The sequence below is a fragment of the Pomacea canaliculata genome, linkage group LG2 (genome assembly GCF_003073045.1).
Source record: "Pomacea canaliculata isolate SZHN2017 linkage group LG2, ASM307304v1, whole genome shotgun sequence".
In the NCBI taxonomy this organism is placed as follows: domain Eukaryota; kingdom Metazoa; phylum Mollusca; class Gastropoda; order Architaenioglossa; family Ampullariidae; genus Pomacea; species Pomacea canaliculata.
The window spans coordinates 31916035-31972797 of NC_037591.1; the positions used below are offsets into that span (position 1 = coordinate 31916035).

Genomic DNA, 56763 nt, shown 5'->3' on the forward strand with positions numbered 1-56763 from the left:
GTTTATCCTTTCATTGTTTATATGTTGTCCATGTCTCGTTCTTGTCTCAAGCGCTAAGAGCATACGAGTCTGTTGTTGTTATTATATGTATTGAGGTAAGTTAGTAGATAAACGCAGCAGGCTCTGTATGTAAGTAAGAGTACAAGTTTCCCAAGGAAAACCTTGAGACTGGTAGGCCGAGAGCTGACTGGCATGTGGTGGTGAAGAACTCGGTCATTAGAGTTGATGAGCGCACTAATCATAAAAAACACGATTTGTTTGCGCTAGCGTATCACGACTGAACATTACTAACAGCTGAATGTTGCCTAACTGTTCGTTACATTATAAGTATTGAGTAATAACGGGGGAAACTGGTTGGAAACGCGATCACATGTCGTTTATCTGGCAGAGTTGTTTATAGTTGATGGCTGCGGATTTGGTGTAGTTGTGTCAACTTATACGGACGTTCCTAGAGGGTAGAAAGAAATGACAGGTAACTTGTATTACTTCACCTTATCCTAATAAGGTGTTAACATTAGTTTTCTTGATTATCGACACTGTACGTTTGAGCCAGACTGTATCTGAAAGTCACACATCTTCTGGCGTCTTGAGCAGCTGTGGTAGCGTCTGCACCAGGACCACGTGGACCACGTGATATAGATTTCATAGATACTTCAATACAGGTGGAGTTTCTCTCTTCAGGGTACAGTTGCAACGGGAATCCAGAACAAGGTCAGTCTGTGTGAACTGAATTAATCATCAGACATTTTGAGACGAATGGCTGTCCCAGTTACCTGCATGCAAGACTTTAATGATAGGCTGATAGAACGCCCCTAAAGACTTTTAAAGGTTATATGATGTCAGAATTTGTGGTAATTAACTCATTTCATAATAGTAAGCGTGTGTCACAAGCTTGCCAAAAATCAATAAACTATAATAATAATAATGAACCTTATAAGTTTGGTCTTTTGAATGTTTATTAATTCTGTTTGTTTCTTTAGCCACCACTTGTCAAAGCATGTATGACAGCTATAGTGACAAAATCTTGACAAAATAATTTTTTTCCTTTATTTCGCAATGTTTAGTAGTGTTTTGCGATGTTTAGTTGTTTTCAATTGCTTCCTCAAAATCTGTATAACCCTTAACAATTAACTCGTATTCTACAACCTGTTTAACAATGATTCTAAGGAAGTCGAGTCAGTGAGCAAGAGAAAACTATTTATCCAAATAAACTTGATTGTTTAATTATTATTTAAACACAGCTAAGGAACGGCGATTTGAACGACGAAAAAAACGTGTTTTCAATAAATCTATAACTTTCAATTTAATGAGAAATAAAAGCAATTTAAGAAGAAACTCAGGACAACGGAGAAAATACAACAGAGGGTGAATATTAGAGAGGACCTCAGAGGATTAAAACACACGAAGTGTGAAAGAAGACAGCAGAAAAAGAAGGGTGGTTCATACGTTACCTTGATTATGGTTCGGTCCGATTGCATCTCATCCACGCTCACTTTCATGGAGATGAAGGAGTTAAAGCCAAGGTCACCCATAGTAGTCAGGTACTCAACGATGTCAGAAAAGTTCATACCCGAGTCTGTCCAGTTTGGTTGAAGTGTCGGGTAGATGCCGCTACCAGTTAGATTGAGGAAGTCAAGTAACGGTTGTTTGCCTCGGTTCTTTATGGTATCTATCATTATAATCATCAATAATCATCAATCAATCATCAATCATCAATCAATCATCATAATCATCATCATCATCCATCAATCATCCATAATCCAGCAATAATTGATCATCGATCATCCATCATCATCATCCATCAATCATTTATCAATCATCGATAATCCATCAATAATCTATCATCCATCCATCATCCATTAATAATCATCATCATCATGAAGAAGTCTCACGTCAAACTTTTAATATAAAGTCAGTTCCGCTAAGGCGGAGATTTAGGAAATGCCGAGAAATAACAGAAGATTGTATGTACAGACATGCCAATGGAGACATCAGGTTCGTACCAATATCTTCGCAAGAACGGAAGAATGCTCGCGCCTGCTTGACTGCTTCGGGTGCTGCGCTGTCGTTGACTCTAAGTTGGTCTGCAGACACATTTCAGTCTACATATTAGGCTGTCAACAATAGCTTCACTGCAGCTAAATCAAACCGTCTTAAAATTTATCATAATTAATAAATGCTGCACGGTGTAAATGTGCTTGTAGAAAAACATGGCATGGTTTAATAGAACACAAAAATTAAGTACTTCTATAGAACAAAAAGTGTTTGCTCTAATCCTGAAGTCAATACCTTATGTCACTCTTCCATATTGATACCAAGCTGACTGAAAAAAGTGATAATAAGCTGGTAGCTTATTAAACAGCTACGTTTAGCACATCGAAGACATCGGAAAAGTTTACGATAACCTTCTTAGGGATACAAACTCAAGTGGAAGTCAGGATCGTGATAAGTTAGAGCTTGAGCCGAGACTTGGCGACTATGATCAGTTTGATGCTCATTGACAGCATTAAAGAAAGAAATACTAAAGGAAACCATTTTATACATTAAAAACCACACAGTGTGCTCCAACTATAAAGTTTTTTTTCCGACTAGAACCATATTAATCATCGAAATTCTAATCACTACCATATATTGTTGCATAATATTTTCTTATTATCTCTATTTCAGACCTTTCAAGAACTCGTTGATCTCGTCATTTAATATGTTAAAAGTGTGGATGGAACTTCGGAAGCTGGTATTGGATGCTCCTCCACCCAGCGTCCGCATGCAAACTGGTAAAAGTCTTCGCAAGGATCCACATTGGAGTCGATGCTTTTGGCGATGTAAGCAGCTGTTGAAATGTGATAAAGACAACGAAAGTGTAAAAAGTAATGACCAGAGTGTTACTTGTCTTTATTTCAGTAACATCAGAAGATGATAGTGTAACTTGTGATGTATGTGTGTGTTTGAGAGATAGAGATTTGTATTTGTCGAATAAGTGATGGTCATCATCAAAACATTTTCCTCGTGAGATGTTGCTTGGCAAATAAAGAAATGTTTTTGATAGTGCTTTCAAATACAGATGTTTATGACTTTGAAAACTACAGTATTTCACAGATAACTGATGAAGTATTGAAAAGGATAAAAGAGAGAGTGTATGTGTGTGTGTGCTTTCGTGCGTGCGTGTGGGCAACGTGTTGTGAGTCGATTTATTACTAGATCACACGACAAGAATAAGCCTACAGTAAATAAAAGCTTGTGATAATGTGGCATAGAATGATTCATATAGAAGGAGAATCATAGTGTATGAGAAAGCACACTATTTTGCAAGCGCAGATCGCATCACCAGATTCATAGAACAATTTTTTTTTTCCTTATGTAAAATTACATCGTGTCTTCGCGCCTTCATCGAGTGTTATTAATCCTCCCAGGTATACTCACCTGACTCCAGACAGTCAAACGTCTGACAAACACCTTCAAGAGCCGCAGCCGCACCTGGAATAGATATCGTCTTGAGGTTGTGTTATTTTGAACAATGAGACACTGAATAAACCTTTTCGTCAAAACACAAAGTGAATTTACTATTTTCACTTCATAGTCGCAGTTAAGTACATGTCTTGAGTTTTTAGTTATGTGTTCTGTGTACTGCTTCTGGATATCTGGCTCGACATGTCAGGAGAACACTCAAGCTCAGTTCTCGATTCATGAAAACTTTGTGACAATCGACATATAGTTACCACACTTGCTGCTGTGTAGCTGATCGCAAGAAGTTGGTAAGTGCAATTTATTTATTAAAGCGTTAAAGATAAATTTGCTTAACTGTATATTCTTGATTTTGTAATTATTTTCAGAGTATTCCACAGCAGCAAACAGTCAAAACATAGTGAACTATTGACAGCCAATTAGCCCTGTTAAAGACTAAATCAGTGAATGATACAGACTCGCAAGCACCGGATTCGTTAAACCGTGTAAATATACTTCAAATTAATTTTTTAGGAGATATATGATGACAGACAGCACATGGATGGTAGCTCCGTAAATATTGCAGAGTTTGCACTTGCCTTTCGCGGCTTCATATCTGGTGTAAAAGGAGACGAAGAGTGCCAGAAAAATCACTGAGGCGACAAAAAGGAGAATGGATAGAAAGGCGAGGAACTTCTCTCTTGGTGTCAGGGCATTTCTCATCGTCAACCTGTCAAGCATCATACGAGTCGCTATGTAACGAAAGTTATAATACAAACTTTTAAAGTTTCCCTTAACTCGTTTTTACAACTGAGTGTTTATTTAAAACAAAAACAAAAAGAGTTCTGAAGATACGCAGATTAAGTAACCTTTATATTACAAATAATATTATTTTTATTGCGTGTGTGTGTGTGTGTGTGAGAGAGAGAGAGAGAGCGAGCGTGGAGCTAAACGCAGAGATACGATTACAAAAAAGAATTTAAAAATGTTTAAATTTGTCTCACCGTAGTTCGTCTGAGTGGAGCGATTCCTTGCTCTGTCCAATACTGAGGTCTTCAGTGTCACTCATGGCGATGAAGTGAATTAGAGGAAGGCCGGGTTCTGATGGCGGGCAAATGGACGAAGCCTGCAGTTACGGTACGAGCTGCACACTATATACAGACAGTCCAGATATTTGAGTGTGTTCAGTTCAGTGATGTTAACATATACTTTGTCATCAAAATATCATTGTATGTGTACATGACAAATGCATGTTAAGTTACAACTCAGCATCTGCTAATACACTCACTCGTAGGGTCACGACTTTCCTATGTACAAAGCTGCGGAAGAGGTGTATCCGTATGTTTAATGACGATTACACACAATTAACTTCCGGTCGACCTGACCCCAGACAAGGGTTACTAGAGAGTGGCACCTTCCTCTGTGCAGCATCTCCTTGTATTTGATATCAAGAAGGGACCAGCAGTCGGAATGGAGTTTGTGGCCTACAGACTATCTATAGTGTGGCTACCCGACGACCCTCACGATGCTCGACAGAGTTGGTACCTGTGTCGATGTCCGGTTTCTCTGAACAATCCGAGTCCAGCAGTTTAGGAAGTAGGTCAGTCCACAGTGAGACTGCTCGTGCGCTGCATCGTCAAAGAGTGAGGTCTTACAGACAGGTGACTCTCATCATGAAGGTCGAAGTCTCTCCAGCCACCTTGTAGATATCAATGGATTCCTTAAATCAAAACAATGCCTGTATTTCTGCATTACGAACCCATATTAATAGAACATAATAAAGCGCTCGATCATAGAATCTTTATAGATACTGTACTCTGTAGTGAAAGAGAAGATGAAGAAAAATGAGAAGATGATTATAGTCATTTCACATGCACGTACATGGCTTACATTCCGTCTCACCCTGTCTCCACAAAGCCCGAGATGATTGCAATAAACTTCTCACGCCTGTGTTCGTCGTCAGGTTCCAGAGAATAGCACGTTTTTCTTGGCTTGTATCTCATGTACTTACTTTTAGTCAGCTATATTGAGTTTCAAATACAAGTAAAAAAAAAAAAGTTATTCTACCATGAATTGTAAACTGTGAAACCATTTTTTAAAAAACCAAAACGAGATCATGTCAGATGCTTACGTTCATCTAAAGAACAATTTTATTCATGTGCTGTGTATACCTTCCAAAGTATGTCGATCATAGTCTGTGTTTATATAAATGTCAATAGTATTGTTGTATTACTCTTCCCTATCATAAGAAACTTTTGGAGGAACCAGCGTAAATGGTTCACCGCCTTTAACAAAAACTAAATGAGAAATGTACTAGTTATTTTAAATAAATGCATTTCAGATGGAAATACTAATTATTTTCAAACCGGCTGTTGTGTGCTTACTATAATAGGCTTTGCATTTGCATTCTCTCGGCATCTCTCTTTCTGCGGATGACACAGACGTGAAAAAAAAAAATTCTACAGAGGTTAACAAAATTACTAACCTTTAATGTTTATGCCACCGATCAGTTCTCTGCAATCATCTTCTAAAATATTTATCACTTTCTCCACTCATCAGTCTGGTGTTTCTGGTGGTCCCCCTGCCCGTTGGTGGATGTTTTTGACGACTGCGAAATGAAATCATGGAAGATCTTAAATTTGTTCATTTCTTTCTTAATTCATCTTTTTCTTTTTCTGGAAAAGCCTCTGCTTCTCCCAGGTAACCTCCTCGATTAAGACTAATATTTCGCTGTTGCTTCAACTGGCACGTCTTCGTTTCAGCTATGGTGTACAAACGAATTTCGCGGTTCGGCACCATCGATGAAGCGCAGTTTTCATTGGTTGAATATAATTATGGTTGGCAAGGAAGCCTTGATGATGATGTCGATTTGTAATGATCAGGTATCCATTCAGAAGAATGCTCATTGCGCACAAAAAAACAAAAGAAGAAAAAATAAAGTGAACAAATATATAAAACACCAGGAAAGTAAAAAATAGAGACAGAAGTGTTTCTTGGACGCTCCCCGAAAAAAATTATTTTATCGCGGAGACTTGACCTATTCCTCAGCTAAGCGAGGGGCTATATGCTCGATCGCTCATTCAGTCCTGATTTTCATGAAGCTTGATTTGAAGCGCCCAGCGAATATCCACGGTCCTATACGCTTCTTGGCAACCATCATCCTCTCAAAGTGAACCATAACCGGAAGGTTGCGAACACGTAACGTGTTATTTGGGCCGTGGCTGACACTCACGTCGTGGAAAGTCTTCGACCTCTAAAATCATGTTAATATAATGATTTTCTATAAGGATTTACTCTCTTAGCCTTTATCTTTATCAAGATTGCCCACAAGGTTGCGTGTGTGTGGCTAGGGTAGTGGTAGAGAGGATATGCATGAAGTAGCTTTCCCCGAGCGAGGGCGACAAAAAAGGGATAGAAATCTTGCAATCTCTGGCCCAGTGATTTTTCAGAGTGAGCTCCCTTGTGAAATTGCCTAAATAGGTCTTGCCGAAGTTAGTAAAACTTTTAAGATTTTTGTGTACTTCATCTAAAGCAACACTGCCATACTGATATTATTAAACAAATAAAGAAAACTCCTACTTTGCATCATTTTTCTAAAACACAACTCCAGAACTGCCTAAATACGGTAACTTATTTTGACAGCTTGTGATTCATCCAATATGGCGACTTCAATACTTTGCAAAGAGAACAGGTAGAGCATCGATCTTTTTCGACTTTAGGGCGTATTAGCGAAGAACTTGGAAGAACTTATGTTCGTATTTCTTTATTTACGTATGAATACTGCTAATGATAGTAGCTTAGAGTCTATTATTTTCTCAGTTTTGCTGTAGCGAGTGAGTTAAAATAATTAAACTCAGTTCCTGTCGGAGCAAGAAATGCTTCTTGTATTCGTTTTTCATTATATCACAAAAGTAATTATTGTATTTCTTGATTTCCTGAGTTACATTTAGCTATATGCATTCCTGCTCATTGAATTTAAGTGCATTGAAATATTATAAGCAACATTTTTACTATTATCGACGCACTAGATAGCAGGCATAGTAATAACAGAGAGTAGAATAATAGGTATCAGTTCTGGATCGAAAGCTTGAACAGTGTATCCATATTAACAATATGGATTCTTGCTTCCAGATTCTTCCTAGATTTTATTAAACTGTGAAAGGAAGAGAAACAACAAATATTTATTTATGTAACTTTAAAGGCTTAGTGTAAATGTTCAAAATTTTTAATAAACATTTTGTCTGTAGTATATAGTCTGCAGCTTAGACTTTGAATTATTTGGTTCTGTGTAATGCAGTAGTGACTGATTCAAATACTGGGTAGAGACTGAGCATTAAAATGCAAAGTGCTTAAAATCTCTGTAATCATAACTTATTTTGATTTCAGGTGAAATGAACAGTTTTATGAAGTCAGCAATCAATGAGATCATCATGAACAGTAAACTATCATATAAATTATAAGATAGAAGTGTGTGGACTCAATTAAAAAAAAAAGTAGCTCCTTATTTATACCCCAGAATGTGGAAAGTAAGCATCGCTGTGTACCAATAGATCATTGATGTTGGAGAAGCAATAAAGTAATGAATGAAGTGATGTCAAGCAAGAAAAATATGCTTCAAAATCTGGATGAATGAACATTTAAAAACCTGCAGTGCAGTTTGATAGCAGCATGTCAGGAGAAATTTTCCATCCCATGGAAAACTCTGATCAAGTGGATTCCAAGACCTGGAACCCACTGCAGTGCCCACTGTGTAATGAGCCCTATGAAAATCCATGCATTCTTCACTGTTTCCATAGCTTCTGTGAACGCTGCCTGCGTGGGAGGGCTCTTGATTCCAAAATGAAATGTCCAGTCTGTGGGTAAGTTAGATGTAACTTTAGTTTTACCTCCACTACCACCAACACCATACCAAATTTCAGCATTTGGCATTGAATTGCATTGTAACCAGCGATTTTACATTCTTTGCATCTAAATTTTTGTTGTGTTAACATTGTGAAGCTTAAGCTGTTGTAATTTTTACACATTTTTATTTTTATGTATATATTATTTTCTGTGTTTTCAAATATAAAAATGATCTGCTTTCCTGTTTCTCTTTAAATTCTTTAAATCTTTAAATATACTTTGAAGAATGAATGTGAATTTTTTTTTAATTTATATTTTTGACTGCACTTTACAACCCAGGGGGCAATTGTATCTAAATTTTCATGTAAGCATCACTGAGGAATCGTAAATCAGTGCTTAAATTCTAATTCTAACCGTGCATGTTTTATCTCCTTGCTAGTACAACGACACATCTAAAAGATGGAGCTGTCCTTCCACCACGAGATCTTCTCTTGAAATTTATGGTGGAATCTTCTACAGATGAGAAAGCTCCATGTGCTAACTGTGATTCTTTTGTGAGTGAATTTACCAACATGATGATGACCTATATTCCTCTGCTTTACTCATTGAATTCTACTGCATTCTTCATCTACTCTTATGCTATACCTTTATAGATTTTAGAGAACAAAGTCATTTTAAGTTTTTTTTTCAATTCATACCAAACTTGACCTAACCCTAGCCTACCTCCCACCTCTCTTGAGCATGTGCTGCTGTGTTCATGCAGGAGAGTAGTGCCATGTTTTTCTGCAACACATGCTGCCAGCCATTGTGTTCTACATGTCGGGAAGAGACCCATCGTGCACGCATGTTTGCCACACATGATCTAGTTTTGATGAACAAGCGCACACGAGATATCCATAAACGATGCTGTGAGTCAAGTTTTTGATGGTTTTGTGAAATAAAAATTGTCGATTATATCTCTTTTTTTTAAAGCTTGTAGGTCATTAATAAAATGCCCTTTATATGTGGATGACACTACCACCATACCTTCCCCTTTCTAGCATATATTCTTTGTATTTTCTTTTGCCTAAAATATATAGTGTATGTGTGTGTATTCGTGTATGTGCTGTGTGTGTGTGCCTTGTGTGAGAGTGGGAACATGGGCCTATGTTGATATTTATGTTTAACCAAAAAGCTTTTTTAACAGTTGCCCAGAAATTCCACTGTATTTCACATTATTTTATGTTTACTTTAAAAAGAACATAGTTGAAATTTGATGTTGCAGCACTACATGGAGAGCCTTATATCATGTTTTCAATGGAGAAGAAAATAATGCTTTGTATAAACTGTTTTCGAGACATGAGGATGTAAGTTTAACCAATCATTACTTTCATGCACATTCTTAGTAGACAAAGCATTATTATTTATACAGATGCTACAAATATTGCACTTTTGTGATTTTCATATATATATGGTGATGATGAACACATACTGATATAATCTTATTTTTTTTATGATGGCAAATAAAACAATTTGCAGTGTGTTTTTCATTTCTTACTTTATTTATATGTATAGACAGCAACATTTCCAGTAACTATCACTAGAAGTTTCCACATGACAAATGAAGACTTAACTTTTTAACCTTTTTTTTTTTTTTTTTTTTGGCAGAGAGAGTCGCACACACTGTGTTGATCTGGAGACTGCATACAATCAAAGCTGTAAGAAGCTTGACCATAGTGTACAGGTAAAAGATGGCTTAATGATGTTGAAACTCTTTTTTTATATATGTATGAAAACCATTTTGTGATATTCATACCAGTAGTAACATCAAAACTAACCAGGATAAACATGGTACTTTTTATTTTTTTTGTCACTGTTTTTTCCTCGTTAGGCCATCCGAGATCTACAGCATTCAGTACGTGATGGCATCCATCTTTTGCGGACCCTCTTAGATGAGATCAAAGAGAATGCAGAGAAGGAGCAGAAGAGTCTGATGGACTTGTACACAGCTGTAGTGGACAAGATGCAGCAGACTAAGGATATGCTGTTGGAAGAGGTTGACAGGTAAGAGCTAGTGGAAGTGAAATTGATGTTAGATGACCTTTCTAATAAGAGGATGAATTGCAATAAACATTTCATCAATCTCCAGCTGACACCTCTACAACAGAAGATTTGAAAGTTCTATCCTCGTCTTGTTATTGAGTAGATCTGTTTCACTGTGGCATAACAGCATCTGTTCCTATGATACAATGAAGGCTATTAGGTTAAGCACAGAAAGTAAAAGCACATTGGTTCATAGTATCAATGAGTGTCATATATCTGAGTAACACAGCTTGTTCTGTGTAGCTTTGTAACTGTTCACATGAATCAAGGTGATAAAACTTTGCTATTTTCTACCATTATAGGAGTTTTTCTCATGTATGAAAATTAGTAAAAGTTCAGTCCAAATCACTTATCAAGAAAAGCATTTCTCCTTTGTCATGTTAACAGAATCTTGTATCTTGTGTCAAGCACTAGTCTTATGTGACAGTCAGTATAGGGAGAAGGAGAAAATGTTCAAGGCACAGCTGATGACACTGTCAACACTCCTTCCCACTCTGCATGTCCACTTGGTCATGTCTGGTGCCTTCTCCAGTGCCACCAACAAATTTGAATTCTTGGATTGGCTTATGTGAGTTACAAAATTTATGTTAGCATGTATGCTTGCAGGTGAATGTTCATTTGTGTGTTTGTGGGCGCAAAAGAGAAAGTGACTACATTCATGTGTTTTGCTGTTTGTCATGGGAATAGTATTTTGGTGTCACCTACATGCAGGTCATGATGGACAGACTGAAGTCCATAGCTCAGCGTCAACATCCACTGCACCCTACACAAAGTGGCCAGATTGATACTGGCCACAGGACACAGTTTGCTAAGTAAATTTTTCCTTGCTGTTGATTATGCTTATATTTAAGAACAGTGGAACCTAATTATTTGGTTTAATGACCTGTGCCCCTCATCCGCATAATCAAAAATCAAAGATCATTGAAAATAATTCTAAAATTCACAAATACTAGAATAGGTGCTGTACAGGGAAATTCTTACCTTTCATGTGTTGTTTATGAAGTTTTCTTGAAAAAAAATCAGACAGGAGACACTGCTGTGTGTTCTTGCAGCGCTTCAATTTTATTAATGTGCGAAGTTTGCATAGCTTTGTCAGTAAAATTTAAATCTGTTTTGTGCTCAAAAAAAAGAAAACTTAAGCTGTGACTCAGGTAGTGTACATTCCTGTAGTAGGAATTCTTGGCAGTGAAATCTTGGCAGTCTTGTGATGTCTAGTAGATTTTCGCATGGTTAATTGAAGTCCAGATAATCAATTCCACTTTATTACAAACCTTATGAAACCATTATTTTAACCCATGATTTCACATTTCTGAATTTTAACATTTATCATGATTTATGAATGGAAATAAAGCTTACGCAAAGTAAAAAAATGTCCTAGTCTGAAAAAGTTTGTCATGATACAGCTGCTGCCTTCTTTTGCATACTTCGATAATCATTGTACTTGTTTTGTATTTTTGTCTCCATGCAGAAGCCTGGAACCACTCCTTTTTCATTCTGCACAGCATCGAATGTCGAGACCTTGTGTGACCTCTTCTGCTAGGTAATTCCAATATTTTGTTCTGTCATTTTCAACTTAGCTATATCTCTTAAAAAGACATAAATTGTATAATGATAATTTCACATATTGTTTTTTTTTGGTTGGAGTTTCCTTTCCCTGACACCAACGGCACCAATGTAGCGACAAAACAAAGCATACATATTAGTTTCTCAAATTAGTGATACACAGTCTTCAACAAAGTCAACCTGTTAAGGCAATAAAGTAACCTCCTTTTATGACAAGATATCTCCATTAATCACCATATTTTGGCTATTTAAAAAAAATTTATATAGTAATAATTGTCACAAAACTATAATTTTGAATTAGCTTTAATATCAAATTTGGCAGAAATGAAGGGGTTTATGTCTAGAAAGTGGTATATTTTGGAGATTTTTTAGAAAATTTGCATTTATCAGCATACCCGAAACTGCTTTTCACGTTTGTATTTCGAAATAGAGCCACAGTGAAAACTTGGTATGTACGTAAAAAGTTCCAGTTATTAATGCACACCAGTAAACTTTTCATAGCTTGAATGCGTATTATCCAAAATCAGGAAAATCACAACCCGCATATTCTGTCACATTTTGCTCACTGCACTACAAAAAACTTAAATCCTTAAAAAAGACCAAATATCCTGCTGTGCAAACCAAGGGAAGTAACTTGTAGAGAAATGATTCAGCTTTAAAATGAGGTATTTTTTGTTTCTGTACCATTAACCATTTGAGAATTAAAAAAATAATAAAAGCACTGTACTCGGGTCTTGTGTGACTTCTTACACAAAGTGAGCCACCCGCTACTGCTTTCCGGTGCAACTGCAATGAGTTAAACTAGGTGGCATTAATGTTACATTACTTATTGTATGAATGAATCTAAGTCAAAGAAATGCTATGAGAAATGCTGCACTGTTATGGATCAGTTTACAATGAGTCCTCAACTTTTGCTAATTATAAATGCTCTTTACTGTTTACTCTGGTGTGAGTCAATCATAGTTATATATCTTCATTTGTCCCACTGAATAAAATGGAAGTTTCTTTATTTCTCAGAATGGACATAACCAACAGCCCACAGATTATGGGCTCCTGCTATTCCTGCTTCGAATGTCTCCCAATCTACACTCGTTCCCAACATGAGTCCTGTAACAGCAAGGCGCTCCAATGGCCTGAATGGTGCAAAGGTCAAATTTATTGATGCCAAAGGGCAGTTTGCAGATCACTGTGTAGAATTTGAGAGTGCTCATAGAGTAAGTGCTTTTTATTAGCCTTTTGCCATCTGTCATCCAAGGCACTGTGTTCTTTCTGTTGGTCAGTCTGTATTTCTTTTTCTATCATTATCACCCTGAACCCTGTGTAATGGACATATTTGTCTGAAGCTATTTTTCTGCAATGGATCTCCTTCCTTCTTTCTCCATCCAAACAAAGCAGCACAAATTAGCAGTGTCTATGTAGGAAAAGAAAGTGTATCATAAAGAGCATGCAAGGAAGAGGGGTAGTGTGTATGTATGTGCATATGTATAGGATAAGCCTGATTGTTCTTTTTGTTCTGTCTCTTCCATCATCAAGTCATATTCCAAGTGCAATGTCACTTGGCCAATAAACAAATTTTTATTAAATAATAATTTCTCAAAATTCATCATATATTGTCTGCAAAATATGGTTTATGCATTCTGCTATCTGTTTACCTTGGTCTTTTCTGTGGGATTCATTGTTGATAAGTCATAGCTATGTCATTTACTAGATTGACTTTTTTTGGATTGTTAACGCTAAGAGCAAACATTTACTTGAATTGGTAGCATTATAAAATGTGTTGTTGTTATTGTTGGGTATCGCAGACAACTGAGAAATAATGTCCCTTTACAGGATCTGATTCAGAAGTTAGAAAAGATGAAAATCACTTGTCAGGAGGTACAGCGAGATGTAACCATGCGACGGTGTTTGGCTCGTAAGGATGAGATTCAAAGATTACAAGATCATATTGAAGGTCTACTGCAACAACTAGAGACACATTTCATCACTCTGGATGGCAAAAAACTGGCTCTTGAAAAGGTGAGTTTGACTTGTTGTATCTTTACTTGGTTTTCTTTATTTTTGAGAGGTGGGTTGCTTAATACATTTGATTTTTTTTGTGGCAGCTTTTAATGCATTGGTTTTCATGTAAGCATTATAATTTTCAGTTGAATATAAAATCGCAAGAAGGTGAAACACAATTTAAGGCTTAAATAATTATACTTGACGCTCTTTTGACATCATAAGCACTATTAGCTCAGACCCTTGGAGCATGTAGACTTTTCTTTTTTTTTCTCACTTCTGAAATTAAGGTACATCTGAATATTTAAATGGATTATTCATTCTTGGTGCTTAAAAGCCATTTCCATAGGTGCATAAGTTTGACAGCTATGCTAATAATGAAAGAACTATGCTTCTAGAATGTGAAGCATTTGAATAGAATGTAATAGTAGAAGACTTGTTTTATCACAAAAGACTCTGTGCTTCTTTACTATGCAGTCAAAATATGAATTGCCTTATCATTGGCTTATTGAATACATTTTTCATTTACCTAAACTGAATGCAAACATTCCATATGAAAAAGAATGCGTGATAACGGTCTTTTAAAAAGATGTTCCATCATCTTTCACACAGTTAAATATCAGAAGTTAGATTTTTCTGCTCTAGAAGAGGAAAAATATGCTCTCTGTAAAATTTTATTCTTTTATTTTTAAGCACTGGGAAGAGAGTTTGCAGCGAATAGCCAATGAACAGGATCTTTACCAAGGTAAGAAGTAGATTACTTTTCTTCTTTTTTCTTTTTACTGACACTTGTTAGGGCATAACTCAGGGTCTCTATAAGGAATGATGCTTGTGTGACTGTTTTTGTGTATGCATATATATTTATACACACGTGTAATGAGTAGCTAGCTAGAACCTGGTGCTGTATTATTGTTAAAATTGTTATTATTGTTAAAGGAAATAAGATTGGTTTAAAAAAGGCAGAACTTTAGGGTGGAATTTTAAAAAAAAAGCATACCAATATTTTTAATAAGTAATTTGCAGGGTTGACATGGGTATGTTTAAGAAATAGTTGCTACTTAGGTTTTCTTTTTTAAAGCTTTTCTTATAATTATGTTGGCTTTTAGAAAGATTTTATATATTTTTGTTTGTTCACTTGTTTAATGTATTTCTACATGCATACATTTTTAGCAAATGATTATTGATGAATCAAGACTGTCAGAAGTCAAATTCATTCTTTTTTCACAGCTCAGCTTAATGACGTGAAGAGACTGAAGGCTGAAAGTGACAGACTTCGGCTGATCACATCTCAGCTGACTTCCTTTGTATCATCCATCACTGCTGTTACAGAAAGATTATCTCCAAAGTGAGTTTACACTCGGTTGTAAATTTCTTTGATTCCAGTATGCTTACTTGCTTTAGTGTTTTGTGCTTGCATGCACAAGTATGCATGTGTGTGTGTATGTCTGTTTAGAAAGAGGTTAGAGATTGTATTTATCTTTTTTAAACCTGCGTGAAGAATTATAGAAGAGTAATGAATAGATCTTTCATAGCGTTTGCAGGTTGTCAGGTGTTAAGAACACTATCTAATGTCAGAATGGTGCTCTGTCATGATATGTTGCCAAAGTCAACGTTTGTCTATAACACCCAATAATTGTGTGCATGTATGTGTCCTTCATCTGATCAGGCTCAGCAACTCTTACCATTCAAGCGAGCAAGACAACCAAATGTCAGCTTTGCTGGAAGAGATCAATGCTGTCCAGCCAGACTCGCAGCAACGGTGATTGTTAAGAGTTAACTTTGAATCTTAAAAACGCCTTTCTTTGATAAGGGCCACACCTGTCACGCAAAAACTGTGATTAACAGTATGGTGAAACTGGTTTTCTCTAACATAAGTCAGTGATGAGCACTTTTAGCTCTCTTTAAAAGAGGGTTATTTCTTTTCACAGCATTATTGCAAATTTCCAGAGTTGTCAGTTTATTTTCAGAATATTCCTAAATTTCTTTAGAATCTTTTTCATTTGTTTTTTTAGTGCACTATTCATAGTTTCCTACTGACTGATGCTGATACATGATTGTTTCCCCTTTTACAGAGTAGAAGCTATACGAGATGCAGAGGAAGAGAGGCAAACAAAATCTGCCAGTCGCACAAATCCACTTGACTGTGAGCTAATCAAAACAAAGGGGATGCTAAAAGCCCCATCTGTCCGGGACAGAAGAGACAGTACTTCCCTCAAGAGAGATAGCTCTGCTTTAGTCATAGAAGACAGTTCTACTTCTGTCATAGCCAATGTGGTTGTGACTGTCTCAACAAACAGTAGCCCAGGCGATGTCATTTCAGAGCCTTAATCAAATTTAAATGTCAATATTATGTTAGAGCATTTTTTAAAGTTTTTATTACATACGATTACTGTGGAGTTTTTTTTATCTTTCTTTTATGGAAGAATTTAGAGTTGTTAAGATGTGTAATCCAGAATATTTCGATATTACACTACATTTGTGTTTGGTTTATTGTGCATGTGATGGGTCTGGCTGAGATTGCATGACATGTCATCTAATTCTTTTGGTGGGAAGGGATTTGAAAAAATAAAACAGGGATCTTAAACATACTCTAATGTCCCTTGATTAGTGAGATCAGGTAAACAGGATTACAGTTGTGAACCTTTGTCATTCTGTCAGATAAGTGAATATGTTGGTGTGGCAGTATTATGCTGCTAGTATTTATTTTATTCCTTTGTATGGGATTAAATTCTGCATTCTAAGTATTGCATGTGCATGTTAATGGATGCATATCATGTGCATAAATATGCATAACCTTTAGAAGTGCCTTTCATGTGAAACCACATTAATAACTGTTTAAATTCTATGGGGATGATATTTACAGATGTTTTGTATTGATACTTGATAATTATTCATAATATTTCTGCTAGTCTTGTACCAACCCATATAGCAATGTCCATTCAAGAGTGACTGGAATTCTTGGTTTGTGTTTAGGACCACTGAGTCTGTAGGCGCCAGTTCATATGTGTTCCGCCTATCAAAATATTTGTCTTTGTGTGAGAGTTTACTGATGTTTTTTAGTCATCATAATGCCTAGAAAACTTTGCCAGCGCTGTCAGTTATATTTTTTGGCATCACCACCACCATTGCTCCGACCTGTAGTTTGGGTATGTTTGTCAACCACATTGCCTCAGCCGATCAATGGCAGAATTTTGTGCTAGTGACTTTAACTTTATTCCCTCCAAAAATAAATTCTGGTCAAGAGCTTTGTAGTTTTTCACTCAGCCAAGTAAGAAACTATACAGAGGTAGAACAAAGATATTGGAGCAGTGTCATTTCTGTGTTTTGTCTAATGTAACAACAGACAAATGTAAGGGCAAAATATAATGCAGCTGTATATGGATATATTATTGTTTAACTGATTGTTGTATGAATAATGTTCACATTATTTTCTGTGTTTAATTAGATGTAACATTTGAAAATCATTACTGATACATATATTTTTTTGATCTTCAGATTTGCACATCTGGAAGTTCCAAGTGTTAAGCTTGGTCCAGCTCAGTCTATGTGAAGTGCAGGTCACAAACCCTTACAGCAATAATGATATTCATGCAACTTTTGCAGTAGTGTTTGCTCACCGCAATTTTTTTAATGTGTGTTTATGCCAGAGTGCCAGCAATGTTCCATCAAAGGCTACACAGATGTTTCTGCCAAATGTTTATTTTAGAAGCACACAAAATTTTCCTGCTATGTGCATGCTGGCATACACATGGCAGTTATATGGGTTTGTTTGATCTTTTTTGTTTTAATTTAGATATTGTTTTTAAGAGAGAATGATTGCACATTTTTTTATAAGTCAGAATTTTCACAAACTCATGGAACTCTATCAAAATGGTGATCTGATTTACTTCAGTCTATGTATATGACAAAAATGGAAATGTTTTTATCCCTCTGAATTTGACTCAGCCAACCCTGTCTCACTATGAGAGAGGAAGAATGTGTTTGTCCTGTAGAGCAACATGTGTCTGTGGCGCCCATGTCGTTACTCAGCTTTTGACCTTAGCCTGCTGCTCATGTCTACTACAGCTAGAGGATAGATCCATAGGTCCCATGACCTTTCACATTCCTTGGTCATCTTCTCTTGACTGTAGCTGTCCTCTGTCCAGAGTTTTCCATCAGGTAGAAACATTGTGTAAATCACATTAAGAGAATTCCTAAACATGTAACAAAAATTTACCAAAGGCCTCTGAAAAAGTACACGATTTGGGGTTGGAGGTCAGGAAATGTAAAATAATTTAGCTTGGAAGTTACATCGTGAAAGACATTGTGTCAAAAGCCAGACATGAAATAAGGTATTACATCATTACTGATTATCACACATCAGTTAGATTATTGTTTATGCCTAAAAATGTGGCATCAGGTTAAGACCATAATAATGTAGATTGTTGTATACTTCTTATTTTGTTACTAATAAGACTAAAATATTTGTTGGGTGGGGGTGGGAGGGTGGTGTTAGAACCCTCAAGAATTTTTACTGATGGTCTGAAAACTCCTAATAATTCCAACTTGCATTTTATGGATGGGAAACCCTGGGTCCACAGTCTGCCATGCATGCAGCAGGTTAGGGTTAAGAGCAGGTGTACCATACGGGCGCAAGTGACACATGTGTTGAGGGCTACAAGTTGTGCTTCACAAACATTTTGACACCTTGTGTTGAGGCTCATAGCTCTACATACAGTGTGACCTCATAATCTAACTCTTCATTTTTCAACCGCTTGTTCCATTTCCTCTTCATGCCTATGCGACCATCTATGTTGTGTATTAGTGCTTCATCTTTTCTTGCTCTCTGTGGGTCAGATGATAGCACCACTGTTTAGCTAAGGCTCTGCACTGATCTCTATCTTCCTGCTGAGCTACAAGGAGATCAACTTTCTGCTGACTCTGAGATCTTCCTGGGTCTTTCCCCTAGTCACAGTTTGTAAGGAGGACTATTTCAGCAAGACCTTTCATAATGAATTGAAACTAAATAGTGATTTTAGACATTTAGAACAACGAATGGGCAGCCAGGGACTAGGCCAGATAGATCGTTGCCAGTCCTGACACAGTATTAGCTGGGAGAGGGAGGAGAACACAGTTTCTGCGATTCTGTCTTGCAACACATAAACTTTAAAAGTTTAGGAAGTCCACTTTCTTTTTATGTGTAAATTTTGTTTAAAATATTTTTTTTCACCAAATTCTCAGATTTGTATTGAAATTGTCATGTTATTTTCCTACCCGTCCATATCCATATTTCTGTATTCATCATAAGACCTGTATTGCTTTGTACAAGCTGCCAGACACATAAACTGTCTTATAGCCATTGACCTGAGTGATAACAATGGTCAGATGCTTATAGGTTTCACTTACACATGGTGCAAAATTGTGAGGGCAGCCAACTCCAGCTTACTAATAGTTTTTGAATTGCATTATGAGTATTTTGGAGTTTAACATCAATGTGTTCACATTTTGTCAGGGAAAATTTTGAACAGATTTCAGCATTGTCGGAAATAATCAACAAAGGCAGTCTTTAGCTGCAGATCCGTGTTCCTAGATATATTTTTAGCACAAAGTCGACAAAGGAGAAGAGGGATGAAGCCTCAGATTTCCTTTTGTGTAAACAATCAAAGCATAAAGATCAGAAAGCCTTTTCGTTTGCATCTCTTCCTGTGGAAATATTTTTGGAAACTGCAGCATCTTGTCAATGTAATATGAAAGGTAGCCACTCTTGTACTTTACCCGAAGTTTTGAGTGACTGCACAAGCCTGTGAGTTGGTTCAGGTGTTAAAAGGAAGAAGAAAATCTGCAGCATTCATCTAACAAACTGTGATGTGTGGACAGGAGAACAAAGATATATATATTTGGACATTGTTTTCAGATTGGTTTAGAGATACTATATCAGTCTTGAAAATCTTTTGTGTTGATGTTTTGTCTTCCTTTTTTGGTTTGTAGATCCATTTTGATTTCTAGTTCTTCTGAGAGCAATTTTTATTAACTTACATTTCTGTTCACTTGGGCGTTATTTGGCTGTTCATTTTAAACAGAAATGGAAAACCTCTAGATTGCGATAGAACTGATAAGCGTCATTGTGTTCCGCTATCAGAGTGCACCCAATGATATTCTATATATTTCATGAGCAACTTCTACCAGTGGAGTGATGATGCCCATTGCAATGTTAGAGCCCGTCTGCCTATTTTGATTGCTGGCTGGTGATCTGCTGAAATAAAGAAGCCAACTGAAGTGTTGTGTTTATTACCCCTTTACCCTGATTTGTTTTCTCACTAAACCTGGTAAACAAGTGAGGGAACAGTTGGAACGTAAGAAACTTTGAACACGTGCTTACTTGCATGGCTTGAGAAGGTAGGGGCGGACAGTCTGGCCTTGCAAACTATTTTTCTGCCATGATATGTCTGTCTACATGGACTCTCTAGGTGAGGATGGGCGGTTGAGGGCAAGGGCCTCGGTTGGCAGAATCGATGCCAAGGTCTTTGATGTTCTTTGTAGCTGCTTGTGTTTGCTCTTTAATTGTGCACTTACCCTGAACATGTCAGCATTGTGACACCTGTTTTGGGTGTCACATGTTGACATGTCCAGCCCATCTAGCTTGCGACCTCACCAAAAGCTGATGGATGCTGGGAATACATGCTAGACCTGTTTCCAGGATCTATTCTGTTAACAGATGTTAAGTACACGGAGGAATCAGTTCACAGGGAACTAGTTGAGCTGCTTGGTGTGCTTAGAGTACATGGCCCAGGTCTCACTGGAGTAGAGAACTACAGCAGTCTAGACTTTTCAGTTTTGTGGTGAGATTGAGACCATTACACTCCGAGATATTTCAGTATAATCTGCAATAGGCAGCATTTGTTGGGTGAGTCTTTTGTTGATTTCTAAATTGATATTTGCCAAGCAAACCAGAGGTCGTATAGTTATGAAGCGAGAGAAAGTCCCTTCCCTAGGGTAATATGGGAAACTCAAAAGAATCATGTTTCCAAAGTTATAAAATGGCGTCCAGACTCTGCGAACATTACTTCATATTTTTATTACCCTATATAACCTTTGCCACATCATTATAACTACGGCGCCACGGGTAAAATAACATCTTCTGGGTATTGAAACAGCTTTATAACTTCGGAAACAAGACGCGTTTCCTTGAGTTCAAGAATGCGTCGTTCCATCAGCTCACTCCTACGACTAGTACTTGCCGCCAAGGGATGACATGAAATGAATACGCAACAGAAGTTTTCTTTATTTAATTAGTACCATCAGCCTAGGCTTGCTACTTCAGATTATATGCAAAAATGACTTTTAAGTGTTATGTAGACAATTCTTGCTCTGGTGCAAGGGAGCTTACTCTATATAAAAAAAGCAAGCCTGAGATTGTAGGAATTCTGTCCCCATTTCTTTTCTCAAGAACTTTATTACTTTGTCGGACGCTTTAACCGCGGGGCACACGAGAAGCCAAAAGCACGAAACTTTTCCGAAGCAATCCTCCTTTTCCTGCTTGCCGTGTGACCAACACTGCAAGCTATCCCCAAAGCGGCTTCGCAAGACTGCTTGGCTTTAGCTTGCGGCCTGCTTCGCGCTTTAGAACCTGTTCTACTTTTCCACGCGCTTCCACATGGCTGTGAAAGCAACAGGGCCTCTGGCGAACCTCAGCGAGGACCAGACCGTTCATTTGATCGAATTAATTAACTTCTTTGTCTCTCCTTTCTTTTCTTTTCCTTTATTTTAATAGCCAGCCATAGCACAATAACATCCAGTGTGTCCGATATTGTAGTGAACAAGGGACGCTACCGAACATTGTAGTGAACAAGGGACGCGACTCTCGCACAGTGCTTCGTTCGTGCTTCGAAACAGCGTTCGTGTGTGTGTGACCAGCAGCCCCCTCCAAGCCGGCTTATCAAGCAGCCCGCTAGCGGGCTCGGAAAAGCGCTGCTTCGAAAGCCAAGCTTGCGAAGCCGCTTTTGGCTTCTCGTGTGTCCGCAGGGGGTTGCCTGGTAGCCTGATTATCATATGCTAATTTTCGTTCGGCACACAAGAGAGGAAGGGAAAGAGAAATATTGAAATAAAAATGGAGAGCTACTGAAAGAAAGAGGGAGAACTCTCAAAGTTATCTCGTCAGGGTGACATATATGTGATTGTTGTTCTTTATGCAGAGAACATCATAATTTTTACCAGAAGTTAGTGAAAGGTACATAGCCGGCACAAAACTGCACAAAAGTACGATTTACAGATTTTTTACTGTTAAATCTTTGCAATGTAAAATATAAGGAAAGCGTTTTTGAACAAAGTATAACACATACGCATTGCAAAAACAGGCTAGGACAGTTTCTTTTTAAAAAAAATTTAAAAAGTTTATTAATTTTATCTTTATTTTTCTTTGTTGTAATCAAAGAGGGAATCATTTTAAGATACTCAAGCACCTGGCACGATCTCACGTGTTCAGCAAAGTATTAAACAGATTTTAAGGTCAAATGCTCCAGTTATTCACTCTATCATAAGACTTTTCGGTGCGGCGTAATAGCAGCAGAAACAAGGGATTGTAGAAAATGTCTCCATTACTTTTGGAGGTTTTGCTACTGATGACTGCCTCAAGTTATGGCGATCGAGACGGTCAAAACACATCACCATCTCCGCCTCCGGTTGTCCAGACTCAGCTGGGAGCAATCAGCGGAAGGATGCTGACTGCCAAGAACGGGAGACAATACGAAGCTTTCCGAGGCATTCCGTACGCCGGGCCACCTGTAGGAGACCTGCGCTTCTCGAAGCCCCAGCCTCATCCTCCTTTTGACCAGGGACGATTTGATGCTGGAGAATATGGAAACTTTTGTTTGCAGGGTGCTTCAGGAATGTTAAAGTACAGTGGGTCGATAATGAGCGAGGACTGTCTCTTTCTCAATGTCTTTAGATCGTCTGGTATTTCACAACGGTAAGACATTCTGAGCTCATAAATTGTTACAATTTTTTCGCCTTCTGTTTGTGGTGTACAAGATACCCAATAGACGTGTTGTATTAGTGTGTTTAACATCTCTCATAGAGCAAAGCAGCACGTGCGCATGGACATCAAAATCTGTCATTCAATCACTCGCTCACTCTATACATCTCACCAAATCCTGACTAAATCAGTTGATGAGCACATGACCAGTTTGAGGTAATGAAGCCTACAGCTACAGAGAACTGTTTATTTCAGGGACCTGCTTCCGGTTTACGTTTTCATTCATGGCGGGGATTCATAATAGGGAGTGGTAACATCTACAACCCTGGAGTTCTTGTAACTAACGGTAGTATCGTCGTCGTAACCTTGAACTACCGCCTTGGTGTCGGCTTCCTCAGCACGGGCGACCCGACACTACCTGGTAACTACGGCCTGTGGGACCAGCACCTGGCCATCCAGTGGGTCAAGGACAACATCCAAGCTTTCAACGGTGACCCTGACAAGATCACCATCGGAGGCGAGTCTGCGGGGTCAGCCAGCGTTGCGTTCCACACCTTAACGCCTTTGTCACGAGGGCTGTTCGCCAGAGCCATCCTGCAGAGCGGCACCGCCACGTCGTCATGGGCGCTACAGAGAAAGCCGCTGGACCAGGCACAAAAGCTGGCACTCAACCTCACCTGTCCGTCTCCACGCTCCTCCACCAACTTTGGTAATGCATCATTCAACGCAGACTTTCTGTCCTGTATGAAGAGGGCGTCCCTGTAGACATTCTCCGAGCATCAATCCAGGACACAACGTTAGCCAAGGCAGCTGTGGACTTCGTGTTTTTACCAACAGTAGATGCGGAATTTGTGACGAAAAATCCTGCAGACACCTTGAATGATAATGAATATCTAGGACAGGTATTTGACTACAACTGTCTGATTTTAATTGTATTTTTACATTACTACTCCATCTTTGATTTGAATAATTTGGACAATGATTTAATAACATTGCAAAGACATAATTCCTTCCCAGCAAACAACCATTTTACCAGTTTAGCATGCATGCGCACACCCACAAGTACCAACACATTCACATACCCTGCAATAAGTATTTCTTAAAGTCATTTGCACGTGAGCTTATGTTATTAAAACCTGTTGCTCACCGTTGTGGCATACTCATGTGCATCTTTTGCAGATCGGGTTCTACGAGAGAGACTACCTCAGTGGCTGTGTCAACAACGAAGGGGCATCCCTCTCCATTCAAATGTTTGAGTTAAAGGTAATGACAGGTCGAGAAGTATCAAGACTTTTCCAAGTGTTAGGATCTCGGATTAAATTTCTCATCCATGCTCGGTCTTGTCTATTCGTATTTGTCTGTGTTGGAAACCGATTGCCATTGCACATAACACAAACAGTTCAAACAATCTTCGGCACAAGATTTTGCGGAAAGATCTTTCGGTCTTAGTTTAAATCGCTGTTGTAGTGTGTTGTGCATCATTGCTAATTAGTACCGCTGGGCACGGGTGCGGTCTGAGATTCACTTTTATCAACAGTAATATGTGCTTTGACTGTAGTATCTTTCAAGACATTTTTACTTTCCAGAGCCGGTCACGTAGTAGAAACATAGTAGAAACATAGTAGAAACACGTGTTTGCTTCAAAAGCTGGTAAATGACATAAATTAAGGATGATAGTTTCCACCTTTTGATGTGTTTGTTAAAAAATAATAATAATGTAAATAGGTCAGTTATCAACGATCGTTTCCTTTGCGTTATAGAAAGACTGTATCATCTTTCCAGAACAGTTGAGAATGGTTGTGTTATGCAGAGATTACTTTTTGGAACCGTGCTGTTATTCATTTCATGGCAGTAGTTTGAAAGTAATGTTTCTTTGTACATGGACGAAAGTATTGTTATTGTTTCTGTGAAACAGAGAAACGAGTCACTGGTTCTGAATCCAGTATTCTATGACCTTGACCTCGTGCCCCTTCTGATAGAACAGAAGTTTGGAAATACCTCAGCAGCTGCCGAAGAAGTCGTCAAGTTTTTCTATACTTCCCCGAGGTATTCAGGTATTAAACAGCAGAGGTGTTGACAGGCACTCCAGTGTGTGTACGTGCGTGCACACACATAGATGCACACAAGCATACACAGCATCACACACACACATATGTATATTTTTTTTTTAATCAGATTACTCTTTTTTTATATACATTTCTAATATGATTTACACCTGTGTTGATAAAACCATTGAAAGTTTATTATAAGGGGTAGCTGTAGGTTTAACGGTGTGTATAATACAAACATGATTGACTAAGCATTTACTTCCTCGACAGTTAGCAATAAAGAGATAAGAACGGGATGATGACCTTAAAATGTGCTGAATGTCTTGATGATTTGTTTTTAATGTTTTAATGTTTTAAACATTAAACTGAACACGTTCGTACAGACTCTGAATCGATACAATAGAAGACTTTTCGCATTATCCGCAGCACAACCAGACTACGTAATGTAATGAATTAATATAACATTGTGGTTAAGATCATTTCAAGCAGACTGGAACTTCAATCTAAGTAAAGCCTGTACACATCTGTGTGGTCACAGAGCTGCTGGACAAGAAACAAGTGCTGGACACTGCAGGAGATGCTGGTTTCTACGTGCCACTCACAGAATTCGCACGCGCTGTGGCCAGGGGTCGAAGTTCAGCGCGAAGAAACCTCGTGTACATTTTCGATCACTATCCCGCGTTTGTGTCAGACGGATACCTGGGTACACCACACGCAGATGATTTGCTGTACGAATTCGACATTGATGGGCTGATCAACGCCAGTCTCTGGACTGCTGATGATGACCGCCTTCGTGAGGTCTTCATGTCGGTGATCCTGGATTTTGTGAAATCAGGGTAAGATGTTACTCTCTGTGTCGAATATTACTGCTTACAAGTCTTTTGTAGATAAGAACATTGTTTGATTAATGTATTTTGTAACAAGTTATTCCCAAATCATGTGCGTCATACAAGAATAAAGTTAGTGTTCAAATATATTCGATTTTATTTAAACTTCAGAAATCCCGACGGCGCACTTCGGTCATCTCTGCAGGATGGCTGGCCGGATTTCGATCTCATCAACGAGAGTTATCTGTCCATTAAAGTCAACTCATCATCAATACAGCATCATATCCGCCCACGCGAGACTTCACTGTGGCTCAACTTACTTCCAACCCTCCTGGACTCAGCGTTTGGTCGGACAAACCACTCATCATCCCACGTGATGACTTTGTCCGAGTTGATAGGCTGACCATATCACCAGAGAAATCTGTAACCATAGAGTACTTAATGCCTTATGTCATGACAAGAACTAAATATTTGTTTTCTGTGGGGCTCAGTAACGGAGGTAGAGTGATTATGCTACCCGCAAAATTCTTATGAAAATGTTGTCGCAGATTAAGCATTGTTTTCCTCATTTCCAAGATTTTTTTAAATACTGGAAAAAAAATTAACAGAAAGTCCTTTTGTCTACCTCGGCTTTAGAAAATACGTGAAAGTGAAATAAAGTTGTTTTTAAATGTGGTTAATTCTTTATTTTGTACTGGTCAAAATGTAGATTCTAGACTTTAATAGTTATCTATCAATGTATAGAAGCTGGGTCATGTTTCTTTTTTTCTGGAAACAGCACAAAACTGGAATTATGAAAAATCGTTGATTAAATAACAAAACGGAGTATTATGAGAGTGAGCTGTGTTCACTTAGAAGCCATGGGCTACACCCGTCTTCCCACCAAGAGTCCGCCATCGTGACTCCTGATGATTCACTGCATCTGGGGCCTTGTAGGCTCGGAGCTTTGTCCGCAAGTCATATATTGGAGTTTTAAAGACTCTTTTCCCAGGCTTGTCAGGCTAATTAATAAAATAAAAACTCCAGGTTTGTTTACATTTTATCTTCAACCTTCCTTTTATTAATAATAATAATTTATCTGAGAGCGCTTTATATAAATAATATACAGACTGAATCCCCAACAACCATGCACCTATATTCACATACAACAGACATACGCTCCACATACACAAAATAAATACAGACACACGCATGCAGGGTCAAGGCAGTGTCACAGTGAAGTAGCTGTGAACAGATGTGACTGTGACTTAAGTTTGGACTTAAAGGTGGTAAGAGAGGCTCAATGATAAAGGCTGATGGGTGATCCGTTCCAAGTTGATGGGGGCTTGTAGGAGAAAAACCTCTGTCCATACGTCTTGGTCAGAGGGACTCTGATGATATTTAGATGGTCTACACATGAGGCAAGCAGCATTATTCTTTATCCTTTGAAGTCTGTCAAAAAAAAAAAACCTTGGGAATTCCATCTAAAATATAATTACAATAGTCGATCTTTGATAGCACAAAGGCACAGTTCAGAGTTTTACTGGTACTGATCCTACGAAGTTCAAGTTAAGCAGCTATGCAGACAGAAAAATATGCCGATGAACAGTCAAACTCTGATCGAAAACAACACCCAAGCTGTGGACAGTGGTGAAGAAAGATATAGTTTAGCTGTTTATATAGAGCAGACCTAGGCAAGGTCTCTGACCGGCCCGCCCGCCAGTTTATATACTATATATACAGTATTGCGTGAAACTGAGTTAACTATATTAGTCCGGCCCCCTAAAACCATTCCAATTTCTCATGCGGCCCCTTGGGAAAATTAATTGCCCACCCTTGATATAGAGAGAGACGTTAGCTGTAACCAAAGACATAGACCTAGAACAATTACAACTTTAGGCAATTCCAGAGCGTGTACGTAAAGTTTTATTTCAAGAACAAAATGATATCTAAGCCGAACCTAGCAATCTTTATTTAAAAAAAAGAAATTTCTTGCGTCAAGGCCGTCAAGCACCTGGCACGATCTCACGTGTTCAACTTCTAGTGTACATGTTATGTCCTCGAATGCGGTTTATACATAGATACTAACTCTATGATATGACTTTTTCAGTGAGCAATAAAAGTAGACGAGACTAAGGATCGCTAAAAATGTCAGCCCTACTTTTCGTGGTTTTGCTGCTGATGACCACCGCATGTAACGGCGAACCAGATGGTCAACAGACATCGCCATCTCCGCCTCCGGTTGTCCAGACTCAGCTGGGAGCAATCAGCGGAAGGATGCTGACTGCCAAGAACGGGAGACAATACGAAGCTTTCCGAGGCATTCCGTACGCCAGGCCACCTGTAGGAGACCTGCGCTTCTCGAAGCCCCAGCCTCATCCTGCTTTTGACCAGGGACACTTTGATGCCAGCGAGTTTGGAAAAATGTGTTGGCAGCAACTCTCTGAACGGGGTGGTGTGAACATGTCCACCATGAGCGAGGATTGTCTTTTCCTTAACGTCTTCAGACCTCATGAGGAAATGCTTCCGGACCAAGCACGAAGGTAAAGATGTGTTCCAAAACTTTCTGTGCTTTACAGCAAACACATCGTTGTTTGCTCCCAAAACCTTTTTTTTTTCATTTGTTTCAGGGATTTGCTACCTGTGTTCGTTTACATACATGGTGGGGCATTTGTAACCGGCAGTTCTTCTAGCTATGACCCCGGTCAACTTGTAGCGGATGGAAATATAATCACAGTCACCATGAACTACCGTCTGGGCGCTATTGGATTCCTCAGCTCGGGTGATTCAAGGCTACCGGGCAACTACGGGCTGTGGGACCAGCATCTGGCCATCAGGTGGGTCAAGGACAACATCCAAGCTTTTGGAGGTGACCCTGAGCAGATAACAGTTGGAGGAGAATCAGCAGGGGCAAGAAGTGTGTCTCTCCACAGCTTGTCGTCTTTTTCTAAAGGACTTTTCAACAGAGCGATCCTGCAGAGTGGAGCGGCCACAGCAGGGACAACCATCCAAAAACATCCTTTGCAGAACTTGCAGAACTTGGCTCGTGATGTCAGGTGTCCACTTCCTGGCTCATCGCTACCCTCAGGGGGTGTTTCATCGGACCAGGACCTGCTGACCTGTTTGAGGAACGTGTCCCCAGCGGAACTGATGACTGTAGGGAATTCAGAGAATACATTAGCGAGATTCGCATTAGAAATTGTTTATGCTCCCAGCGTGGATGAAGAGTTTATTGCAAAAGACCCCGTTAACATGCTCAAAGAAAAGGAATTTCTTACCCAGGTTTGTAATTTAAATCTTCTTACTACTTCCTTCTTCCTTCCTCCCTCTCTCTCTCTCCCCACAGTGACAAGGTAGAAGTACTTTCCCACCAATAATCAAAGCGTTTTCTTTTAATTCGTTTTTTTCACAGCTGTTCGTCTGTGAGCTTTTTCTGTTTGTCTTTCTTCTTATGTATATGTATTTCAAAAGCACGAAAAACAAAATTACAAATATGAACATATTTACAATCATTATATTTTAAATCTTATTTTTTGTGACGAAACGTCCCGTATACTTACTAAAATAACGCATTTTCTGAACAGGTGGGATTCTATGATCGAGATTACCTCAGTGGATGTGTCAACAACGAAGGAGGCATTTTTCTTTACTCTCTAGGAAGAGCACTTACGGTAACCGAATCTTTCTTTCAAATTAATATCTACCATGATACTGTGTGCTCTGATGTATGTGCTTTCATGTAATAGATTGACAGTGCTACAAATATTTATATGCTACAAAATAAACTTTGATTTTGATTAATTGAAATATGGGTATACGCAATTGATGTCTCTTAAAACGTTGGTTTCTATGTATTTTTTAATTGGCTGGACTCCATTAACGTTTTCGCAAAATAATTTCTTTTTCTTTTTGAAGGGCAACATGTCGCTTGTCTTACGCCCTGACCTCTACGACTTTGACCTCGTCCCCTTTTTGACAGAAAGTAGGACTGGAAGAAACTCACCCTTGGTGGAGGAAGTGGTCAAATTTTTCTACACCTTTCCAAGATATCCAGGTCAGAATTATCAAACTCTTCTAGGTGTTTAGGTACAATGAACATCTTGTTTGATTTGTGCGGTGTCCTGTCTTCACGACTAAGGTTTGAACACTTCGTGCAAAGCTAGTTATATTTCCTCCAGGAAAGCTGACTGTTTATTTTTTTCATTCTTTCACTTTTACTGTGTAAGTAGCATTAATGAATGACACAAGGAAAAGTAATAATATGGATGAATGAGAACTTACGGTTAGTAAAGCTGTATACCGTTATTTGCATGTACTTAATAGCTGTTTAAACTGTTTACAAAAGATACATTTTTCATGACGACGAATATGTTTTTTTGTTTCTCGATTACGAAAATCAGTCATTGCTGATGGCGTTGTTGCACCCCGTAGCATCTACTGATAGTGAAGATCATTTATCATGACATTTCTGCGTCTCACTTCTCTATTTTAGCTAATTACTGCCATCCTGTCTGCAGCAGCGACAGTAAAAATTGTTCCAGTCCAATATGTCTTCCCTTCTTTTCCTCAAATGAAAGACTTGCTGATGCCGCATATGTCTCCCTACAGAAACCACACATCTTGACTTGAAGCAAGTACTCGACACTGTAGGAGACGCCATCTACTACGTCCCGGTCACAGAATTCGCTCGTGCCGTGGCCGGAGGTCAAAGGTCAAACCGCAGAAATCTCGTCTACTTCTTCGACCACTACCCTGCCTTCATCGCCGGAGGGCGACTTGGCACTCTGCATGGAGTAGACTTATTCTATGAGTTCGATCTCAGTCTTTCTGAGATTGGAAATGCCAGCCTCTGGAATTCTGACGACGAACACCTGCGTCAGAAGTTTATGGCAATAATCGCGGGCTTTGTGAAGACAGGGTGAGACAGCAGCCAGGGAAACGACTGTTGTACACATCACAGAATAAGCACGACTAGACATTGTAAACCCTTGTTTTCAAACCGCACTATTTATATATATATAACTATACATAAAGTAATCGCATCTATAGTACATGGGTATCTAGTTTGGAGCAGAACCTTGAACGTGCTCTAAATCGGTGATTGCTTACCCACTTCACCTTTTTGTCAGAATAATAATAAATACAAGTAAATAGTATGGTTAGGGAAAAATAGTCAATTAGAGTGTACTTAAAAAGTCGCGCAACACAATCAAAAGTATTATATATCATTGTGTAATTGAATCCCTCCATTATAACATCTATTTAAACAGGGCATCCAGAAAACTTAACTACTTGGACTTTCATTCTAGATTCTCCTATTTTTTTTTTTTTTTCCTTTATTTTTCCATCCTTTTCCTTCTCTGCCCGCTACCTAGATGATTACTTATTAACAATCTACATACACAGGTTTAATCACACAGACACTTATTTTTGTTTCCAGGAATCCTGCGACAGCAGTTCAGTCACAACTTCAAGATGGCTGGAGAGACTTTGATCTTGGAGATGAAAGCTATCTGTCCATAAAGCCCGACTCCTTGACGATTCATCGTCATCTTCGTGCACAAGCAGCCTCGCTGTGGATTGACCTCATTCCCAGTTTACTTGATCCCACTTACTTACAAAGAAAGCGCACATCCTCGCACGTACCCACTTTGTCCGAATTAGTCGGGTAGTCAAACTGCATAAAAAATATTCCCTATAATTCTCCAGCTTTTTTTTATTTCATAATGTGTTGAGATGAAGTCAATTTATGATCTTTCTAATTAAATTTCACGAGATCCTCTGCTATTTTATTTTATTCATTTTTTCTGTACTTTTGTCCTGACATATTGTATCTGTTCATTCTTGTCCGTCTTATTTGTATATATTTTACTCTTGGGGACATGTTAGTAGTTTGAAAGGAACGATATGTTGACATCGGTTTGTAGAGCACCTTTCCATCTTCAACTTGCCCAATGGGACAAATAAAGTTGATCATGGTCATTGTCATTGAAATGATCTTCGACTTTCTGATGAACAAGCCTGGGGCAGTCATCTATCCATGATGATGTCATCGAGGTAGCTGACTCTTTTAAATAATTAGATACTATCTTCGATAACAAGTTTAAGCAGGACCTCATCAGCAACAAGGTTCTCCTCAGGAGTTAACAACATCTGAGGCACGCGATGTCTGTCTGCAGAACCAATCGTCATCGCAACTCATTCATCCCACGTGACATTCATTTGATAAACTGTACTGGCCTTCATCTTGTTCTAGCTTGAGGTGGCCTGGGGTCACCAACTGTATCTACTTTTGCTGGGAATGTGTGTGTGTGTGAGAAAGAGAAATTATTTCGACATGTATGTGTATGTATTTATCTCTATATGTTGCTAGTATGATCACTACCTGGAGCTTCCCTTGTGCATTACTAAAGTTGCCTTGTAGTGTAACACCATGTAGGACCTGATATGAAGCGGGGCAACGGCCAAAAACCGAGACTAAGCTAAAAGGGACTCTCGGATATTTAGCGAGCAATTTTCTCTGGCGTTTGCTTGTCGCTGGACAGTTTTCTATTCACCTTTTGTGTGATTCCTTACTTATCCCGTTGTACCGTTTCATGCAATAAGTCCAAGTCTCAGAATCATTTCTACCACCCGCTGTGTTGCTGCACCGTTCCAATGTATAATTTTCATCTCGGCATTCACAAACTCAAAACTTGGTGTTCTTAGTCCGAATGGGGATATTGAAAGCTAAAGAGCCTTCCATACTACAGATAATCGTAAATCATGGTTCGATCTAGGTTCCAACACACTTCTCTCTGTATAGTATCCGTTCACGAAGGTGACTGTCAATGACTTTTTAATGGTACTCTGGTTTCTCAACCTCACTGTTTTCTCCCTCCTTATCCTGTGCGTGTGTTGTTGTTGTGTTGCTTTGCTGCTGCTGTTTTCTCTATCTGCTTTTTTTCTCAGTACCTAAGAACGCCAAGGTTTCTCAATCACCCGTGTCTAGCGGTGTTTACAAAAGGGGAGTACCAGTACCCGCCGTGACCTCCCGGGTCAGTCAAGGCCTCACATGAATGTTTGCTCAGATGTCAGCCACGATGCACACAAGTCTGGGATCTTGCAGGTCATCTGAGTCATTCTAGCCATTGTGTATGGCGGAAAGGTAAAAAGTAAATGATCGTGACCTGTCCTCAGAATAGAAAAGGTTCCGATGTTAAAAACTGGAACAGTCGGCAGCATAAAAGACATTCCCGGTGTTAGAATCGGAGACCAGCGCAGCAGGGACCTACCTGCAGGTAAGTATCTTAACTGATAAAGAAACAACACTGAGAACATTGTTAAGCTGACATTTTGTGATACATAGTTTGCAGTTGTTGTCGGAGAAACATTTCTAACATGCAGCTTATTGCTACCTTGGGTTTGACTACAGTGAATTTAATTTGTACAAATTAAATGCACTAGAAGTGAAAGAAAAAAAAACACTAACCCCGGCAAGGAGAAATGGAAACCTGTAAGTAAATCATTGTTAAGTGAGCCGAGTGTGTCATGTGGGTCACACGAGCACCTTTTACAGTTACATGAAGGGATCGTGACAACTTTGTGACTAGGATTGTACTTTATTATTTTATTTTTTATTTAGTTTGTATCTCTGTCAATATTAGTACATAGCATTAATCTTAATTTTCAGTGGCTTCTAACACTTTAAAAACCCAGGAGTCGAGATTCTGTTGATTTGAGTTTTCACGGAAGGTAAAGCCTGTTTGTCAATGCTTCAGATAGAAGTCTTCTATACATGTGAAAAAAGAGAATACCTTGGTTTTAAAAGAACACCATTAACAATTTATTTAGTAACATGGCCACATAAAATTATTTAAAATGTCAAATTTAAAGAGGGCTTAGAAATTTTTTAATTGTGGACTTACTGATATAAACATAGATATATAAAATGTTATCCAGAACATTAATCAGTCCGAGTATGCTGTAAGTACAGAATGGTTGGTCAAAGCTCTGAAGATCATAAGAAATGGCATGACACACCATCTAGATGTGTCACATTATTTGTTGGTCATAATTATATATTCTCTTTATACAAATGACTTCTCTGTGTCGTATCACTAGCCCAGCAGAAGACACAAAGCATCACCGGCAATGTCGCTGCTAATTTTGGCCGTTTTGCTGCTGACTGCCACATTATGTGACGGACAACAACAAAGACAACAACAGAGGTCGCCAACACCTCTTCCGCTTCTTCATAATGATAGTCGCTACGGAGATGACGAGCCACAAGATGTACAAAACACAGTTCCAGTTGTCCAGACTCAGCTAGGGGCAATTAGTGGACGAGTACAGACTGCGATGAACGGGAAACAATACGAAGCTTTCCGAGGCATTCCGTACGCCAGGCCACCTGTAGGAGCCCTGCGCTTCTCGAAGCCCCAGCCTCATCCTGCTTTTGACCAGGGACACTTTGATGCTGGAGAATTTGGAAAGATGTGCTGGCAACAACACTCGGAACAAGGTACTGGGGATGTGTCCGCAATGAGCGAGGATTGTCTTTTCCTGAACGTCTTCAGACCTGTGGCAACGACTGACTCTTCCCGAAGGTAGGGCGGAGTTTCTTAACTTACCATTCTTTCACTAATGTTTGTCCTTAACTAAGAAGTGTTCTACAGGAAATTTGATTCATTACATAGCGTCTTTTAAGAAGTAATTTTAATTCACTTCTTACAAGCTGACAAGCAGAGAAAAAGTTTAGTTTTATTTCAGAGATTTCCTCTCAATATTCGTTTTAAAAGTAAATAATAAATGCCTGATTTGTATAGTGCGTGTAAAGATCGTGCTCTTAGCGCGTGAGACAATAAGGAGACATGGACAGCATACGAAGAACGGAAAGATAATTCTGGAGACAGGAATAGCTAGGATATGGTCTTATCTTGTGTATTTATAAGTTGAAGTCCTTCACTTTATGACCCAGGTCATTTGCAACCTGAGATTCAACAATTTACAACCCTCGGCAGAATATTTTCACTAATTGCATTAATCTCAAAAGCTTACGAAAGGAAAGTATGGCTACAGTACATAAAGTAAAATAACGGAAAAGGACTTTGTGATGATTGCCTTACAAGCCAAACAAACTTCTTTTTTTTTGTTGGTTAATTTCAGAGATGTGCGTCCTGTATACGTTTATATACACGGTGGAGGGTTTGTAGGCGGCAGCTCGTCATTTTTTGTCCCCGGTCAACTTGTAACGGATGGAAATATCATCGCCGTTACTTTGAACTACCGTGTGGGCGCTTTAGGATTCCTCAGCACAGGAGATTCAAGACTTCCGGGCAACTACGCGCTGTGGGACCAGCAGCTAGCCATCAGGTGGGTCAAAGACAACATCCAGGCGTTTGGAGGAGACCCTAATCAGATAACGATCGGAGGAGAATCAGCAGGCTCCATAAGTGTTGCTTTCCAAAGCTTGTCGCCTCTCTCTAAAGGACTTTTTAACAGAGCGATCATGCAGAGTGGAGCCGCCACAGCGGGGACAACCATCCAGAGAGAACCTCTACAGCAGTTGCTCAACTTGGCTCGTGAAGTCAGATGTCCACTTCCTGGCTCATCGCTACCTTCCGGCGGTGTTTCATCGGACCAGGACCTGTTGACCTGTTTGAGGAACGTGTCCCCAGCGGAAATTATGACTGTAAGGATCTTGGGAAAATCATTAATCAGAGCAGCAATAGAGATTGTATTTGCGGCAGTAGTAGATGGAGAAATAATTCCAAAAGCACCTGCCGCCATGCTCAAAGATAAGGAATATCTCACACAGGTATGTAATAATTTTTGTCTCAAAATCCTTGTTTCTGTCTGTGTCTCTCTGTATCTCTGTCTTTCTGTCTCTTTATGTGTGTGTTAAGGGTGCGTTCGCTTGTGTGTATTAATACTCATGAGAATACACTTTTAAACCGGATCAACAAATGCTTCTTGTTCCATTGTCTTTTTATTTATTTAGTCGTTCGTCTGTCAGGTTGTTTTACGTTTGTCATGCTTTATCTACTTGTATTTCAAACGCTTGCATATTCATAGCAAAATTTTCACATCTGGGCAGATTGGCATGACACTAATAGTGTCTTACTTTGTTTTCTTTTCCTTTCAGGTCGGATTCTACGATCGAGACTACCTTACTGGAACTGTCAACAATGAAGGAGGACTTTTCTTCTCAATCGCACAATCGCTTACGGTGACAAAGAACTTCGTTTCTATTCACATCTTAAATAAAGTCTTATTCTGCTTGTTTTCCTGTTACAGCTCCAGATTTTGCATACGTGTCATTATTTTGTGGCTTCTTGCGTGTGATTAAAAAATTCAGCATCAGAAAATCCCAGTACAAACCATAAAAATTCTGTATGTACTGTGGATAACCAGAGGCTGGTGTAAGCGACAGGCTTGAAGTACCTGCTACAGACCAAGAATCACAAACATTGCGATATAAAGAAGCTAATGAGAAGCTTTGTTATCTTTTTGTTAACATTTCATTTTATTTTTTTGACTTTGCGTCACCAATATCTTGTAAAATAAGTATTTTATAAATATTTTAATATTAATTAATTTTTTTAGTTATTAGAAAATGAACACAGCAACTAATCAATGTACTATTTAAAATAGTAACTTTTTTTCTGTCCAGAACAATGTGTTTTTGCTCGTCAACCCTGACATCTACGACGTGGACTTCGTTCCATTTTTGACAGAAGAGTGGCTGGGAAGACGTTCAGTCTCTGCAGAAGAAGTTGTCAAGTTTTTCTACACATATCCGAGATATTCAGGTGACAAATTTCAGTAAATTGTGTTGGTATCTAGGTATCTGCATATCTTTAATTCCTAATCTTTTCACTGACGAAAAGCTAAGCATTCCAAACAACACCTTTTCTGGAAACTAAATATTACATCTTTTGTTTTACCCTCACTTTTATGATGCAAGTAGCATCGGCGAGTAAGAAAAAAGTATGCAACTGACTAAATGAGTTTGAAGAGCCAGAAAACAGGAAATAGAACTCAATAAATGTACTTAATCTATAGGGTTAATCTATAGCTTTTTGTAATAAAATGTAATAAAATGTAATTTCCATTGTGTCAGATAAATTCTTTGTTTGATTCTCAGCCCTCACCAAGTGCATGATAAAAATTTCTTTTAAGTTGTCCATATTTCATTGCACCTCTGCTTGTTTGACTACAACCTTAGCCTTTTTCGGTTGTGTCTATCAATAACATTCCATATATTTAAGCTCCTTCATCTTGTCCCACTCTGTTTGCTTAATTATTCTGATTATTATTAGTAACCTTTCTCCACAAACAGTAACATTAGACATGCTCTGCCAGTCGTTCACTTTTTTTTTTTTTTATTCTTTGAAAGACTTTGCTAAGTACTGAATACCCGTTTAACCACAGGCGTTACTCAGCTGGACTTTAAGCATGTACTCGACACTGTCGGAGATTCGATTTTCTACGTCCCGGGCAAGGAATTTACTCGCGCCATAGCCGGAGGTCAAAGGTCAGGCCGCAGAAATCTCGCCTACTTCTTCGACCACTACCCTGCCTTCGCAGGAGGACAAGTTGGCACCATGCATGGAACGGACTTACTTTACGAGTTCGACATGGGTCGTCAAAATGGCTGGAATGCTGACGATGACCACCTGCGTAAGGTGTTCTTAGGAATGATCGCGGGCTTCGTCGAGACAGGGTGAGACCAGCATGGGGATCGTACAAGTCAAATGATACCAGTCTCTAAGACTTTCACAGCTTTTTCAAGCAACTGATTTTTTGCAGTACATAATAACCACCTATATTTCTTTATTTACTCGTCATAATATTTCAGAAAAGTCCAAAAAATATATAGTAACCAACAATAAACATACACATACAACGTCAGAGTGGGTGACAGGGTATGAACTTTGAATGGATTTGGGTCTGTATTGTTCTTCTGATATAAAAATGAAAAAGAAACACAAGCCAGACGTGCATATTCTTTCTTTAGTGTGTACCATTCTGCTATTCAGACTTTCTTATCTATTTGCTGATCTTCTTCTCATTCTTCGTACTCTTTTTTTCTTCTCTTCTACCAGCAAGAGTTATATATATATATAATTCTAAGTGTACGTATATGGGTCTCTGTCTGCACTTATTCGTGTACTTTTTCGGCATATTGGCTTTCAGAAATCCAGCGACTGCCCTCCAGTCGTACCTACCAGGTGGATGGAGAGACTTTGACCTCCGTGACGAGAGTTACCTGTCTTTAAAGCCTCACGCCTTGACGATACAGCAACATCTTCGAGGACGAGAAGCCTCACTGTGGATTGACCTACTGCCTAGATTGCTGGACTCGGATTTGTCTCAGAGAAACCACACATCGACGCACGTACCAACCCTGTCCGAGTTAATCGGGTAGCGTGAGTGTCGTTGGGTAGCCTCACTACAGATGGTCTTTCCAACACTGAGCGTGGCTAAGCGGTACCTTTAAGGATGATGAAGAAAATCTTTATTACAAGAAGTTACTCTTATTCTTCTTAAATGTATCGATAGAGGATATCTGTGATAGAATGAGCTAATTAAGTACAAACATTCTCTCTAATAACAAACAAAATAAATAGAACCCACATCAAGAATGGAAACATTTTAAACACACTAAACTGTACTCTTTTTGGCACTTGACATGAAAACGGCCACTTGTAGTCATAATTAATCTATACAACTTAGGTTATCGAGACAAATAAAATATTTTGATTGTTCAAAGGTTTCTGTTCTCTAGACATTCAAACAAAAGAACTGAACATCTCATTTTAGTTAAAACTTATAAACAACACATTGCAGTATCAGCTGTCTCCAGGATCGAGATCACTGCTCATTGATCTTCCTGCTGGTGGACCAGAACAATATCACACGTGGACAACAAACAGTCTCTTAATTTATGGCAAGTCATGACTAAGAATCAAACTCAAAACCTGGTTTTCAGGGATCTAGGATATGTTATGGAATAATCAAGGGTTCGAATGTCGGGCTAATTCTTAGAATATGAAATCCACAATTAATAAAAGAGAACAGAGGACAGTATTGACAGGATGAAGGACGGTCGAGTTAAGCTGTAAACAACTGTTAGAGCTTTGGGGTACACAGAGTATCAGCAACTTATTCGAATGTAAAGATCATTTAGTTGACTGTTTCGCTTGCAACACACTCAATCCGGACAATTTTGCAATTACCACAAAGAAAACAAGGATTTCCTCAGACTACCCAGGGTCGTGTGTATTCACTTCACTGGGCCAAGGACTTCACAGAAGACAATGAACAATACATTGAGACTCAACCGTTATCAGGGGCAGTAATTTATTTTATACTATTTTCCTCTTAACTTTACTGACTACTTCAAGACTCATTCATAGGTTCAAACACTTTTTCAAAAAAACCTGTGAAATCAGTTCAGTCATATCTATAAAATGATTGGAGAGACAACGACTTTGGAGATGATAGTTATCTGTCCTTGACTTTGCAGCGCCATCTCCGTGCAGTAATAGTTTCACTTTGGAGAAACTAATTCACAAATTATACTGATTCCCTTCACTTCCAAATAAACCAAACTACATTCTCTCCAAGCAGGTTGGACAGCGTGAGTGTAGTCGCGTAGTCACACGGTAGCTAATCTTAATCTGAGTTAAGAGGAGTTAGATGTTTTATAAAAGAAAACTAAAACAAACGTTACCAGTAAAGATTACAAGAAAGAAAGAAGACAGAAGATGTCATTCATCACCCTTTGATAAAGTAATATCAAGTGCATTTCTTTTTCACCGGCAAAGAATCAAGATGCCTGAAGTAAAACAGGTACAGTTATTTATCACCATTGCTGTTACTAAAAGAAGCATGTGCTGAAGTGAGGTGGTAATAGAAACATTAAGACAAAAGTATTTTAGTTTTATGTTAAATAGACCATATCTATGATACTTATATCACATATTTATATCTTTATATAGCAGTCGTAATCAAAGCAAGTCTCAATCATATCTACCACCCTGTTTGTGTTGCTGCACGGTCTAGACGTATAAATATTATTAGAGCATCGACAAACAAACTCAAACATCGGTTACCACGGTCACAATGGGCATATTGAAAGCTAAAGAACCTTTCATCACCATAGTGATAATTGTAAATCAGGGGTTTTAATCTAGGTTCCAACACACCTCTTTCTGCAATACCTGTTGACCAAGGTGATTGACTATCAATGGCTTTCCCCGGGTACCCTGGCTTTTTCACTTACTCCCCAGGCACTCACTATCATGCTGAGAGAAAAAGCGAGTGAAGATAGTGTGTGTTGTGTATTTCTTCTCTATTCCCTTTTTATTTCTCGGTACACAAAAAGCAACTCTAAGGTTTCTCACTCACCCGTGTCTAGCGGTGTTTACAAAAGGGGGAGTACCAGTACCCGCCGGGTCAACCGAGGCCTCACATAACACTGTTTGCTCAGCCGTCAGCAACGGTGCACACAAGTCTGGGATATTGCAAATCATCTTAGTCATTCTAGCCACTGTGTATGGCGCAAAGTTGAATAGTAAAAGGCTTAGTTTTTAAAATTGTGACCCGTCCTCAGTATAGAAAAGGTTCCCATGTTAAAATCTGGGACAGTCGGCAGCATTAAAAACATTCCCGGTGTCACAAGCGGAGCTCACATGAACAGGGACCTGCCTGCAGGTATGTTAAGACACTGAGAACATTGTCAAGTTGATATTTTGTGATACATAATTTGCAGTCCTGTTATGGTAAATATCTCTAGCATGCAGCTTATCACTACCTTAGGGTTAACTACGACGAATTTAATTTGTACAAAAAAATGCACTTGGTATGTGAGGGAGGAACACTTACTTATGCAAACAGAAATGGCGATGTGTGAGTAAATCAGGATCAAACGAACCGAGCGTGTCATACGAATATGGAAATGTAGTCAGCCGTATCACATTCTCGCTGGACGCGCTTGGAGACAGAAGGCTGCTGGACACCGAGGATTTATCGCGCATGAACGTTCGTGCATTGAGCTATTGCTGGATTTATGTGATACTAGGGGGGTGGAGGGGGCAAGTTGGAGCTGAGTGAAGAGGTAGGTATAAGGTATGCTACTGAGGTGTGGCCAGTCTGTGAATTGAGCGGATTGGGCCCCGCCCTTGGCTTCGCAGCCTGTAAGCGAGAGGTCTAGTGCTTTATTTCCAAGTTACTGAAACTTTCTTTTCCCGTTTCTCCACCACCAAAAAAAAAAAAAAAGAAATAACTACTACGTTAGTCTAACTGAGATAGAGAAGGTGTCGGCACGCTGGGTGGATTGTAGGGTAGGAGGTAGGGAGAAAAGTTAATGCCACTGGACTCCGAGTCTCCGACTACTGCAACTAAAGAGGGACAATCGGACGACCACCGGACCGTCCGGACGACTACCGACGATGTAATAACACTTAGGCCGGCAGGTCATTATCTTTCCTTTTGTTGTAACCTATTTACAAACGTTACAAATAATTAATCGTAGGCTTATGTTGTAATGTGTATGCAGCGTGCTGTCAATGATAAAAGACGAGATATCCCTGAGGAAAAAAGTGACTTTAGATCCCAACTAAAACCGTGTGATCGTGGTGTGAGGGCCCGCACATGCCCTTTGCCTCGGGCCCCGCGGGGGCTAAGAACGGGCCTGGTGGCAAGCATTGCACCTAAAAAAGCTTACATTTATCTTTGCGTACATACATTATATTAATGTATACTTTCTTTAACTTCTCTGTGTAGTATCACTAGCCCAGAAGAAGAGACAAAGTGTCGCCAGCAATGTCGCTGCTAATTTTGGCCGTTTTGCTGCTGACTGCCACATTATGTGAAGGACAACAACAAAGACAACAACAGAGGTCGCCAGCACCTCTTCCGCTTCTTCGAGGCCGGCTAGCAGTCAGCGGGAGGGTGACATTTGTTGACAGGAGCCAATACAGAGATTTCCGTGGCTGGCCGTACGCAAGGACCCGCTTCTTTCCTCAGCATCAACAACACCCAGGGTCAGACTGGTATCAAGGAAAGCATGATGATAGTCGCTACTGAAATGACGAGCCACAAAATGTACAAAACACATCGTCAACCCTGTTTCCTGTAGTTCAAACTCAGCTAGGGGCAATTAGTGGACGAGTACTGACTGCCAAGAACGGGAGACAATACGAAGCTTTCCGAGGCATTCCCTACGCCAGGCCACCTGTAGGAGACCTGCGATTCTCGAAGCCCCATCCTCAGCCTCCTTTTGACCAGGGACACTTTGATGCCAGCGAGTTTGGAAAAATGTGTTGGCAGCAACTCTCGGAACTGGGTGGTGTGGATGTGTCCACAATGAGCGAGGATTGTCTTTTCCTGAACGTCTTCAGACCTGTGGCAACAACGACTGACTCTTCCCGAAGGTAGGCAACTTTTACAAATGTCATTCCCAGGATATTTTCACTGCTTTTTTTCCTAAACTGAAAGCGCGTACTGGAAATATGATTCATTGCACACTATTTTAAAGACAAAAACTTGTGGTCACTTCCTCAAAAGCCAAAAACCAAACAAAAACGTCTATTTTTTATTCGTTTCAGAGACGCACGCCCAGTATTCGTTTACATACACGGTGGGGGGTTTGTAAGCGGAAGTTCTTCGTTTTATGTCCCTGGTCAACTTGTAGCGGACGGAAATATAATCACCGTTACCTTGAACTACCGTCTGGGCGCTTTTGGATTCCTCAGCTCAGGAGATTCAAGACTTCCGGGCAACTACGCGCTGTGGGACCAGCAGCTAGCCATCAGGTGGGTCAAAGACAACATCCAAGCATTTGGAGGAGACCCTAACCAGATAACAGTCGGAGGAGAATCAGCAGGATCCATAAGTGTTGCTTTCCAAAGCTTGTCGCCTCTCTCTAAAGGACTTTTTAACAGAGCGATCATGCAGAGTGGAGCCGCCACAGCGGGGTCAACCCAGAGAGAATCTCTACAGCAGTTGCTTAATTTGGCTCGTGAAGTCAGATGTCCACTTCCTGGCTCATCGCTACCTTCCGGCGGTGTCTCGTCGGACCAGGACCTGCTGACCTGCTTGAGGAACGTGTCCCCAGCGGATATTATGACTGTAAAGATCTTGGGAAAATCATTAATCAGAGCAATAACTGAAATTGTATATGCGGCAGTAGTAGATGGAGAAATAATTCCAAAAGAACCTGCCGCCATGCTCAAAGATAAGGAATATCTCACACAGGTGTGTAATAATAATCTGTCTTTGCATAAAGCTTTGTGTGTCTATATATGTGTCTAAATGTGTGACAATAATTTCTTTATTCAGTTTTTAGAAGGTCTTTTTGACTGTATCAACATACTGCTGGTTACATACATATCAAATACTGGGCATCCATACGGAAGGCATACGGAAGCATCATTTCTTTCTTATTAAGAGTCTACAACATATTTATAAAAATGTGCCATTTAAAATGTGCGTTCCGTAAAAATCCTTTCTTACCAGAACAATTGTTTTCCTTTCTTACTTTTTTTCATTTATTGATTCCTCTGTCAGTTTGGTTTTATATTGCTAAGTAAGTTTCTGTTTTTATTTTAATCGCATCACTATTCAGTTTACCAACTCAAAATTCACATCTGCACAAATTGTCGTCTTATCATCTTATAATAACCATTCCTTTTCTTTTCTTTCAGGTCGGATTCTACGAGAGAGACTACCTTAGTGGGAGTTTGAACAATGAAGGAGGCGTTATCTACTCGTCAATACAATCAATGACGGTAATATTTTTATATCTGAAGTAACTTAGAAAGTTGGATTTTTTCTTTTTGTTTGCTCATTTTCCTTTTTAATACAAACTGGAGAGTCTCCGAGCTCGAAAGGAGGGGTTCGAACCACGCATGTATGAGAGACTAATGTCAACGACGTGTTTTAATGGATGCTATAGTCTAAGAATCCCTGGCATTCCAATAAAATGAAGCTAATAAAGAGAATTTTAGTTGCGGCCCATACTCTACTGGGGTTGGGGGTGTAAAGGAATAAAAAGAAAAAGAGCATTTTTGCCTTTTGTCAAAATAATATTTTATTTTTTAAACCTCGCTTCGTCGATGTCTTCTGAAAAGAGTCTACTTAGTGCTTACTTAATAATGAATTGATTTGTCATCAATTTGTATCTTAAACTAACATTTTCTTTCTATTCTCCAGGGCAACGTGTCGCTTATTGTCAACCCTAACATCTACGACCTGGACTTCGTTCCATTCTTGACAGAAACAAGGCTGGGAAGACGTTCATCATCTGCAGAAGAGGTGGTCAGGTTTTTCTACACCTTCCCGAGAACTTCAGGTGACAAATTTCAGAAAGTTTTTGTGCATCGTGATCTTTCGCATAACACGAGTTTTTAACTTTAGTAATGATTATTGTGATGTGCTTTCGATGACTATTAAGTGCAAAAGTATCTTTGCTTCTGCTTTGAAATCAGATACTTTAGCTTCTGTTTACTACACTCACTTTAGTGATGTATGTAGCAGCGATGAGTTAAAAAAAAGTAAGCATGTTTTTAAATTAGTATGCAAAGTCAGTAAAAATTGTGTATAGCTTAATAAAATGACTGGCCTATCTATGGCATTTTAAAAATGCTTTAAATGTCCCCTAAGATTTTTGTCTAATTCTCACTCAACATCCACACTCCATGACAGTCAAATATTTCTTTTGAGAGTTGTTATACCTCGTTGTACTACATGCTTAACTACAACCCTTGCTTTTCGTGCAAAAGATTATTTTCATGTCGATTGTATCCATCAACAACACATTTTCGTAATCTCAAAATCTAGTCGCAGGTAGATACCCACTCGAATATCCCCCTTTAATTTCGCTACTTCACTGAGAGACAAACTGATGAATACCTGTTTGTCCACAGGTGCTACACAGCTGGACATGAAGCAGGTACTCGACACTGTAGGAGATGTGACCTTCTATGTCCCGGGCAAAGAATTCGCTCGCGCCATAGCCGGCGGTCAAAGGTCAGACCGCAGAAATCTCGCCTACTTCTTCGACCACTACCCTACCTTCGTCAGTGGAGGGCAGCTTGGCTCCCTGCATGGAGTAGACTTAATTTACGAGTTCGACCTAACTCCTTCGGTGTTTGGAAATGCCAGTCTCTGGAATGCTGACGATGAATACCTGCGTAAGGTGTTCATAGCGATGATCGCAGGCTTCGTGCAGACAGGGTGAGATCATAACAGGGAGAAACAAGATAGTTGCTGTCATCGGCTTTTACCTCTTTGTTTTCAATCAATTATTGTATTTACCTTACGTAATAACCACATCTATTTATTCTTCTTTCCTTATGATAATATTTCACAAAAGCCAAAAAATTAAAGTGTAGCCTTTAATGAACTACTAGACAGCGCCAGAAATGTAGTATGGACTACATGGTATGAAAATTCACAGTATGAACTGGTATCTCTAGCTTTCTTCTGGCATAAGGATTTTATTGTATTAAAAACACAATAGTATAAGTCTGTTTATCTAAAGACGATTCTAGAAAACCTGCATGTTCTTTCTATGGTATGTAACCCTCTACGATCTGTACTTCTTTATCTGCTTGCTAATCTTTATCCATTCCTCTTTCTCTTTCTTATTTATCTTCTCCTGGTAGGTATACAGAATCTGCGTGTACGTACTTTCTAAGAATGTGGGTTTCTGTACTCGAGCGTGTGTGTGTGTATATATATATATACATTTTTCTCTTTCAGAAATCCAGCGACTGCCCTCCAGTCGTACCTACCAGGTGGATGGAGAGACTTTGACCTCCGTGATGAGAGTTACCTGTCTATAAAGCCTCACGCCTTGACGATACAGCAACATCTTCGAGCAAAAGCAACCTCACTGTGGATTGACCTACTGCCTAGATTGCTGGACTCGGATTTGTCTCAGGGAAACCGCACATCGACGCACGTACCAACCCTGTCCGAGTTAATCGGGTAGCGTGAGTGTCGTCGGGTAGCCACACTACAGATGGTCTTTCCAACACTGAGCGTGGCTAGGCGGTACCTAAAAGAATGACGAACAAAATTTTATTTAAAAAATGTATTGTAAAAGAAAAAATAAAAATAATAAAAGAAAGAATTACAGAAGAGCAAAAGGAAATTTCTTCTGTTAGTGTTCGGGATATAAAGAAAATTCCATTTTTAATTTCTGTCAGCAAAGTTTTGGAAGTGCTGGCTAGACGTTTTAACATTTTTAAAATTGTTTTCTTTTTGATTTGGTAGTTTCAAACGTTCATTGAAGTTTGCATGTCTTGAACTAGTGTTTTTGCTTGCTTGTGTGTGAGCCCGTGCGTGCGTGTTTTCAGTATACTCTTTCTATCTTTTGCCTCTTTTTTTTTTTTTTTTTACTGTTTGTAATATTGCATTATGCTTGTCTTTAAAGATATAGGCGATCGATTCTCTCTAGTTTTGTTGTTTTATTTTGTTTATAATTTTTGGAAATGCTTTTCTTTCGTGGCCATATTAATGGTTTGGCATTGATGTTAAGTCAAAGTTTTGTCCATCGTGTATGCTACCTACTCAGCAGTTACACAAAGTGTTTGTAGTACACGAGCTGTGAGAGAACTATGGACAGCACTGTGACGCTTTTTAATCAGGCGGCTGAGCTGGCTTTACAATTTATTAATAATAAACTGCACAGATTATCAGAAACTGCATTGAAACTAAGGATTGTCACAAAGGTCACAGGAACAAATGTAATAAAATTACTAAAAAAAAGTATAACATATTCAAGCCTCTTATCAAACCTTTGTTAGCGTCCAGTAAATGCACGAACCCAAGAAAGTAAGACGTCTGTCTTCCTTTGTTCCTATGTACCCATGCGTTTGTACCCCAGTGCATGACAAACATTTCTTTTAAGTTGTCCATATTTCATTGCATCTCTGCTTGTTTGACTACAACCTTAGCCTTTTTCGGTTGTGTCTATCAATAACATTCCATATATTTAAGCTCCTTCATCTTGTCCCACCTCTGTTTGCTTAATTATTCTGATTATTATTAGTAACCTTTCTCCACAAACAGTAACATTGGACATGCTCTGTCAGTCGTTCACTTTTTTTTTTTTTTTTCATTCTTTGAAAGACTTTGCTAAGTACTGAATACCCGTTTAACCACAGGCGTTATTCAGCTTGACTTTAAGCATGTACTCGACACTGTCGGAGATTCGATTTTCTACGTCCCGGGCAAGGAATTTACTCGCGCCACAGCCGGAGGTCAAAGGCCACTCCGCAAAAATCTCGCCTACTTCTTCGACCACTACCCTGCCTTCGCAGGAGGACAAGTTGGCACCATGCATGGAACGGACTTAGTTTACGAGTTCGACATGGGTCGTCAAAATGGCTGGAATGCTGACGATGACCACCTGCGTAAGGTGTTCTTAGGAATGATCGCGGGCTTCGTCGAGACAGGGTGAGACCAGCATGGGGATCGTACAAGTCAAATGATACCAGTCTCTAAGACTTTCACAGCTTTTTCAAGCAACTGATTTTTTACAGTATCTAATAACCACCCATATTTCGTTATTTCCTTTTCATAACATTTCAGAAAAGTCCAAAAAATAAATAGTAACCAACAATAAACATACACATACAGCGTTAGAGTGGGCGACAGGGTATGAACTTTGAATTTGGGTCTGTATTGTTTTTCTGATATAAGAATGAAAAAGAAACAATGTTTTATGTCTAGATATCTAAAAAAGATTATATCAAGCCAGACGTGCATATTCTTTCTTTAGTGTGTACCATTCTGCTATTCAGACTTTCTTATCTATTTCCCGATCTTCTTCTCATTCTTCGTACTCTTTTTTTCTTCTCTTCTACCAGCAAGAGTTATATATATAATTCTACGTGTACGTATATGGGTCTCTGTCTGCACTTAACCGTGTACTTTTTCGGATTATTTGCTTTCAGAAATCCAGCGACTGCCCTCCAGTCGTACCTACCAGGTGGATGGAGAGACTTTGACCTCCGTGACGAGAGTTACCTGTCTTTAAAGCCTCACGCCTTGACGATACAGCAACATCTTCGAGGACGAGCAGCCTCACTGTGGATTGACCTACTGCCTAAATTGCTGGACTCGGATTTGTCTCAGAGAAACCACACATCGACGCACGTACCAACCCTGTCCGAGTTAATCGGGTAGCGTGAGTGTCGTCGGGTAGCCTCACTACAGATGGTCTTTCAAACACTGAGCGTGGCTAGGCGGTACCTTTAAGATTATGAAGAAAATCTTTATTATAAGAAGTTACTCTTATTCTTCTTAAATGTAGCGATAGAGGATATCTGTGATAGAATGAGCTAATTAAGTACAAACATTCTCTCTAATAACAAACAAAATAAATAGAATCCACATCAAGAATGGAAACATTTAAACACACTAAACTGTACTCTTTTTGGCACTTGACATGAAAACGGCCACTAGTAGTCATAATTAATCTATACAACTTAGGTTATCGAGACAAATAAAATATTTTGATTGTTCTAAGGTTTCTTTTCTCTAGACATTTAAACAAAAGAACTGAACATCTCATTTTAGTTAAAACTAATAAACAACACATTGCAGTACCAGCTGTCTCCAGAATCGAGATCCCTGCTCATTGATCTTCCTGCTGCTGGACCAGAACTATGGCACACGTGGACAACAAACAGTCTCTTAATTTATGGCAAGTCATGACTAAGAATCAAACTCAAAACCTGGTTTTCAGGGATCTAGGATATGTTATGGAATAATCAAGGGTTCCGATTTCAGATTAATGCCTGGAATTTAAAATCCAATATTACTGAAAGAGAACAGAGGACAGTATTGACAGGATGAACTTTGGCAGTCGTCGGTCGAGTTAAGCTGTAAACAACTGTTAGACCTTTGGGGTACACAGACTATCATCAACTTATTCCAATGTAAAGATCATTTAGTTGACTGTTCCACATGCAACACACTCAATCCGGACAATTTTGCAATTACCACAAAAAAAACAAGGATTTCCTCAGACTGCCCAGGGTCGTGTGTATTCACTTCACTGGGCCAAGGACTTCACAGAAGACAATGAACAATACATTGAGACTCAACCGTTATCAGTGGCAGTAATTTATTTTCTACTATTTTTCCTCTTAACTTTACTGCCTACTTTAAGACTCATTCATAGGTTCAAACACACTTTTTTCAGAAAACCTGTTAAATCAGTTCAGTCATATCTATAAAATGATTGGAGAGACATCGATTTTGGAGATGATAGTTATCTGTCCTTGACTTTGCAGCGCCATCTCCGTGCAGTAATAGTTTTACTTTGGAGAAACTAATTCACAAATTATACTGACTCCGTTCACTTCCAAATAAACCAAACTACATTCTCTCCAAGCAGGTTGGACAGCGTGTGTGTAGTCGCGTAGTCACACGGTATCTAATCTTAATCTGAGTTAAGAGGAGTTAGATGTTTTATAAAAGAAAACTAAAACAAACGTTACCAGTAAAGATTACAAGAAAGAAAGAAGACAGAAGATGTCATTCATCACCCTTTGATAAAGTAATATCAAGTGCATTTCTTTTTCACCGGCAAAGAATCAAGATGTCTGAAGTAAAACAGGTACAGTTGTTTATCACCATTACTGTTACTAAAAGAAGCATGTGCAGAAGTGAGGTGGTAATAGAAACATTAATACAAAAGTATGTTAGTTTTATGTTAAATAGACCATATCTATGATACTTATATCACATATTTATATCTTTATAAAGCAGTCGTAATCAAAGCAAGTCTCAATCATTTCTACCACTCTGTTTGTGTTGCTGCACGGTCTAAAAGTATAAATATCATTCGGCCATCGACAAACAAACTCAAACATCGGTTGCCACGGTCACAATGGGCATATTGAAAGCTAAAGAACCTTTCATCACCATAGTGATAATTGTAAATCAGGGGTTTGAACCTAGGTTCCAACACACCTCTTTCTGCCATACCTGTTGACCAAGGTGATTGACTATCAATAACTTTCCCCGGGTACCCTGGCCTTTTCACTTCACTCCCCCGCCCCTCCCTATCATGCTGAGAGAAAAAGAGAGTGAAGATAGTGTGTGTTGTGTGCTTCTTCTCTATTCCCTTCTTTTTTCTCAGTACACAAAAAGCAACTCTAAGGTTTCTCAATCACCCGTGTCTAGCGATGTTTACAAAAGGGGAGTACCAGTACCCGCCGTGACCTCCCGGGTCAACCGAGGCCTCACATAACACTGTTTGCTCAACCGTCAGCCACGGTGCACACAAGTCTGGGATCTTGCAAGTCATCTTAGTCATTCTAGCCACAGTGGGTACGGCGCAAAGTTGAATAGTAAATGGTTTAGCTGTTAAAATCGTGACCAGTCCTCAGTACAGAACAGGTTCCGATGTTAAAATCTGGGACAGTCGGCAGCATTAAAAACATTCCCGGTGTCACAAGCGGAGATCACATGAACAGGGACCTGCCTGCAGGTATGTTAAGAAACTGAGAACATTGTTAAGTTGATATTTTGAGATGCATAATTTGCAGTCCTGTTATGGAAAATATCTCTAGCATGCAGTTTATCATTACCTTGGGGTTAACTACCAAGAAATTAATTTGTACAAAAAATGCACTTGGTATGTGAGGGAGAAACACTAACATATGCAAACAGAAATGGAGATGTGTGTGTAAATCAGGATCAAACGAACCGAGCGTGTCATACGAAAATGTTTTACACACAGGTGCGGGAAAAGATATTGAGTTCTTACTTTGTACAACATTGTATTTTATCGTGGCTTCTGACACATTTCTTCCTTCAAGAAAAAAAAGGAAATTTATCCTTCAAAATACATTCCCGCTTTTACTGCGGTTTTAACTGCGACATAGTTATTTCCTTTATCTTTTAAAGTTTTCTTTTTCGTTGTCTGTTGCCTTACTTTTTGACGAGCTTATCTACTGTATGGAGTGACTCTTCCATCTTTTCTAGCACACATTCTTGTCTGAGCAATACTTGGCATAAAGATTGGTCTGACAGTATGTTATATCTTTGTAGCTTGTTTATACATTCAACTTTTATAGTCAGTCGCGTATCTCAAGACTTCTGAGTCAGTTATCGAAGTTGGTGTTGAGTCCAAACAGAGTTTAGGTGTATAATTTTTAATGTTTGCTTGTACAAGTAGTAGCTTTGTTCTAACTATGAAATTCACGATTCTGCTAGTTTTTTTAAATAAGTGTGTAAGAGGGCAAAAGTTTAAGACTTTGTGAGACTTTTCAATTATTTTTTACGTATTATATATGAAGATAATAAAAAGTGGCAAGCATTGCACCTCAAAAAGCTTACATTTATCTTTTCGTACATACATTATATTAATGTATATTTTCTTTAACTTTTCTGTGTAGTATCACTAGCCAAGCAGAAGAGACACAGTGTCGCCAGCAATGTCGCTGCTAATTTTGGCCGCTTTGCTGCTGACTGCCACATTATGTGATGGACAACAACAAAGACAACAACAGAGGTCGCCAGTACCTCTTCCGCTTCTTCGAGGCCGGCTAGCAGTCAGCGGGAGGGTGACTTTTGTTGACAACAGGAGGCAATACAGAGATTTCCGTGGCTGGCCGTACTCAAGAACCCGCTTCAGAGACCTGCTCTTTCCTCAACAACACCAAGGGTCAGACTGGTATCATGGAAAGCATGATGATAGTCGCTACGGAGATGACGAACCACAAAATGTACAAAACACATCGTTAACCCTGTTTCCAATTGTTCAGGCTCAGCTAGGGGCAATTAGTGGACGAGTACTGACCGCGAAGAGCGGGAGACAATACGAAGCTTTCCGAGGCATTCCGTACGCCAGGCCACCTGTAGGAAACCTGCGCTTCTCTAAGCCCCAGCCTCATCCTGCTTTTGACCAGGGACACTTTGATGCTGGACAATTTGGAAAGAGTTGCTGGCAACAACTCTCGGAACGGGGTGGTGTGGATGTGTCCACAATGAGCGAGGATTGTCTTTTCCTGAACGTCTTCAGACCTGTGGTAACAACTGACTCTTCCCGAAGGTAGGCAACTTTTATAAATGTTATTCCTAACAGGATATTTTCACTGCTTTTTTTTCTAAACTGAAAACGCATACTGCAAATAGATTCAATGCACACTATTTTAAAGAAAATAAAACTTGTGGTCACTTCCTCAAAGCCAGAAAACAAATAAAAACGTCTATTTTTGTTAATTTCAGAAACGCACGCCCAGTATTCGTTTTCATACCCGGTGGAGGGTTTGTGAGCGGAAGTTCTTCGTTTTTTGACCCCGGTCAACTTGTAACGGATGGAAATATAATCACCGTTACCTTGAACTACCGTCTGGGCGCTTTTGGATTCCTCAGCTCAGGAGATTCAAGACTTCCGGGCAACTACGGGCTGTGGGACCAGCAACTAGCCATCAGGTGGGTCAAAGACAACATCCAAGCATTTGGAGGTGACCCTAACCAGATAACACTTGGAGGAGAATCAGCAGGATCCATAAGTGTTGCTTTCCAAAGCTTGTCGCCTCTCTCTAAAGGACTTTTTAACAGAGCGATCATGCAGAGTGGAGCCGCCACAGCGGGGACAACCATCCAGAGAGAACCTCTACAGCAGTTGCTCAACTTGGCTCGTGAAGTCAGATGTCCACTTCCTGGCTCATCGCTACCTTCTGGCGGTGTCTCGTCGGACCAGGACCTGTTTAACTGTTTGAGGAGCGTGTCCCCAGCAGAAATTATGACTGTAAAGATCTTGGGAAAATCATTATTAAGAGCAACAATTGAAATTGTATATGCACCAAGAGTGGATGGAACGATGATTGTAAAAGAACCTGCCGACATGCTCAAAGATAAGGAATATCTCACACAGGTTTGTAATAATAATCTGTCTTTGTATAAAAGTTTATGTGTCTGTATGTGTGTTTATATGTGTGTGATAATTATTTCTTTATTTAGTTTTTCGAAGGTCTTTTTGCCTATATCAACATCAAATACTGCTAGTTACATGCATATCAAATACTGGACATCCGTATTTCTTTTTTATTGAGTCTACAGCATAATAAAAAATGTGGCATTTAAAATGTGCGCTAGGTAAAAATTCTTTCTTACCAAAATGGATATTTTTTTCCTTTCTTACATTTTTTTTATTTATTGATTCCTCTGTAAGTTTGGTTTTATATTGCTAAGTAAGTTTCTGTTTGTATTTCAATCACATCAGTATTCAGTTTACAAACTCAAAATTCACATCTGCACAAATTGTCGTCTTATCATCTAAAAATAACCAGTTTTTTTTTTTCCTTTTCTTTCAGGTCGGATTCTACGACAGAGACTACCTTAGTGGGAGTGTGAACAATGAAGGAGGCCTTATCTACAATCCAATACAATCAATGACAGTAAAAAATCTTTTCATGTCTGAAGTAACTTAGAAAATTGGCTTTTTTCTTTTCGCTTGCTCATTTTCCTTTTTAATACAAACCGGGGAGCCTCCGAGCTGGAAAAGAGGGGTTCGAACAACGCATGTATGAGAGACTAATGTCAACGACGTGTTTCAATGGATGCTGTAGTCTAAGAATCCCTAGCATTCCAATAAAATGAAGCTAATAAAGAACATTTTAGTTGCGGCCCCATACTCTACTGGTAACGGGGGATAAAGGAATAAAAAAAAAAGCATTTTTGCCTTTTGTCAAAATTATATATTTATTTTAAACTTCGCGTCGTCGATGTCTTCCGAAAAGAGTCTACTTAGTGCTTATTTAATAACGAATTAATTTATCATCAATATGTTGTCTAAAACTAACATTTACTTTCTAACTGTCCAGGGCAACGTGTCGTTTATTGTCAATCCTAACATCTACGACCTGGACTTCGTTCCATTCTTGACAGAAACAAGACTGAGAAGATATTCATCATCTGCAGAAGAGGTGGTCAGGTTTTTCTACACCTTCCCGAGAACTTCAGGTGACAAATTTCAGAAAGTTTTTGTGCATCTTGATATTTATCATATCATGAGTTTTTATTTTATTACTTTAGCTTCTGTTTATTACACTCAAGTTAATGATGTATTTATCAAAGATTAATTAAGAAAAAAGTAATCATGTTATTAAATTAATATGTAAAGTCAGCAAAAATTGTGTATAGCTTAATAAAATGACTGGTTTGTCTATAACATTTTAAAAACGATTTTAATGTCCCGTAAGTTTTTTGTCTATACCTCTTTGCACGTCTACATGCTTCATTAAAACCCTTGCTTTTCGTGCAAAAGATTATTTTCATGTCGATTATATCTATCAACAACAATTTTTTTTAATCTCAAAATCTAGTCGCAGGCAGACGACCACTCGAATGTCCCCCTTTAATTTCGCTACTTCTCTGAAAGGCTTTCTAACTGATGAATACCTGTTTGTTCACAGGTGCTACACAACTGGACATGAAGCAGGTACTCGACACTGTAGGAGATGTGACCTTCTATGTCCCGGGCAAAGAATTCGCTCGCGCCATAGCCGGAGGTCAAAGGTCAGACCGCAGAAATCTCGCCTTCTTCTTCGACCACTACCCTAACTTCGTCAGCGGAGGGCGGCTTGGCACCCTGCATGGAGCAGACTTACTTTACGAGTTCGACATAAATCCTTCGGTGTTTGGAAATGCCAGTCTCTGGAATGCTGACGATGAATACCTGCGTAAGGTGTTCATAGCGATGATAGCAGGCTTCGTGCAGACAGGGTGAGATCATAGCAGGGAGAAACAAGATAGTCGCTGTCATCGGCTTTCACCTCTTTGTTTTTAATCAACATATTTATTTACCTTACTTAATAACCACATCTATTTATTCTTCTTTCCTTAGGATAATATTTCACAAAAGCCAAAAAAATAAAATCTAGCCTTTGATTAACTACCAGACAGCGTTAGAAATGTAGTATGGGCTACATGGTATGAAATTCAAGAGCATGAACTGGTATCTCTAGCTTTCTTCTGATATAAGGATATTAATGTATTAGAAACACAATAGTATAAGTTAGTTTATATAAAGAGGATTATAGAAAACCTGCATGTTCTTTCTATCGTATGTATCCTTCTATGATCTGTACTTCTTTACCTACTTGCTAATCTTTTTCCATTCCTCTTTCTCTTTTTTTATTTATCTTCTCGTGATATGTATACAGATTCTGCGTGTGGGTTTCTGTACTCGAGCGTGTGTGTATATATATATATGCATTTTTCTCTTTCAGAAATCCAGCGACTGCCCTCCAGTCGTACCTACCTGGTGGATGGAGAGACTTTGACCTCCGTGATGAGAGTTACCTGTCTATAAAGCCTCACGCCTTGACGATACAGCAACATCTTCGAGCAAAAGCAACCTCGCTGTGGATTGACCTACTGCCTAGATTGCTGGACTCGGATTTGCTTCAGAGAAACCGCACATCCACGCACGTACCAACCCTGTCCGAGTTAATCGGGTAGCGCGAGTGTCGTCGGGTAGCCACACTACAGACGGTCTTTCCAACACTGAGCGTGGCTAGGCGGTACCTTAAAGAATGAAGAAGAAATCTTTATTAAAAATGTATTGCAGAAGAAAAAATTAAAATTATAAAAGAAAGAATTACAGAAAAGCAAAACGAAATTTCTTCTCTTAGTGTTCGGGATATAAAGGAAAATTCCATTTTTAATTTCCCTCAGCAAAGTTTTGGAAGTGTTGGTTAGACGTCTTAACATTTTTTAAATTGTTTTCTTTTTGACTTTGTAGTTTTAAACGTTCATTGAATTTTACATGTCTTGAACTAGTGTTTTCTCTTGCTTGTGTGTGAGCCGGTGCATGCGTGAGTGTATGTGTGTGCACGAGCTTGGTTTGTATCTACAGCTCCCACACCTAACCACAAACACAAATCCTAACCAGTACCTTAATCCTTGCCATGATCCATAACTAAGCTTTCATCCCAATTCCAAGACAGATAATTTTAATAATCATCATAAATCGTTCTTTCCCTACACCAGCCACGCATATAGCATTGTACATATAATTATATGGAAAGTCCCACCCAATATAAGAAATACAATGTGACAACATAATAAAGAACATGAAAAAAAAACCACACACACACAGTCACCATTGCCACAACTGTCTTAGGTTCAAACTGTAAAATATTGGAACATTTCATTAAAAAAAACTGTTACCAGAGGCATGGCAACACCCGTGGTATGCAGATAATCTACAATAAAGACGATCCCAATCAAAAGGGAGATCATTTATGATGCAAAAATGAAGATTGGAAAAGAAGAAACTCGAAAAATTGAAAGAACGAGCTAATTAAGTGCGAAAGATCTCTCTAAAAACAAACAGGAAATAATTAAAGTGCACGTGCAAAAAATAAAAGTCGAAACATTGTGAGCACGCTAAACTGTATTCCTTTCACGGCACTTCACAAGAACATGTCCAGTAGTAGTCATAAATAATCTACAGTTTAGGTTATCAGAAAGAAAAAAAATGTCTTGATTGTTAAAAGTTTTCTATTTTCTAGTCATTCAGACCAAAAAATCTGAACATCTCATCCGAATAAAAACTAATAAACAACACATTGCAGTACTAGCTGCCTCCAGCATCGAGATGCCGGCTCACTGCTCTTCGTGTTGCTGGACCAGAATAATGGCACACGTGGCTGACAGTAGTCTGTGTCACTGTCACCAGGTGAAATCGAGATAGTCGATGACAACATTCGGTCTCTTAATTTAGGGCAAGGCACAGTCTACGAATCAAAGTCAAAACCTGGTTTCCATGGATCAAGTATATGATACGGGATAAACAATGGTCCGGACTTTGGACTAATACCTGGAATTTAAAATCCGAAATTACTGAAAAAAAACCCAACAAAGGACGGGGTAGTAAGGCCGAAGGAACTTGACAGTCATATGTTTAACTCTGCTGCAAAGCAAGAAAGGTTATGTGTGTGTGTGTGTCTTTCCTCACCTTTTTTCTGTCCTTCCCAGTACGCATGAGGCACCAGCGTCTAGAGGT

At 39.0% G+C, this 56763-nt stretch overlaps 6 protein-coding genes across 8 annotated transcripts; all 6 read left to right on the plus strand.

Moving 5' to 3' along the window:
• Positions 1 to 6953: 6953 nt before the first annotated feature.
• On the plus strand, positions 6954 to 20204 carry LOC112557113 (RING finger protein 207-like). Its single transcript, XM_025226757.1, is given in 16 exon segments — positions 6954 to 7132; positions 7828 to 8300; positions 8723 to 8837; positions 9047 to 9191; positions 9548 to 9629; positions 9931 to 10006; positions 10154 to 10326; positions 10793 to 10937; positions 11077 to 11177; positions 11834 to 11875; positions 12971 to 13142; positions 13759 to 13944; positions 14620 to 14671; positions 15154 to 15271; positions 15593 to 15685; positions 15999 to 20204. Coding segments are annotated over 15 exon segments (1947 nt in total). The 5' UTR covers positions 6954 to 7132; positions 7828 to 8109; the 3' UTR covers positions 16255 to 20204.
• A 2286-nt stretch (positions 20205 to 22490) lies between these two features.
• Positions 22491 to 26426, plus strand: LOC112555789 (bile salt-activated lipase-like). Its single transcript, XM_025224308.1, has 7 exons — positions 22491 to 22803; positions 23181 to 23585; positions 23627 to 23778; positions 24056 to 24139; positions 24792 to 24930; positions 25463 to 25760; positions 25923 to 26426. Exons 1-7 carry the CDS (start codon positions 22491 to 22493, stop codon positions 26152 to 26154), a joined length of 1623 nt encoding a protein of 540 aa, XP_025080093.1. The 3' UTR covers positions 26155 to 26426.
• A 1363-nt stretch (positions 26427 to 27789) lies between these two features.
• Positions 27790 to 31507, plus strand: LOC112558288 (bile salt-activated lipase-like). Its single transcript, XM_025228656.1, has 6 exons — positions 27790 to 28273; positions 28361 to 29012; positions 29315 to 29401; positions 29646 to 29784; positions 30339 to 30648; positions 31171 to 31507. The coding sequence occupies exons 1-6, from the start codon at positions 27879 to 27881 to the stop codon at positions 31400 to 31402; spliced, it is 1815 nt and encodes a 604-aa protein (XP_025084441.1). The 5' UTR covers positions 27790 to 27878; the 3' UTR covers positions 31403 to 31507.
• Positions 31508 to 32950: 1443 nt separating this feature from the next.
• Positions 32951 to 38244, plus strand: LOC112557514 (bile salt-activated lipase-like). Its single transcript, XM_025227426.1, has 8 exons — positions 32951 to 33010; positions 33403 to 33464; positions 33834 to 34318; positions 34878 to 35529; positions 35857 to 35940; positions 36385 to 36523; positions 37146 to 37437; positions 37911 to 38244. The coding sequence occupies exons 3-8, from the start codon at positions 33864 to 33866 to the stop codon at positions 38140 to 38142; spliced, it is 1854 nt and encodes a 617-aa protein (XP_025083211.1). The 5' UTR covers positions 32951 to 33010; positions 33403 to 33464; positions 33834 to 33863; the 3' UTR covers positions 38143 to 38244.
• Positions 38245 to 40220: 1976 nt separating this feature from the next.
• On the plus strand, positions 40221 to 48122 carry LOC112557515 (bile salt-activated lipase-like). Of its 2 annotated transcripts, none has more exons than XM_025227428.1 (7): positions 40221 to 40433; positions 41505 to 42154; positions 42329 to 42977; positions 43427 to 43510; positions 43935 to 44073; positions 44648 to 44957; positions 47687 to 48122. In XM_025227428.1, the coding sequence occupies exons 2-7, from the start codon at positions 42039 to 42041 to the stop codon at positions 47916 to 47918; spliced, it is 1530 nt and encodes a 509-aa protein (XP_025083213.1). In that variant the 5' UTR covers positions 40221 to 40433; positions 41505 to 42038; the 3' UTR covers positions 47919 to 48122. The 2 variants fall into 2 exon arrangements, with proteins under 2 accessions (XP_025083213.1, XP_025083212.1); XM_025227427.1 differs by lacking the exon at positions 47687 to 48122 and adding an exon at positions 45486 to 45806 and having other exon boundaries at positions 40228 to 40433.
• Positions 48123 to 49975: 1853 nt separating this feature from the next.
• On the plus strand, positions 49976 to 55320 carry LOC112557513 (bile salt-activated lipase-like). 2 transcript variants are annotated; one of them, XM_025227424.1, is made up of 7 exons: positions 49976 to 50232; positions 51143 to 51798; positions 51975 to 52626; positions 53066 to 53149; positions 53576 to 53714; positions 54167 to 54476; positions 54983 to 55320. In XM_025227424.1, the coding sequence occupies exons 2-7, from the start codon at positions 51182 to 51184 to the stop codon at positions 55212 to 55214; spliced, it is 2034 nt and encodes a 677-aa protein (XP_025083209.1). In that variant the 5' UTR covers positions 49976 to 50232; positions 51143 to 51181; the 3' UTR covers positions 55215 to 55320. The 2 variants fall into 2 exon arrangements, with proteins under 2 accessions (XP_025083209.1, XP_025083210.1); XM_025227425.1 differs by lacking the exon at positions 49976 to 50232 and adding an exon at positions 50738 to 50776.
• Positions 55321 to 56763: the final 1443 nt, after the last annotated feature.

What these genes read in the sequence shown, in the direction of transcription:
- LOC112555789 (XM_025224308.1), top strand. Translation starts at nt 22,491, where the DNA reads ATGTCTCCATTACTTTTGGAGGTTTTGCTACTGATGACTGCCTCAAGT. An exon ending in TTCAAATGTTTGAGTTAAAG is followed by an intron (nt 24,140 to 24,791) that starts GTAATGACAGGT and finishes TCTGTGAAACAG; the next exon opens with AGAAACGAGTCACTGGTTCT. An exon ending in TACTTCCCCGAGGTATTCAG is followed by an intron (nt 24,931 to 25,462) that starts GTATTAAACAGC and finishes GTGTGGTCACAG; the next exon opens with AGCTGCTGGACAAGAAACAA.
- LOC112558288 (XM_025228656.1), top strand. Translation starts at nt 27,879, where the DNA reads ATGTCAGCCCTACTTTTCGTGGTTTTGCTGCTGATGACCACCGCATGT. An exon ending in AAAAGGAATTTCTTACCCAG is followed by an intron (nt 29,013 to 29,314) that starts GTTTGTAATTTA and finishes TTTTCTGAACAG; the next exon opens with GTGGGATTCTATGATCGAGA. An exon ending in CTCTAGGAAGAGCACTTACG is followed by an intron (nt 29,402 to 29,645) that starts GTAACCGAATCT and finishes TTCTTTTTGAAG; the next exon opens with GGCAACATGTCGCTTGTCTT.
- LOC112557514 (XM_025227426.1), top strand. Translation starts at nt 33,864, where the DNA reads ATGTCGCTGCTAATTTTGGCCGTTTTGCTGCTGACTGCCACATTATGT. An exon ending in ACGACTGACTCTTCCCGAAG is followed by an intron (nt 34,319 to 34,877) that starts GTAGGGCGGAGT and finishes GGTTAATTTCAG; the next exon opens with AGATGTGCGTCCTGTATACG. An exon ending in ATAAGGAATATCTCACACAG is followed by an intron (nt 35,530 to 35,856) that starts GTATGTAATAAT and finishes TTTTCCTTTCAG; the next exon opens with GTCGGATTCTACGATCGAGA.
- LOC112557515 (XM_025227428.1), top strand. Translation starts at nt 42,039, where the DNA reads ATGTGTTGGCAGCAACTCTCGGAACTGGGTGGTGTGGATGTGTCCACA. An exon ending in ACGACTGACTCTTCCCGAAG is followed by an intron (nt 42,155 to 42,328) that starts GTAGGCAACTTT and finishes TATTCGTTTCAG; the next exon opens with AGACGCACGCCCAGTATTCG. An exon ending in GCAGGCTTCGTGCAGACAGG is followed by an intron (nt 44,958 to 47,686) that starts GTGAGATCATAA and finishes ATTTGCTTTCAG; the next exon opens with AAATCCAGCGACTGCCCTCC.
- LOC112557513 (XM_025227424.1), top strand. Translation starts at nt 51,182, where the DNA reads ATGTCGCTGCTAATTTTGGCCGCTTTGCTGCTGACTGCCACATTATGT. An exon ending in ACAACTGACTCTTCCCGAAG is followed by an intron (nt 51,799 to 51,974) that starts GTAGGCAACTTT and finishes TGTTAATTTCAG; the next exon opens with AAACGCACGCCCAGTATTCG. An exon ending in CACCTTCCCGAGAACTTCAG is followed by an intron (nt 53,715 to 54,166) that starts GTGACAAATTTC and finishes GTTTGTTCACAG; the next exon opens with GTGCTACACAACTGGACATG.